At 39.4% G+C, this 72,089-nt stretch overlaps 1 protein-coding gene and 1 non-coding gene across 2 annotated transcripts; one reads left to right on the top strand and one right to left on the bottom strand.

The window, feature by feature from the left end:
- The first annotated feature begins 38,269 nt into the window (after window positions 1–38,269).
- On the top strand, window positions 38,270–39,127 carry LOC141619212 (uncharacterized). Its single transcript, XM_074436243.1, has one exon. It carries the CDS (start codon window positions 38,270–38,272, stop codon window positions 39,125–39,127), a length of 858 nt encoding a protein of 285 aa, XP_074292344.1.
- Window positions 39,128–52,325: 13,198 nt separating this feature from the next.
- Window positions 52,326–52,432, bottom strand: LOC141624320 (small nucleolar RNA R71). The gene has a single exon (XR_012534126.1). It is a non-coding gene; the product is annotated as a small nucleolar RNA R71 (small nucleolar RNA).
- Window positions 52,433–72,089: the final 19,657 nt, after the last annotated feature.

Genomic DNA, 72,089 nt, shown 5'->3' with positions numbered 1-72,089 from the left:
GAAGAAGACTCCAATATTTCGATCATCCTAGGTAGATCTTTCTTGCACACCGTGCGGTGATAGATGTGAAGCACGGAGAGCTTAATCTAGAAGTGGGAAACAAGACCATAACTTTCAATCTTGACAAGACCATGAGAGCTCCCCGATTGCATGAACCATACTTTATGGTTGATCACGATAGCCGGAAGGATGATAGGAAGAAGTCGGAATTCCAATGGAAAAAGAAAGTTGATGATGCTCCATCAAAAGAGCAAGGAAATAGCAACAAAGAGAGCTTGAAAAGCTCACCCATGACAAGTGAAGAGGATGGCCTCATTGGCCAAAACAAGAAAGAAGGACAGTTGTCTCTATCAACTCAAGAAATTTTTAATGATCAAGTAGACGAAGTTTGCGGTCTTTGGGATGATGAGTTCGAAGGGATATTCAATCCCTACATTGGTAATGCTATGAACCAAGACCATCATGGAGAACAACAAGTGCAAAGATCTATTGAGGATCTTTATCATGACAATGAACAAGCTTTCGACTACTTCTTCAAGGTGTTGAGTAACATCAACAACACCTTGAACATGCCCCCTTAACATCTCACATTGGATGAGAGTTTGGTGGAGTCCTCCCTAAACCACAATTTGTAAATATTCTAACTCCCTAACTTGCATTTCAATTTTTACATTGCATTCTTTGTCATTTTTGGATTTATATTTTTGTGCCATGATCAAGATATTCATCATTTTGAGAGAAGTAAGAGAGGGACTTATGATTTCATTAATGTGTAGTGTTTTGACTAAGTGTGGGGATAGCAATTGCCTAGGCTATTCATGCCTTTGTAGTGCCCCTACAATGAAGAACACGAGAATTAAAGAATGAAAATGCTACGGGTTATGCAGTACCCGCGGATGGACCTGAATCCGTGTGGACAAGGAAGAATCCGAGCGGCCAAAAGGTAATCCGCTCATCGTCAAGGAATCCAAGCATCCAAGATACAATCCGCTCGTCTGGCAGAGATGCAGAATTCAAAAAAACTGGTCTGACACAGAATCCGAGCATCCCAATCAAGAATCCACTCGTCTTATTCTGGACACTCGTCTTACAGAAAAGACACTCGTCTTTCCCCTGTTGATTTTTAAGTTTTCTGTCTGTAACAGAATTCGAGCGTCCGTCCAAGTAGACACTCGTCCGAAATTGAAAGATCCGCTCGTCTTTGCTGAAAGACGCTCGTCCTGTGGCGTCATTTCCTAAGGCAAAACACAAATAATCTGGCATACAGATCCTTGGTCCGCTCGTCCCCTGCTGCTGTTTCAAAAATAACGGGTCTTTTAAACCCTCTTCCCTCATTCATTTTCATTTCTTCTACATTCAAACACTACCCAAAACCCAAAAAAACCCCAAAAACCCTCATCCTCTAGATCTACAAAACCAAATTTCCTCAACCAAATTCAACAAAATCAAATCCAAACTTCCTCACAACAAAAATTAATCACTCCTTTTACAACAACAATTGATTTCAACACCAAAATCTTCAACTTTGTAGTCGATTTTTAAGATACAAAACAACATTCTTTCATCTTAAATCGATTTGGGCATAACTAAAAATTGGAGATTTCAATCTTTCTTTGGTGTAATCAAGAATGGCAAGAACTAAAGGAGGTAACAAGGCACCCCCAAAGAAGACACTTTCAAAAAGGCAACAAGCTCTTCAAGCAAAACAATTGTCAAAGGCATTGGTAGTCCATGAGGCAAGGTTGGAGGTTCAACAAGGTTCCCCTATGGAAGCTACAACATCAACAACTCCGGTCATTGAGCAATTATCCAATTATCCGGAGGTAATTTTCACTTCCGACGCTCATAGGGATAAATTTGTTCTCTTTGCTAAGAAGACCATTATGCCTACAAAATTTATTTTGAAGATGCTTTGACAAAGTTGGGTGTTCTTGAACAAACCAAAACTTTCTTTGAGGCTATGAGATTGGGTAAATTATTTACCATGAAAGAATTAACATACCCCTCCCTCACCTTGGAATTTTTGAGTTCCTTGAAAGTCACAAGGGTGGAGACTAGAACCCACATCGAGTTTCGTCTTGCAAATGTTGATAGACGCATCACTTATGGCGAATTGAGTAAGATTTTAGGCCTTAGCGATACCCCGAAATATACAAAGATCCCCAACAAGTATGACCCCGCTCCTCTTTGGGAGGCAATTTCCGGAAAGAAATTTGTGCGCTTTCATAATTGTCGTGCTCTATTAGTCCACCATCCGGGCATTAGAGTGTTGCATAAGGTCATTGGGAATACTCTGATAGCAATAAATGGCACTAATCATCTTACCAAGCTCGATTATGTTCTTCTTGAGTCGGCCTTGAACATAGGAAGGGAATATACTAAGTCATATAATGCTCTAAGACTTTTGGTTGAATGATGGCTTAATGTCGATTGTGGTAAAGAGGGCACCGCTTTCATTGTAAATGGAGGACTAGTTACCCATTTGGCCAAGCACTTTAACCCAAATTTCAACAAAGACAACACTTATGCGGCGGTTAAAGGAGGTCATCTCATTGATATGGACACCATGATTCACAAGTTTAAGTGGGTCAAGCATGATTCTCTTGACACCAAATATGGGTGGTTAACCAATGAAGCTAGATCCTTCACCTTGCCTTCAAAGATTTGCCGATTGAGTGTTCACCGACCAAACTACCTTCTTCCACTCTCCGAGGAGACCGAGTATATTATTCAACAACAAAGAGGCGAGATTGACGAGCCCTCCTCCTCCATTATCACACCACCCTACCCATTTGAGTATCACGAGTTCAAACCCAAGGATGTCGATGTAGGAAATGATTACATGACTACTCATGAGGGAAATGCACAAGCAAGCTTACAATGATAGAGTGGATGCTTACAAGGACCAAAATCCGCCCCTCCTACATCTAGCTAGGCAAGGACTTCTTGATCCATCATGTCCTTTACCTAGTTTGGCGGATAGGGAAATTTTCTTTCCTAGCACCTCTAGTGGTGGAAGACCGGTGGAGAGGAGAATGTTGAAGATGAGGGTGTTGATAAAGAAGGTGAAGAAGAAGAGGTTCAAGAAGGTGTTCAAGAAGAAGAAGCTCAAGAAGAAGAAGAAGAAAGTGAAAGTGGGAGTGGAGATGATTCCACATATATGGAGGAAGATGATGATAATGATGATATGATGAAGGATTAGCAAACCTTGGAGGCTCCTACATTCTTTCACTCCTCTTATGGTTTGTCTACTTCTTTTGTATTCTTTATTTTTTGATCATTTGTGGAGTCCTAGAAACATGGAGGACTAACACCTTAGCTTCATTAAGGTGTTCTTTTTATTGTTCCCAACTTGTAAAATCCAAAATGATAATTTGTAGTTTCATGCATTGCATTCCATGTGCATGAACTACCCTGAAATTCAAGACGTTAGAAATAATGTCTATATTTGGTTTGGGGAAGTCCATGCATATGCATCGGGAGCTAATTTAAATTATGCTCCCCGCCATAACAAAAACACATGCATCATGTAGTGTAGTTTAGTATAGTTTGCATTTACTTTAGAAATCATGCATCATGCTTGCATAATTTCCTATCGTATTGGCCATTGAGGACAATGCCCATACTAGTGTGGGGATGGGAAATTCTAACTTGACTTTTATTCAAAATCCAGAAAAATTAAAAATTTCGAAAAAAATTCAAAAAAAAAAAAATTAAAAAATTGAAAAATCAAAAACATGTTCATTTCCTTTTTAGTGTAGTCTTGTATATATTATTGTATATATTGTGTTTGTTCATCCTTGTTCACATTGATTGACTACGGCACATCCGAGACATGAGGATATTGAAGACCGCATGGTATGATCTTTCCAATCTCCTTTTTCGTCTTTATGTTAATGACTATGTGGCTTTATTTTGATTGATGCGGTATAAACAATGTGAATTTAGGATTGCATTTAGATTATATGGCATATTAATTGGTAGAAGCATATGCATTAGGATGTATAAATGTTAGTTGCATCATGGCATGTAGTTTGCATGTTAGAAAAATTTTGTGAAACCGTCTACTTGGGAAGCTTGACAAGTTTATATAGGACCTAGTAGATGCTTTTTCTTCTTAAGACTTTGCTCATTAGAATGCTTGTAAAACACCCTAGGATGTGTCATGCTAGTATCCTTTGACCCATAGATTAAGGCCTAGTCAAGAGTACATTGTGGTGTGATAACTCCTTGGCTACCGTTTATTCCAAGGTGACCCTTGAAACCATGCAACCATCATTCATCCATGTTCTACCATATTTTTGTCATCAAAGGGAATGGGCACAAAAATTGTTCAAAAATTTGAGTTCAAGAAATGAAAAGAAAAGAAAAGAAAAAGTTTGCAAAATGCATCAAAAGAAAAGAGGAGCAAAAATAGACTCCTATGCTTCAAATATAAGGCACCCTCGTTACTAATTGGGGTGACTTTGAAAATGTTCAAAAAGAAATGCAAAAAGTTGAAAAGTTGTCAAGTATTGAAATGCCAAACATCAAAAGAAATGGCAAAAAGAAAGTGTTCTCAAATGTCAAATGCCACAAGAAATTGGGAGGAAAAACAAACAACAAAAGCAAACTCCCAAATGAAACTCAAATTCTATCGATCCCTTTCTCCATCGTATCCACTTTTGTGCATGGTAGAGAGGGGACGACCCTTCTTCTTGTCTAGGCAAGAGGGGGAATTCCGCGATCCTCCAGTGTTTCTAACACCATAGGGAGTCTATTCTTGACAAAAGCATTTAACGATTGAGGACAAAGGTACCCTAGCTTGACAGAACTTGGAGGTGATTTATTGGTATCCACCTACGCTTTGTAGTTTGAAGAAATTGCATCTATGAAGGAGTGTGTACCCTTGAATTGCTTCCCTTGTAGATAATTTCCGCCACTTAGATGAGGAAAGTGGCTATTCTTTTTGTAGATGCATCCATTACTTGATTTTATGTGCTTTAATGTTTGGATGTGTCGCCATTTTAGCAAGACCCACCTTGCCTTGCAAGAAGGCATCCTACCTCATGGTTGTCTTGTTGTGAGTTGAAGGGGCGGAGTGAGACCCGCTAATTGTCTCATGTCGGCTATATTAGTAGGATAGTTTAAATAAGGGTCCTATCTTTGTCACCTCTTTACTCGGGACGAGCAAAGGTTCGGTTTGGGGATATTTGATGTGACCATTATTTGAGCATATTTAGTCCCCGAATTAGCCTTGTTCTTATGCTTTTTAGTGCATATTTGGTCATTTACTATCTTTAGTCCTTTGTTTTGCATATTCTTTGAGGTTTTGTTTCCTTGGTAGGAGAGGAGTGCAAATTTTTCATTTTCATGGCAAAATAGAGCTAAATTGATCGAATCCAATGACCAAAGCATCAAAGAGAAGACAAGACTAGAAGGCCTTTGTACATATTATAGTAGATGGACAATGATGAAGAAATCCTTGCATCCCCGACAAAATCCCGGAGGATTATTGGAAAAAGAGAGGAAGAAAAGGAAGGCTGAGAAGAGATCCGCTCGTCCAACCATAAAGACGCCCGTCCAAGACTGAAAGAGTCCGAGGGTCTTTGCCATAGGGACGCTCGTCCAGAAGCCTCCCAGGACGCTCGTCCAGCCACACCATAATCCGCTCGTCCCGACCCTTGGACGCCCGGATTGTCTTACAGACCCATACATCCTCTTCTTGCTCCATGAAAGATGCGCATATTTTTGGAAGACCGGCAAAAAAGAGACCCGTATCTTTTTCTGAGAGGAGCGATTCCTCAAGGACTTAATCGTCATTTAAGCCCTTAGTAAACCCTAATTTGTGTACCTAATCCTCACTATAAATACCACATTAGTCTAAATAGATTAACTATGTTCTTCTTATCAATCTTTAGTGTAGTTTTTATCATTCTAATCTCTTCTTAATCTTGTAATCAACTTCTAATCAAATATTAATACAAATCTCATTTTCTTAATTTCTCTTTTGTTCATCTTTTATTTTGGGTAATTGAAGATTATTTGGGTTATTGTTGGGAGATTGAGAACCTTCCAATCATTCATCAAGTACTTCTATTATTCTTTGCTTTATTTTGGAATCATCATTAGGTATAATTCTCTTAATCCCTTTTTAATTATTGTTAATTATCTTCATTTATTCATCATGTTTTGCTTTGTTAATATGATTGACAACCTTGTTAACATGTTAAACTTGATAATGAGTGAGTAGTTTCCTTAGCTAGGGTTAATGGTAATTAGGGGAAACCAACATGGGGGATGATTCATGCTTAATTTAATATGTTTTCATAATTTATTTGCTTGCTTGTTGTGATCTCAACTTATGCACATGTTATGTTTGATGAAATGCGAGCCTATGAATCCTTGCATTTTTACTCATCACTTACCTTTTCAATGAGACTTGTAAGACATAAACCAACTCGAGTCTCATTAGACCATGCATATAGTTGAGTAGGGAGGATTAAGTCGACTTGTAGGTGTTGTACAATCTAATCGATTCGGCTCCGGGACCCAAACTTTCCTAGGATTGAAAGATATAAACCAACTCGTTCTATCACAACAATAATTGCTTGCTTATAATTTGAGAATATGTTTGTATGATCAATTCCCATGAATCCCCTATGACCCCATGACACCCTAGTGCCTTTAATCAATTGTTGACATCTCATTTTAATCATCTTGCTTATTTACCTTTATTGCTATTTAGTTTAGTGATCTTCTTATCTCAACCCAAATCGTGACACCCCTAGACACCGCTACTTGCAATCGAAAATCCTACATCAATACCCGTCCCTTGGGATCCGACCTTTACTTGCCTCTTTACTAATAGTAGAGTTGTTTGTGAAGTTATAAATATTGTTTTGGTCTAGGTGCTCCTAACGACAAGTAACCGAAAATTAAGCTCCAAGTGAGTCCGACCACCACCCTCGATAGAAGCCACCCAAAAACACCCCCAACTCAGACCACCTACAACCACCAAAAACCCCTGTTTTTGCGAAATTCCGGCCACCACCAACACCAGCCGCCACGTGCCACCACGCCAACACCTCCACTGTGGTCGACTACCTCCCCCCATCACAACCCAATCATGCCCAGGTCAAGACTCCACCATTAAGGGGTTCAATTACTCCCTATAACCACCCACGACCCAAACCCGCAATCCCCTGACCAGGCACCTTTAACCATCCCTAAAACCATTTTAGCATGGTCAACGACGGTCCAATAAGGTCAGGTCAGCATCTCGGCAGTCCGAGGTTGCTCTAGGTCCAAATTTTGAGTCCTATGGTGGTCTATAAAGGTCATACGGTCGTCTTAAAGATGCTTGCACAATTAAGTATAAAACCGCTTTAGGATGAGTAATTACCTTGAGTCGATTAATTGGTTTTTGTTAATTTCTTCTTCTTCCGTCTCCTAAAGCTCCTCCTCTTAATTTGTGATTAATTTCTCAGATTTAAGGTGGTATTTATAATGTAAGATTAGAGAGAATGCGAGGTCAATTAGGAAACTATTATAATTTACCTTATTCTAATTAGTATAGGAATTGCCATTACTATTATATTATTATTATTATTATCATATTTTATTAATCTTACCATAACTAGGATTTCCTCATGCAATATTTACGAATTTATTATTACCATAATTTTATTATTATTATTATTGATATAATTATTATTGCCTTTATATATTATTATTTCCATATTATATTATTATTAATTCCCGATACAAATTCCGATCACACTCATACTAGATGAACCATAAAATTCGGCCCAACTAACAATGGCACACGGCCCAATGCTAAATATTAGCTAAACCCAATTCCCGACTTGGATACTTAATTTATTATTTAATTAACGTCTTATTGTAATTATTATTAGAAATGTCTTTAATCAATTATTAAATTACATAATTTATTATCAAAATATGGGGTATTACAACGAGACAGTTGTCGATTTTCATTACTCGACCTTCTTAGGTTGTTTCATTCGGTCTTCATAGGCCCTAAACCAACCCATTCGACCAATCGTCCCGTCCGGACGGTCGAAATTCTTATCTGGGCCTAAATATGGATAACGATTGACGCCAACCATACTGTAGTACATACTCATGTTTGTATCGAGAGCTTTCACTACTCGAGGAAATGGACTAGGAACCGACCTTACTCATGTTTGGCACGGACCTGTCCACATACTAGGGTTTGATTGCTTGGTATGGCAACCCACCTTTCTAAGCCAAAACCCTTTAAATGCACTCAGCATACGGTTATAATGCCCATATGTGTGTTTGTATCATATACGTGATCACCATTTGTAAACAAAACCATGACGAAATTTTGTAAAATAAGTTCCATTTCAAAATATAAACATTTTCAAAAATGGCCTAAAAACAGCACAAAATAAGCCGAAACTCTGTCCAAATGTCGAGTCAAAATTCGGGCCTCAAACCCATTTCAAAACTCACTTCGAGTCAGCAATCCTACAACTGCACTACAGTTGTCTAGGACAAACATTTCAAAATTTGTCATTTTCAAATCCCACTTGACACAGTGGCACACACCCACTTCACGAGTCAAGTCTTTTTTTGAGTAAGTGTGCAAAAATGGTCGATCGTTTTTTGATTCGTTGTCGATTTCTTACCCTCAGTCCAAAATGGTGGGAACTAGTCAAAGAAGCGTTAATGGTCAACCCGAACAACCTGTAAATGTTAATGATCAAATCCTAGCCCCACTTCTTCGTCTCCAGAGAAGCCAAGACCAAGCTTATGCTCGCCTTAACGCTATCGAAGGCCGTATTGTCGCTGTAGAAGCTAGACTTCCTCCTACAGAGGGTCCTATTCCCGACGCGCTCATGCACGATAATTCTCCACCCTTTAAACAACCAGAAGTCAATCTTCCACCAGGTTCTACTGAAGCTGAAAAGCGACTCCAGTATTTGGAGGAGCAACTAATGTATCTCAAAGGGGATGGCATCTATAGGGAAAACAGTCCCAAATATGAGGCAGTAAATGCTCAACTGCCAACTAACTTCAACATGACCGACATCCCAAAGTTTAAGGGGTATGAAAACCCTTTGAATCATATTCGTGCATTCAAAGATTATGTGTCTATCAAAGGCATTAAACCAGAGATGTTCTTAAGGATCTTTCCTTCATCTCTTGATACTATTCCTAAGCAATGGTTCTACTTCTTGGATCACAAGAAAATACCTACCTGGGACGATGCTGCAATTGAGTTCAGCAAACAGTAAGCAGATAATGCTTAAATTCAAGTCAATATGCGCACTCTAGAGGTTCTTACCCAAAATGAGAAAGAAGGTTTCACCGACTTCCTAAGTAGGTGGAGAAAGACTAGCACGCAACTCGTCGAACGCCCAGACGAAGCTACTCTTGTTGAAAAGTTCGTAGACAATTTATGGCCAATTTACGCGAACCATCTAAGATACCAAAACATAAATCCTTTCAAGGACTTAACTGTGATAGGAACAAGAATTGAAAATGATATCCATAAAGGACTCTTGTCCAAAATGATGGGTCGCGGATATCAAGGCACAATGAGTCGTTCTTATGGCTCCACTAGCAAGATCGACGAGGTCAACCATGTCGAATCGTCCAGAAAGAAGAATAACCCACAAAGAACGTTCACCAACGTTGGTGACTCGTACTACAATGCTCTAAAATGGTTGATTAAACAAGGCAAACTCCAACCCATAGGACCTACACCTGACCTAGAGAAGAAGTCTAGGTTTTGGGATGAGAATGCCTACTGATAGTACCATAGAGGCAAAGGGCATGATACAGAGAATTACTTCAAATTGAAGCATGCCATTCAGGATATGATTGAAGATGGGTGCCTGCCTATACCTCCTGCAAGCAAGCATAGAAATACTCAAAATCCACTTGGAATTCTGATGATCACAGATAAGGAATCCACCTTGGATTGTTCGCACCTCATTTCTCAAGCTAAAGATGAGGTCAATGCACTAAAAAATTAGGAGAGTTTCAGAGCTAGAAGCTACAGTGGCATCCCTACGCAATCCAAGCACTATACCTAGGGGAGACATACGAGTGATTCCAATCTTATCTCAAGGATCCACAATGCAAGAAGTGATCGCGGTAACCGACAATCTAGTCGAGCAAATAATCAGCCTAGAGGCTGAAATCATAAGCTTGAGAGAGCTCAGTATCATCAATGGAATATGGGCGGATGACGATGAAGATGTTTACCTCAAAGAATATCCTCTAGTCAAGGCTAGTGAAGATCCAGATGTAGACCACCTTACTCGCTCGGGACGTCCATATCAAAATATCACTTAAGGACAAAGGAGTGGTCCAGTTACTACTAACACCAATGTCATCACACCAAACGATGGCCTAGATACATCTACTGACCATTTATTGAAGCAACTTCAAAAGACAAAGGCTCATCTTTCAGTCTGGCAACTAGTTGCAAGTTCATTTCCTTATCGCCAGGCTTTACTGCAAGCATTGGCTAAATTGAACGTATCACATGACTCTACACCTAATGACGTCGTTAACCTAGTCTTCCAAGACTCAGTCAAGCTAAGTAACCCAGTTACTTTCTCAGATGAGGATTTGCCTCCCTTTGGCGTCACTCATAACCTCGCTCTATACATCGCCGTCACATGCTTGAAGAAAAATGTACCAATGACTTTGGTTGATGATGGCTCCGCAGTCAATGTCATACCACTAAAGACAGCATACAAGTTAGGCATGAAAGAATCAGACTGGACTCCTACTAACCAAGGCGTTCGGGAATACGATGGAACGAGACGTAAAGTAGTGCATGGGGCTAATTAACCTTACTGTGGCCACTGGGCCAATCGACCGAAAGGTTAATTTTTCAGATAGTGGATATCGAGGCATCTTTCAACATACTTCTAGGCAGGCCCAGGATTCACGCTTCCAAAGCAGTAACATCCACCTTACACCAAAAGATCAAGATCCCTCTAGATGGCAAGGTAGTGACGATCACTTCATCACCTATCAAGGCCGTAATAGAGAAAATGTCAAGCAACCAAGTAGTTACGGATCCAGTGCACGAACTTGGAGGATTTTAAATCATAAACCTCATAGAGAGCGAGCTTGCTCCCTTGTACTTTGACCCATACTCCAACTTAGTGGTCAACCACATACTTAAATCCCAGGGATACTTCCTTGGAATGCCACTAAACCCTTTCAGAGAGAGTACCTTTACACCTTTTAAGGAAGGTAACTCCCAAAAGATACCACTAGGCTTGGGGTACAACCCCACGCAGGCCGAAACCATCGAAATGCTTACTCAAGTTCAGAATCACAAAAGTAAGGGGCTCCAAATGCAACCCTATCTTCCTACATTAAATGGATACTTCGTTAGGGAAGGGGATTGTGAATATTTTCATGGATTTCCCGAACCTTGGTTGTACAGAGGCATTGAACTAGCTGGAATCGAGGTCTTTCACGATTGCTACTTCATTCCTGCGGAAACGGTTCCTACCATCAAAACTCGTCAGACACCTTGTTTCGACGAACAGGCTGTTAGCCTTCTATTTAGAGAGGATCGATTCGTCAAGTCGGTGCAGGATGAGATTGTAACACCCCCATACACCAAGTGGCTTACCAGGACCACCTAATGCATGGGAATGCTACCATCTCGGTCACCCGAGGCATAGTAATCAAAAGTGACCATCAAGAAACGTACTTTAAGTAAATTAATTTAAAGTGAATACATCAAAACCAAACTATAAAGTACAATACAACTGTTCCAAACCAAAATCAACTAAAGTAAATAAAAAGTCATGACACAACAGCGGAAGACTACTATCACACTCGTGGTGACTCCATCCCCTGATAATCCCGCGCGCATGCACAGTATACCTGCTAGACAACTTCTCACCACCCCTCAATGGATCACCACAGTTTTTAAAACATTTAAATGGGGTCAGTTACTGAATAAACAATATAAGATAAACAATAGATACACAATCACAATTTCCAACACCATCACATCACCAATCATCTGACTACACACTCAAGTGTGTAACCCAGCCAGAATATCCATTGCAACAGACATTCCTCATCGCCAGTGGGGGACCGCAGCCGTTCCCACCTAAGACCCGCTCATCTCATCCGAGCGAATAACTTATGTTCCTTAATGTGCACATCCCCATCTGTGGCGGGCTCCACAGAGGGCGAATCAAGGGCGTGAAGCCACTACCGCAAGTGACTCCACTCAGCCGAGGGCGCATCTCGAGAACCACAGACAATCAACAACAACCAATCACAATATCAATTCAAAACAATGTCAATACCAATTACGATATAATCATCAAGCCAATCAACCAAACAACCATCTTATAATCATTTATACAATAACTGAGTAGGGAAACCCTACCTGGAATAAGCAAATCACTAAGATCGTCACAATCAGCCAATCAAAACCGTTCTACAATGCAATCACCTCCTATAATCACACAATCATACAATCACTATCTATTACACATCATACTCCTAAAACCTCCCAAAATACCCAATTAGGGTTTCAACCAAACTCAATGCAACGACATAAAAATTTTACAAGGATCTTACCCACAATGCGACGGTCTCAACAGCGTAAAAAACTCAACGATCCGACAACTCTAGCCCTTAGGATTTGATAGCAATGTGAGAATGGAAAGCTATGTAACTTGTGTTCTCTTATGAAAAGTTTAGAATGTAGTAAGAGTGACAAAGAAATGATGAAATATGTTTTTATAATCTTCTCGCGTTGCTATCAAACCCCGACAAATAACCCGTAAAAAGTAACTTACTCGATCGGGTGACCCTTAATCGATCGAGTCCCCAAATTACTCGATCAAGTACCCTTCAGCAGAACATTGTTTCATAAACCAAACATACTTACTCGACAGAGTAATCCCCACTCGATAAAGTACCCAAAGACAAAGAAAACTGTAGTATTACAGTCTTCCCTCCTTAAAAGGAACTTCGTCCCCAAAGTTCAACCCATACTCAAAACAAACATACTAACTCGATCAAGATACAACAACGCAACTAGAACTCAAAACGAAACCCCAACCTATAAAACATGAACTCTTAACACAAACTCCACCAACTATTCCTACCTCCACAACATGGCTCCCGATATCGTATCCACCATATTATAGTCTGTCGACACTAACTCCATATACTTGTAAATACCATCCATCAACGTCGCTAGCTTCGTCTCACTACATATTTTCCACTACAAAATCCAATATCAAGGCACTCATAAACATCAAACGGAATGTTACAATCTACCACCCTTAAAAAGAACTTCGTCCTCGAAGTTTACTCCCACTCATAACATCATCATCCAACTGTCAACACTATCGAACTCATAAACATCATCACTACTACAAGCACGGTCATAAACATCAAACAAATCCATTCTTTATTCTCCACCAAGACTCAAACTTCCAAATCTACTACAACATGTATAACCCTCGAACTCTCTTTGCCGCATCCTACTCCACTTAAGATAAATGTTACGTCCTCCTAACTCACTAATACTAGATCCTTAGCTAAATCTTCTCATTATCCTCATTACCACCGCATGTCAAAGATAACCGCCTATAACCTCAACACCTATAACCATTCCTATTTCCAAGGCTCTCTTACTTAAACAGTTCTAATACCTCAATTTATTCGGCACACCACCTAACCTATACCACAAAATCCTTAGCATAATCAATACTCCAATTCTTCCACACTACTGTAAAACAATATACTCCTCTATACAAAGCACCTATCTCCAAAAGCATAACTCACGATCCACACTTATTACCCAGACTCACACTAGATCATCAAGTTCCTCTCTTTCATTACCGCAAAACTCATTCATAACTTAACATGATACCAATTCCCAACACTGTATACTCACAGTCCCAATAAATATTACATCCCCCTGCCGCTTCCAGCTCAGCACACACGTTCCACAAAACTCTTGCAACAACCGAGTCCACCAATGCCTCATCTAATACAAGATCAAAAGTATTCTAACCACCTCTCATAACTGTGTCCCATAAACAGAATATTACTATACCGTGACAACCACAACCACATGCGCAACTCTCTTCCATATCATACACTACCCTCACTCCCAAGCCAAAACTTGCAAGAAACATCAATAAACAAAACAATAGTCTATATGTCCAGACGAAACTCACAAGAAACAGCAGTAAACAAAACACCAATCTATATAACTGGTATACTCTTTCGAAAACATAATCATCCTACCTACTCCACTATAACCGATGACGACATCGCAACACCGCCACCAGAAGCCGCACCGCAGCGCGAAAATACCTGCATCACAACACGAAGTACCGTGCCCGGATCACCACCTGAGGCACAACAATCACATAACCACTGACTCATATAACTTCCTGGACAAGAAAACTTACTCAAAACCGCTTTACTAGATCACAACGCAACATATTACACGGAATAAACAGATAAGAACCTCATGAATATCGTCTCTACCATTTCACGGAATAAGCATATATCATGAATACACATACAAGTATAACTAGCCATGCCAAATCACCCAAACTATCCCTTTTGAATATCATTCTATTCGGTTACCGTACCCAACATATATTACAGAACATTCAGATGACAACTTTATAACTATCACACCATACCACTTCTCGTGCGGTCGGAACCTCACACAACATTTATACAAATCATAGACCCGTAATCACATCCAACTAGTCAATCCTGATCACGTAAGTTACCACTTGATAAAGGTTATCTCTCGCCCGAGCTTAACTCGTATGCCCCTTATAACATATTCTCCCATTCGCATAACCATCATTTCCTGCCAAATATAACCATACCGCTAATACTCCACTACTAGAAACCGCCTCCTATGACCACATCTTATACTTCCTCACAACTGTACATATCAATCCGGCCTCTACAAAATCAACCTTTTTTGAATTGCTATATTTCTTATCTATCATCACCCTTAACCACTAGTGACAACACCACAACACCACCACTATTCGTATAACATATCTCTTACACTCACCTCTAAATATAACAGTTCCTTTCCTATCTTCGGTTATAATCCCAAATATTGAACATTAAGTCCATCAACAAACATTACTTGAACATTCATCCCAATTCTGTCTTTAATTGTATCGTCACCTAACTCCTCACCAAAATCTCATATCATGTCAATACCCTACCAACCTTCTTACCTACCTTAATTCCTCGAAACTCGTGATTAACATGTCGTCCTGGAACTCCTATATAACCATTAACTCACATCCTCATGATAGTATCATACATCTCGACGATTCCTTACTTCTATATCACATAACTCCGGTCAACATTCTCCTAGTTTACTCCCTTCATTCTTTTCTTTTTACACTCGACAAAATCATTTAACAACTCAACTCCTTATTTCTTCTACCTAACTCTTTAGTGCTCCGGTTACCTTCTTATTGTTTCAAAACTCAAATCCCTTTATTTCATATCAGTACCATCTCACTCTTCTTACCATGGATCTTCTCTCATCATGCTATCGATCAATCACACTTGTCACCAGTCTGTCCACACAAACAAAGTTTACTCTCCAATTTTTTTTTTAGAAACCAAAATCATTTCATACCGTTAATTGCCCAAGGGAATCACACACTAGTTTCACCTCTTAATAAATCAAATCTCCCAAACTCACTGACTATCTACAAATCCACGTCGTGACATGTCTCCATCTAAGTTCATTATATACCACTCTTTTCCATCCCTCAACAACGACCTTCCATTAAATATATTCTTAACCAACATAATTCTAACCATCTCCCTCCATAATTCCTTACACATCTCAAGTTGCTACTGTCCACATCCTTCCTTTCAATCTTTTCATTCGCATATTTTTAGGCTTACATCATCCCGTGCCCATATTCACTTACTTTTACATTACTCAACACGCGACTATACCACTCACCACATCACACAAAACACGCTCCTTGCCTCGATAAGATCATCAATCTCCCTTTCCTTTTTCCACTATCCATCACAGTCACATATAACTCATGTCCTTCCCACTAAACTCATACCCACCATAAGGTGCTACTCTTACATCATAAGATTGGATAACTTACGCATCAAGACCAATACATATGTAAAACAATGCATAAAGAAGCAAAATAATACCTTTGAATTAAACATAATATGCGACGAAGTCAAAAGATAAGCATGTGACCCAAAGCAGGGGTCACTAGATTGAGTGCAGCCTACTCGATTGAGTAGGTGAAGGTCAGAAGCACGTATAAGAAATTACCAGGGCTACTCGATCCAGTAAAAAGAGGTGCACTCGATCGAGTAAGGGCTACTCGATCGAGTACCCTACGCATTTTTCAACACTGTCCAATTTTCGTAAAACGATCATATCTCACTCGTTTCTTGGTCATTTTGGGCGTGTGACCTATGGTTAGAATCATAACAGAACAAGCTATCACCTCAAATTGGAATCACATCAAAATAATATATACATCTCAAGTTATAACAGTTTAAAGACAACTCCTATATAATTGAACAACATAATTATTTGATTTTCCCTTTCAAACAACTTAAACAACAACAAGGTAAAGAAAAACAACTCAATACTCATAAAACCACTATCTCTAACCACATGTTACTATATACACAAGTCAAACAACAACATCCATCATGCACATATATTATTCAACTTATCAATCATGGCCTACCCGCATGCTTTAACTTTATAACTTTTCGTAAAAAAAAACATACTTGTACATTACAACTCCTATTCCCATGTTACTATTACAACAATATTACAACTCCACTTCGTCACCTAAACATATACTTAATCACGAAATTCATATTCTCATGCAATTGCCACTCCATCTTTTCCAATCAATTCATCCTTTTCAACCACATTCTTCATCCAACATGTGCATATGAAACAACAGTAAACAAGTATATAACTTTATTATATAACTTTACGCAAACAAAATCATGTATAATCATATCACATCCCCTAATCTCATGTTACTAAGATTGCCACAATATAAATCAGTTTCACCATACAACATGATCATCCACAACATATTACTATATACATCTTCTTCACCTTTTTTTACCATATTCACCAATCCACCACAATTATTCATCCAACATTGCTATACAACATATCATCCAGCATACGCAATAGAACATTAGTAAACACATAGCGATCCCATGACACCCCATAGTAACCAGTTTAAAGTTGTTGGGCGAGTTCGCGACATTAGGACGTCTCCCAAGTCTTTGCATTAGCTCCTAACAACTCCTACCCGAGTTTATTTTAATTTGACTCTCTATATTCATTGGGCTCATTAGTTACAGGTTCTAAAATCGTCGCTCTGATACCACTTTGTAACACCCCCATACACCAAGTGCCTTACCAGGAGCACCTAATGCATGGCAATGCTACCATCCCGGTCACCCGAGACATAGTAATCAAAAGTGATCATTAAGAAATGAAGCAAATATGGTAGGCCGACATTTTGTGTTAAAACAGCCAGCTTTCTCAAAAGAAAGGAAGAGCACAATTGCAAGATTCCATGGACAAAATGACCTCATATGGTCCCCTTTTGTGTCCCCTAAAGGTGCCAAAACAATTAAAGATCAATGGGCAAAATTACAAGCTTGCAATTACACTTCCAATGCTCTATAAAGTGTCTGCCATCAGCCTTGTTTTTTAGTCCAAGAGCTGTCCATTTTGGACTCATACGACTAGTTATTTTAGGTGTAATTTGTCAACTTTGTAATTTGTTTTGTTCCTCTTTAATTTGTAGCCTTTAGATTAACTTTTTAGATGGATGGTTTAGATGCATTTTGAGCCTCTATTTAAAGAGCTCCTATCCCATTGTAAAAATGAGATTTTGAGGATTATGTAAATGAATTTAAGAGGCTTTTGAAAAACCCTTGTTTAGTTCTTTGCTTAGTGCTAGAACAACCTCCTTTGCTTAGTGCTTGGAGATGACTCTTTCCATTTGCTTAGTGCTTTGGAAGAGTATTATGTTAGGCTTAAACATGTTTTGTGATCTTGTTTAAGTCATATCTTTCATTTTATGTTTCAAATAAAACCTCGCAAAACAACCCAAACCGAAAACAATACAAATACACAAAAACAGCCTGTCTCAACGAAGTTTAAACAGTCCGTACGACTGTTCGATTTGACATTTTGTTCCTGTTTTGTGTCGTATGTTGGGTTTGTTGTTTTTAGGTCGTGGCTCTTCATCCCTTTCTCATTTGCTCATGCTAATGTGAGGGTGATGATAACCCAAACGGTTTACGGGACCGTCCTATCCCTAGCCCGGTTTTAGGTCTATTTTTATGTTAATTTTGGGATCATTTTCAAAGGTCTTAAATTTCCATGCCATTGTTGTCGTTTTTGCTGCGTTTTTCGACCTATTTTGGGCTGATTAAGGACCACACTCTCATTTTACTCCAAAGTGGTATCAGAGCTTCGGCTCTTGCGTTTTCTTAAACCATGACGATCTTGGGAAATGGTGGTTCTTGGTGTTCTAGGGTGTGACACCGCAAATCTGTGCGTGGCTTGGTTTTTGGGTGTTGGCTTTGGTACGAGTACTTGTGCGCGGTCTCCATTTTCTTGTGTGCTTGGAGTTAAGTGAGTCCTTGCTTCGTGATCTTGGGACAAACTTATGGGCTTGAACTTGCTTCGTGATCTGGTTTAAGTCTTCGTGCTTAGTGTTCGAATCGAGTTGGCTAACAAGAGGATTTTTAAGTATTTGCTGTGTGCTTGCTTAGAATGGGCACTTGTTGTTTCCCTCTTTAACATCTACACTACATTTTTCGAAAATGTTTTTCTTTTGAAATCGTCTTTTGTTATACCATGTTCTTAACCGCAAAAGTTTGAGGACAAACTTTTCTCAACAAAGGGAGTTTGAAGCAAATATGGTAGGCCGACATTTTGTGTTAAAACAGCCAGCTTTCTCGAGAGAAATGAAGAGCACAATTGCAAGATTCCATGGACAAAATGACCTCATATGGTCCCCTTTTGTGTCCCCTAAAGGTGCCAAAACAATTAAAGATCAATGGGCAAAATTACAAGCTTGCAATTATACTTCCAATGCTCTATAAAGTGGCTTGCCAGACCTTTGTTTTTCAGTCCAAGAGCTGTCCATTTTGGACTCATATGACTAGTTATTTTAGGTGTAATTTGTCAACTTTGTAATTTGTTTTGTTCCTCTTTAATTTGTAGCCTTTAGATTAACTTTTTAGATGGATGGTTTAGATGCATTTTGAGCCTCTATTTAAAGAGCTCCTATCCCATTGTAAAAATGAGATTTTGAGGATTATGTAAATGAATTTAAGAGGCTTTTGAAAAACCCTTGTTTAGTTCTTTGCTTAGTGCTAGAACAACCTCCTTTGCTTAGTGCTTGGAGATGACTCTTTCCATTTGCTTAGTGCTTTGGAAGAGTATTATGCTAGGCTTAAACATGTTTTGTGATCTTGTTTAAGTCATACCTCACAAAACAACCCAAACCGAAAACAATACAAATACACAAAAACAGCCTGTCTCAACGAAGTTTAAACAGTCCGTACGACTGTTCGATTTGACATTTTGTTCCTGTTTTGTGTCGTATGTTGGGTTTGTTGTTTTTAGGTCGTGGCTCTTCATCCCTTTCTCATTTGCTCATGCTAATGTGAGGGTGATGATAACCCAAATGATTTACGGGACCGTCCTATCCCTAGCCCGGTTTTAGGTCTATTTTTATGTTAATTTTGGGATCATTTTCAAAGGTCTTAAATTTCCATGCCATTGTTGTCGTTTTTGCTGCGTTTTTCGACCTATTTTGGGCTGATTAAGGACCACACTCTCATTTTACTCCAAAGTGGTATCAGAGCTTCGGCTCTTGCGTTTTCTTAAACCATGATGATCTTGGGAAATGGTGGTCCTTGGTGTTCTAGGGTGTGACACCGCAAATCTGTGCGTGGCTTGGTTTTTGGGTGTTGGCTTTGGTACGAGTACTTGTGCGCGGTCTCCATTTGCTGTGTGCTTGGAGTTAAGTGAGTCCTTGCTTCGTGATCTTGGGACAAACTTATGGGCTTGAACTTGCTTCGTGATCTGGTTTAAGTCTTCGTGCTTAGTGTTCGAATCGAGTTGGCTAACAAGAGGATTTTTAGCCTTTAGATTAACTTTTTAGATGGATGGTTTAGATGCATTTTGAGCCTCTATTTAAAGAGCTCCTATCCCATTGTAAAAATGAGATTTTGAGGATTATGTAAATGAATTTAAGAGGCTTTTGAAAAACCCTTGTTTAGTTCTTTGCTTAGTGCTAGAACAACCTCCTTTGCTTAGTGCTTGGAGATGACTCTTTCCATTTGCTTAGTGCTTTGGAAGAGTATTATGCTAGGCTTAAACATGTTTTGTGATCTTGTTTAAGTCATACCTCACAAAACAACCCAAACCGAAAACAATACAAATACACAAAAACAGCCTGTCTCAACGAAGTTTAAAACAGTCCGTCACGACGTTATTCGATTTGACATTTTGTTCCTGTTTTGTGTCGTATGTTGGGTTTGTTGTTTTTAGGTCGTGGCTCTTCATCCCTTTCTCATTTGCTCATGCTAATGTGAGGGTGATGATAACCCAAACTATTTACGGGACCGTCCTATCCCTAGCCCGGTTTTAGGTCTATTTTTATGTTAATTTTGGGATCATTTTCAAAGGTCTTAAATTTCCATGCCATTGTTGTCGTTTTTGCTGCGTTTTTCGACCTATTTTGGGCTGATTAAGGACCACACTCTCATTTTACTCCAAAGTGGTATCAGAGCTTCGGCTCTTGCGTTTTCTTAAACCATGACGGTCTTGGGAAATGGTGGTCCTTGGTGTTCTAGGGTGTGACACCGCAAACTGCGTGCGTGGCTTGGTTTTTGGGTGTTGGCTTTGGTACGAGTACTTGTGCGCGGTCTCCATTTGCTGTGTGCTTGGAGTTAAGTGAGTCCTTGCTTCGTGATCTTGGGACAAACTTATGGGCTTGAACTTGCTTCGTGATCTGGTTTAAGTCTTCGTGCTTAGTGTTCGAATCGAGTTGGCTAACAAGAGGATTTTTAAGTATTTGCTGTGTGCTTGCTTAGAATGGGCACTTGTTGTTTCCCTCTTTAACATCTACACTACATTTTCTGAAAATGTTTTTCTTTTTGAAATCGTCTTTTGTTATACCATGTTCTTAACCGCAAAAGTTTGAGGACAAACTTTTCTCAACAAAGGGAGTTTGAAGCAAATATGGTAGGCCGACATTTTGTGTTAAAACAGCCAGCTTTCTCGAGAGAAATGAAGAGCACAATTGCAAGATTCCATGGACAAAATGACCTCATATGGTCCCCTTTTGTGTCCCCTAAAGGTGCCAAAACAATTAAAGATCAATGGGCAAAATTACAAGCTTGCAATTACACTTCCAATGCTCTATAAAGTGGCTGCCATCAGCCTTGTTTTTCAGTCCAAGAGCTGTCCATTTTGGACTCATATGACTAGTTATTTTAGGTGTAATTTGTCAACTTTGTAATTTGTTTTGTTCCTCTTTAATTTGTAGCCTTTAGATTAACTTTTTAGATGGATGGTTTAGATGCATTTTGAGCCTCTATTTAAAGAGCTCCTATCCCATTGTAAAAATGAGATTTTGAGGATTATGTAAATGAATTTAAGAGGCTTTTGAAAAACCCTTGTTTAGTTCTTTGCTTAGTGCTAGAACAACCTCCTTTGCTTAGTGCTTGGAGATGACTCTTTCCATTTGCTTAGTGCTTTGGAAGAGTATTATGCTAGGCTTAAACATGTTTTGTGATCTTGTTTAAGTCATACCTCACAAAACAACCCAAACCGAAAACAATACAAATACACAAAAACAGCCTGTCTCAACGAAGTTTAAACAGTCCGTACATTTATCGTTCGATTTGACATTTTGTTCTGTTTTGTGTCGTATGTTGGGTTTGTTGTTTTTAGGTCGTGGCTCTTCATCCCTTTCTCATTTGCTCATGCTAATGTGAGGGTGATGATAACCCAAATGATTTACGGGACCGTCCTATCCCAAGCCCGGTTTTAGGTCTATTTTTATGTTAATTTTGGGATCATTTTCAAAGGTCTTAAATTTCCATGCCATTGTTGTCGTTTTTGCTGCGTTTTTCGACCTATTTTGGGCTGATTAAGGACCACACTCTCATTTTACTCCAAAGTGGTATCGAGCTTGGCTCTTGCGTTTTCTTAAACCATGATGATCTTGGGAAATGGTGGTTCTTGGTGTTCTAGGGTGTGACACCGCAAATCTGTGCGTGGCTTGGTTTTTGGGTGTTGGCTTTGGTACGAGTACTTGTGCGCGGTCTCCATTTGCTGTGTGCTTGGAGTTAAGTGAGTCCTTGCTTCGTGATCTTGGGACAAACTTATGGGCTTGAACTTGCTTCGTGATCTGGTTTAAGTCTTCGTGCTTAGTGTTCGAATCGAGTTGGCTAACAAGAGGATTTTTAAGTATTTCTTTGTGTGCTTGCTTAGAATGGGCACTTGTTGTTTCCCTCTTTAACATCTACACTACATTTTTCTAAAATGTTTTTGTTTTTGAAATCGTCTTTTGTTATACCATGTTCTTAACCGCAAAAGTTTGAGGACAAACTTTTCTCAACAAAGGGAGTTTGAAGCAAATATGGTAGGCCGACATTTTGTGTTAAAACAGCCAGCTTTCTCGAGAGAAATGAAGAGCACAATTGCAAGATTCCATGGACAAAATGACCTCATATGGTCCCCTTTTGTCTCCCCTAAAGGTGCCAAAACAATTAAAGATCAATGGGCAAAATTACAAGCTTGCAATTACACTTCCAATGCTCTATAAAGTGGCTGCCATCAGCCTTGTTTTTCAGTCCAAGAGCTGTCCATTTTGGACTCATATGACTAGTTATTTTAGGTGTAATTTGTCAACTTTGTAATTTGTTTTGTTCCTCTTTAATTTGTAGCCTTTAGATTAACTTTTTAGATGGATGGTTTAGATGCATTTTGAGCCTCTATTTAAAGAGCTCCTATCCCATTGTAAAAATGAGATTTTGAGGATTATGTAAATGAATTTAAGAGGCTTTTGAAAAACCCTTGTTTAGTTCTTTGCTTAGTGCTAGAACAACCTCCTTTGCTTAGTGCTTGGAGATGACTCTTTCCATTTGCTTAGTGCTTTGGAAGAGTATTATGCTAGGCTTAAACATGTTTTGTGATCTTGTTTAAGTCATACCTCACAAAACAACCCAAACCGAAAACAATACAAATACACAAAAACAGCCTGTCTCAACGAAGTTTAAACAGTCCGTACGACTGTTCGATTTGACATTTTGTTCCTGTTTTGTGTCGTATGTTGGGTTTGTTGTTTTTAGGTCGTGGCTCTTCATCCCTTTCTCATTTGCTCATGCTAATGTGAGGGTGATGATAACCCAAACGATTTACGGGACCGTCCTATCCCTAGCCCGGTTTTAGGTCTATTTTTATGTTAATTTTGGGATCATTTTCAAAGGTCTTAAATTTCCATGCCATTGTTGTCGTTTTTGCTGCGTTTTTCGACCTATTTTGGGCTGATTAAGGACCACACTCTCATTTTACTCCAAAGTGGTATCAGAGCTTCGGCTCTTGCGTTTTCTTAAACCATGACGGTCTTGGGAAATGGTGGTCCTTGGTGTTCTAGGGTGTGACACCGCAAATCTGTGCGTGGCTTGGTTTTTGGGTGTTGGCTTTGGTACGAGTACTTGTGCGCGGTCTCCATTTGCTGTGTGCTTGGAGTTAAGTGAGTCCTTGCTTCGTGATCTTGGGACAAACTTATGGGCTTGAACTTGCTTCGTGATCTGGTTTAAGTCTTCGTGCTTAGTGTTCGAATCGAGTTGGCTAACAAGAGGATTTTTAAGTATTTGCTGTGTGCTTGCTTAGAATGGGCACTTGTTGTTTCCCTCTTTAACATCTACACTACATTTTCTGAAAATGTTTTTCTTTTTGAAATCGTCTTTTGTTATACCATGTTCTTAACCGCAAAAGTTTGAGGACAAACTTTTCTCAACAAAGGGAGTTTGAAGCAAATATGGTAGGCCGACATTTTGTGTTAAAACAGCCAGCTTTCTCGAGAGAAATGAAGAGCACAATTGCAAGATTCCATGGACAAAATGACCTCATATGGTCCCCTTTTGTGTCCCCTAAAGGTGCCAAAACAATTAAAGATCAATGGGCAAAATTACAAGCTTGCAATTACACTTCCAATGCTCTATAAAGTGGCTGCCATCAGCCTTGTTTTTCAGTCCAAGAGCTGTCCATTTTGGACTCATATGACTAGTTATTTTAGGGGTAATTTGTCAACTTTGTAATTTGTTTTGTTCCTCTTTAATTTGTAGCCTTTAGATTAACTTTTTAGATGGATGGTTTAGATGCATTTTGAGCCTCTATTTAAAGAGCTCCTATCCCATTGTAAAAATGAGATTTTGAGGATTATGTAAATGAATTTAAGAGGCTTTTGAAAAACCCTTGTTTAGTTCTTTGCTTAGTGCTAGAACAACCTCCTTTGCTTAGTGCTTGGAGATGACTCTTTCCATTTGCTTAGTGCTTTGGAAGAGTATTATGCTAGGCTTAAACATGTTTTGTGATCTTGTTTAAGTCATACCTCACAAAACAACCCAAACCGAAAACAATACAAATACACAAAAACAGCCTGTCTCAACGAAGTTTAAACAGTCCGTCATTTACGATCGTTCGATTTGACATTTTGTTCCTGTTTTGTGTCGTATGTTGGGTTTGTTGTTTTTAGGTCGTGGCTCTTCATCCCTTTCTCATTTGCTCATGCTAATGTGAGGGTGATGATAACCCAAACGATTTACGGGACCGTCCTATCTCTAGCCCGGTTTTAGGTCTATTTTTATGTTAATTTTGGGATCATTTTCAAAGGTCTTAAATTTCCATGCCATTGTTGTCGTTTTTGCTGCGTTTTTCGACCTATTTTGGGCTGATTAAGGACCACACTCTCATTTTACTCCAAAGTGGTATCAGAGCTTCGGCTCTTGCGTTTTCTTAAACCATGATGATCTTGGGAAATGGTGGTTCTTGGTGTTCTAGGGTGTGACACCGCAAATCTGTGCGTGGCTTGGTTTTTGGGTGTTGGCTTTGGTACGAGTACTTGTGCGCGGTCTCCATTTGCTGTGTGCTTGGAGTTAAGTGAGTCCTTGCTTCGTGATCTTGGGACAAACTTATGGGCTTGAACTTGCTTCGTGATCTGGTTTAAGTCTTCGTGCTTAGTGTTCGAATCGAGTTGGCTAACAAGAGGATTTTTAAGTATTTGCTGTGTGCTTGCTTAGAATGGGCACTTGTTGTTTCCCTCTTTAACATCTACACTACATTTTCTGAAAATGTTTTTGTTTTTGAAATCGTCTTTTGTTATACCATGTTCTTAACCGCAAAAGTTTGAGGACAAACTTTTCTCAACAAAGGGAGTTTGAAGCAAATATGGTAGGCCGACATTTTGTGTTAAAACAGCCAGCTTTCTCGAGAGAAATGAAGAGCACAATTGCAAGATTCCATGGACAAAATGACCTCATATGGTCCCCTTTTGTGTCCCCTAAAGGTGCCAAAACAATTAAAGATCAATGGGCAAAATTACAAGCTTGCAATTACACTTCCAATGCTCTATAAAGTGGCTGCCATCAGCCTTGTTTTTCAGTCCAAGAGCTGTCCATTTTGGACTCATATGACTAGTTATTTTAGGTGTAATTTGTCAACTTTGTAATTTGTTTTGTTCCTCTTTAATTTGTAGCCTTTAGATTAACTTTTTAGATGGATGGTTTAGATGCATTTTGAGCCTCTATTTAAAGAGCTCCTATCCCATTGTAAAAATGAGATTTTGAGGATTATGTAAATGAATTTAAGAGGCTTTTGAAAAACCCTTGTTTAGTTCTTTGCTTAGTGCTAGAACAACCTCCTTTGCTTAGTGCTTGGAGATGACTCTTTCCATTTGCTTAGTGCTTTGGAAGAGTATTATGCTAGGCTTAAACATGTTTTGTGATCTTGTTTAAGTCATATCTTTCATTTTATGTTTCAAATAAAACCTCACAAAACAGTCCAAACCGAAAACAATACAAATACACAAAAACAGCCTGTCTCAACGAAGTTTAAACAGTCCGTACGACTGTTCGATTTGACATTTTGTTCCTGTTTTGTGTCGTATGTTGGGTTTGTTGTTTTTAGGTCGTGGCTCTTCATCCCTTTCTCATTTGCTCATGCTAATGTGAGGGTGATGATAACCCAAACGGTTTACGGGACCGTCCTATCCCTAGCCCGGTTTTAGGTCTATTTTTATGTTAATTTTGGGATCATTTTCAAAGGTCTTAAATTTCCATGCCATTGTTGTCGTTTTTGCTGCGTTTTTCGACCTATTTTGGGCTGATTAAGGACCACACTCTCATTTTACTCCAAAGTGGCCTCAGAGCTTCGGCTCTTGCGTTTTCTTAAACCATGACGATCTTGGGAAATGGTGGTCCTTGGTGTTCTAGGGTGTGACACCGCAAATCTGTGCGTGGCTTGGTTTTTGGGTGTTGGCTTTGGTACGAGTACTTGTGCGCGGTCTCCATTTGTTGTGTGCTTGGAGTTAATTGAGTCCTTGCTTCGTGATCTTGGGACAAACTTATGGGCTTGAACTTGCTTCGTGATCTGGTTTAAGTCTTCGTGCTTAGTGTTCGAATCGAGTTGGCTAACAAGAGGATTTTTAAGTATTTGCTGTGTGCTTGCTTAGAATGGGCACTTGTTGTTTCCCTCTTTAACATCTACACTACATTTTCTGAAAATGTTTTTGTTTTTGAAATCGTCTTTTGTTATACCATGTTCTTAACCGCAAAAGTTTGAGGACAAACTTTTCTCAACAAACGGAGTTTGAAGCAAATATGGTAGGCCGACATTTTGTGTTAAAAAACAAACTTTCTCGAGAGAAATGAAGAGCACAATTGCAAGATTCCATGGACAAAATGACCTCATATGGTCCCCTTTTGTGTCCCCTAAAGGTGCCAAAACAATTAAAGATCAATGGGCAAAATTACAAGCTTGCAATTACACTTCCAATGCTCTATAAAGTGGCTGCCATCAGCCTTGTTTTTCAGTCCAAGAGCTGTCCATTTTGGACTCATATGACTAGTTATTTTAGGTGTAATTTGTCAACTTTGTAATTTGTTTTGTTCCTCTTTAATTTGTAGCCTTTAGATTAACTTTTTAGATGGATGGTTTAGATGCATTTTGAGCCTCTATTTAAAGAGCTCCTATCCCATTGTAAAAATGAGATTTTGAGGATTATGTAAATGAATTTAAGAGGTTTTTGAAAAACCCTTGTTTAGTTCTTTGCTTAGTGCTAGAACAACCTCCTTTGCTTAGTGCTTGGAGATGACTCTTTTCATTTGCTTAGTGCTTTGGAAGAGTATTATCCTAGGCTTAAACATGTTTTGTGATCTTGTTTAAGTCATATCTTTCATTTTATGTTTCAAATAAAACCTCACAAAATAACCCAAACCGAAAACAATACAAATACACAAATACAGCCTGTCTCAACGAAGTTTAAACAGTCCGTACGACTGTTCAATTTGACATTTTGTTCCTGTTTTGTGTCGTATGTTGGGTTTGTTGTTTTTAGGTCGTGGGTCTTCTTCCCTTTCTCATTTGCTCATGCTAATGTGAGGGTGATGATAACCCAAACGGTTTACGGGACCGTCCTATCCCTAGCCCGGTTTTAGGTCTATTTTTATGTTCATTTTGGGATCATTTTCAAAGGTCTTAAATTTCCTTGCAATTGTTGTCGTTTTTGCTGCGTTTTTCGGCCTATTTTGGGCTGATTAAGGACCACACTCTCATTTTACTCTAAGAAACGTACATTAAGTAAATTAATTTAAAGTAATTACATCAAAACCAAACTATAAAGTACAATACAACTGTTTCAAACCAAAACCAACTAAAGTAAATAAAATGCCATGACACAACAGCGGAAGATTACTATCAGACTCGTGGTGACTCAATCCCCAGCTAATCCCGCGCGCATACACAGTATACCTGCTAGACAACTCCTCACCACCCCCAAAAGGATCACCACAGTTTTTAAAACATTTAAACGGGGTCAGTTATTGCATAAATAATATAAGATAAACAACAACAGATACACAATCACAATTTCCAACACCGTCACATCACCAATCATCTGACTACACACTAAAGTGTGTAGCCCTGCTAGAATATCCATCGTAACAGACATTCCTCACCGCCAGTAGGGGACCGCAACCGTTCCCACCTAAGCCCCGCGCATCTCATCCGAGCGGATAACCCATGTTCCTTAATGTGCACATCCCCTTCTGTGGCGGGTTCCACAGAGGGCGAATCAAGGGCGTGAAGCCACTCCCGCAAGTGACTCCACTCAGCCGAGGGCACACCTCGAGAACCACAGACAATCAACAATAACCATCACAATATCAATTCAAAACAATGCCAATACTAATTACGATATAATCATCAAGCCAATCAACCAAACAACCATCTTATAATCATTTATACAATAACTGAGTAGGGAAACCCTACCTGGAATAAGCAAATCACCAAGATCGTCACAATCAGCTAATCAAAATCGTTCTTCAACGCAATCATCTCCTATAATCACACAATCACACAATCATACAATCACTATCTAATACACATCATACTCCTAAAACCCCCCAAAATACCCAATTAGGGTTTCAACCTAACTCAATAAAACGACATAAACACTGTACAAGGATCTTACCCACAATGCGATGGTCTTAACGACGTAAAGAACTTAACGATACGATGACTCTAGCCCTTAGGATTTGATAGCTATATGAGAATGGAAAGCTACGTAACTTGTGTTCTCTTGTGAAAAGTTTAGAATGAAGTAAGAATGACAAAGAAATGACAAAATATGTTTTAATAATCTTCTCGCGTTGCTATCAAACCCCGACAAATAACCCGTAAAAAGTAACTTACTTGATCGAGTAAGTAACTTACTCGATCGAGTGACCCTTACTCGATCGAGTCCCCAACTTACTTGATCGAGTACCCTTCAGCAGAACACTGTTTCGTAAACCAAACATACTTACTCGATAGAATAAGCCCCACTCGATAGAGTACCCAAAGACATAGAAAACCATAGTATTACAGAGATCATTACCATGATACTTCAAGACGTTCATTTCAACCCTAGAGCACTGATCACTGACACCAGCTCAAATTAGTAGAAAGGATGGAGAAAGTCGATCAATTGAACCAACAATCAAGGAATACTCTTCAAGATCACTACTGGAGAAGGAGAGATTTTCAAAGGAGAACCCGAAGACGATGAATTCGAGACAGAGTCAGAATCAGAGTCAGGGTCGGAATCTAAGTCTAGAGAAGTCAGTAGAGAGTCTCCTCCTGTCGTCACTCCCCACACTTCTATTTCTCCTAGCATAGTATCGCATAGTAACAGTAGCTTGGGGAATGTCCCAGCAGCTGTCCCTTTAACGCCACTAACTACTACACAGATGGCTTCTTTGTTTCAGCTGTTTTCAAACATTAATATGAATAAATCTGATTTTGCTTACTCCTTATGTTATTCTGAATGTAATTCTGTTTACGATGATAATGAGGATGATCCTGACCCAGACTCAATCGAATTACCTCCCTATATAATTAAAGAAATATTAGAAGAGGGGGAAGGGGCACCAATTATAGAAAACACCGAACCTATCAACGTAAGAACGGAATTAGAACCCCAAGAATGCTATGAGAAATGCCTCTTAATTTGCTAGAATGAGATCCCTAATTTTCAATCAATTTTTAGGGTTTTTGTGTTTTTAATGAGAGAATTAGGTAAAAAAGAATAAGAGAAAATGATCTCTCTTTTTCTTCCTTAAAACCGTGTGAAGGGATTGAATTAGGGGAGAGATTTTTCTCCTCTTTTTCTGTTTTACCTACTACCAAAAATAAGGAGGAAATCTTCTTATTTTTAGGCTGTAGTAAAAAATGTATAAAATGTGCGTTATTTATAAATTGTCATTTATGTCGTCCTGTATTAATAAGTCCACACACTTAATACCGGTCCGTCATCATTTATTATGACAATATCATATAATATATACATTAACTATAAATATCGCATATTTATAATTTGTTAATTAAATATAACCGATTACGTTTAATTACGAATTAACATCTTAATTCGTTTAAGCTAACATTATATACATTAATTAAATATAACAGTTTATATTCAATTTACGAATTAACAGTTAATCCGTCTCAGCTAATATTATTTAATTGTATTAAATTATCGTCTCATCATCACATTAACTAACTGTTTAGTCAAATACATAGACTAACCTTTTAGTCAGGCATCAATGTGATTATATTTTCATACAATCACATCTCTCAAACACATCCTTTAGGTGTGACTTTTAGGGACCAGTTGATCACCGCCATCAGTATGATAATAACGTCAAACTTCTAGCAAGCCAACCGTTATTAAGTAAACGTTAATCAACTGATAAAATACTAAGTTTACCCTTGTGAAACTATAAGAGATTTATATACGTTATCACACTAACTGTGGAGGACACAAGCTCCAACAAAATCCCACTTGTCCTCACAAATGTATGTGCGATAACCGATTCTCATATCCTAAAATTTCTCCCACTCAATGTAAAATAATTTGCAAAATCCGTATTCACAAAGTTCGTATTTTACAAGTGATCAATATCAAGAGTGGTTTTCCCGACTAGAGAGTAACTTAACTGATAAACAAATCATCATTCGAGCATGGCCATGCATTTCAGTTACAACTCCTCGAGTGGCCCTGAGAAATAACTAAACCTGATAAAGGTTGGATATTTTCTTCAACTCGAATTCTGCAGATAAAAGCACACTATGAAATGACCCAGAAAAAATCTGCTTAGCCTCCTGTTACGGCCGACCATGAGAAAGAAACCAAAGTCACCCAAAAACTGCTCTAATCTCAAGAGACAGTCGATAGTCAAAAGAATCGACTCTAGGAACACAATGGACGTCCAATCCACGACCTGGCACTGAATGTTTTTAAACATTTAGGACTCCATTACGTTGTCACAATTGTCCTACGAGGTATCGTTATAACTCGCATCTGTGATCGATCAACCAACTGTTTGACTTATGGCTCGTTGAACCAACCATCAATGAAATTCACAAAATAATAGCCAGAGTTATCAGCTCATGTAGGTGATTACGGACCAAAACAAATATAATGTAATTCAGTTCACTTTGTGGCGTTCAATGTTGTCGTACAATCCACATGAAAAACAAAATATAAAATAAAACGATGAAGTTATAAATAGCATATGAAAAAGATAATGTATCGAATCCATAATCAACTAGTACAACTCAGGAACACGTTTAATTCCCATGGAAATAACGTGCCCTTCATGCTTATCATATAACAATGGTTTAGTGAGAGGGTCCGTGATGTTGTCATCCGAAGCAATCTTGTCAATCACTATCTCCTCTTGCTCCACGTAATTACGGATCAGGTGAGCCTTCCGATGTACATGTCTAGACTTGTTGCTAGACTTAGGCTCCTTAGCCTGGAAGATGGCACCTCTATTGTCACAATAGATAGTGATTGGGTCATTCGAACTAGGAACTATGGTTAGTCCTTGTAAGAATTGACGCATCCATATAGCTTCCTTTGCTGCTTCTGAAGCGGCATAGTACTCGGATTCAGTAGTAGAATCTACTACAACATTCTGTTTGGAACTCTTCCAGCTGACCGCATCACCATTAAGAGTAAAGACGAATCTAGACTGAGATTTCGAATCATCTCGGTCTGTTTGGAAGCTAGCATCTGCGTAACCGATTGCACATAGCTTAGTATCTCCTCCATAAGTCAATACCCAATCCTTAGTCCTCCGTAGGTACTTGAGGATGTTTTTAACAGCTATCTAGTGTGTTTTACCTGGATTGCCTTGGTACCGACTTGTCATACTCAATGCATATGCCACGTCTGGACGTGTGCACATCATGGCATATATGATTGCTCCTATTGCAGATGCATAAGGAACACGACTCATGCGTTCAACCCCTTCAGGTGTCGTGGGTGAGTGAGACTTGCTCAAATGCATCCCAGACGTCATTGGAAGGTTCCCCTTCTTGGAGTTGGTCATGCTGAACCTCTCAAGAATCTTATCCAAATAAGACTCCTGACTTAGTGATAACATCCGTCGTGATCTATCTAGATTGATACGGATTCCCAATATGCATTGCGCCTCACCCAGATCTTTCATCTGGAAATGGTTCTTCAACCATCCTTTTACCGAAGATAAGAGAGGATTGTCATTCTCAATCAAGAGTATGTCAGCGACATACAATATCAAGAAAGCAATCTAACTCCCACTCGACTTGACATATAAGCATGGTTCCTCGACCGATCGAGTGAAACCATACTCTTTTATCACCTGGTCGAAACGATGATTCCAACTCCGAGAAGCTTGCTTAAGTCCATAAATGGAACGCTTAAGCTTGCACACTTTCTTAGGATTTTCAGGATCTATGAAACCTTCGGGTTGCACCATGTACAACTCCTCCTCCAAATAACCATTTAAGAAGGCAGTTTTCACATCCATCTGCCAAATTTCATAGTCATGAAAAGCGGCAATCGCTAAGATTATCCGAATGGAACGAGGCATTACTACGGGTGCAAAAATTTCATCATAATGCAATCCGTGCACTTGAGTGATACCTTTTGCCACTAGTCGTGCCTTATAGGTATCTGGTTGCCCCTCTACAGAATGCTTTATTTTGTAAAGCCATTTGCACTGAAGAGGTCGTACCTTGTTAGGTAAATCAACAAGATCCCATACGTCTCTCATACATGGAGTCCATCTCGGATTGCATGGCTTCAAGCCATAGCTTTGAGTCGGAACATGCCATGGCACCTTTATAGGTAGCGGGTTCATTACTCTCTAGGACCAAAACGTCATTTTCCTCGACCATACCAATGTATCTGTCTGGAGGATTATAGACTCTACCCGACCTCCTAGGTTCCTGAGGAATATTAACCTAATCATCAGTTGAAGGAAGAACTTGCTCCATCTGTTCCTCGGTTGTTGGTTGTTGAATCTCCGACAGCTCGAAGGTTCTATTACTTGACTTGTTCTTGAGAAATTATTTCTCTAAGAACTTTGCACTAGCCGCAACAAAAACTCGATGTTCGGTAGGTGAATAGAAGTAATGACCAAACATTCCTTTTGGATAACCAATAAAGTATGTCTTGACCGATCGCGGGCCGAGCTTATCCTCGTGTCTCCACTTGAAATAAGCCTCGAAGCCCCAAACCCGAATAAATGACAAGTTAGGGACCGTTCCCTTCCACATTTCATATGGAGTCTTGTCGACAGCTTTAGACGGACTTCGGTTAAGTATAAGAGTAGCTGACCAAAGAGCAAAGTCCCATAATGAATCAGGCACTACCGTGTGACTCATCATGGATCGAACCATATCAAGTAGTGTTCGATTTCTCCGTTCGGATACACCATTTAATTGAGGTGTTCCAGGTGGAGTTAACTGTAAAACTATTCCACAGTCTTTAAGGTGTTGATCAAACTCATTTGAAAGATATTCGCCACCCCGATCTGAACGGAGTGCTTTAACCTTTCTATCCAGTTGGTTCTCAACCTTATTCTGGTATTCCTTGAATTTTTCAAAGAACTCACTTTTATGCTTCATTAAGTAGACATATCCGTATCTACTCAAATCGTCCGTGAAAGTGATAAAATATCTATAGCCATCTCTAGCGGTAATTGACATAGGTCCACATACATCATTATGTATGAGTCCTAATAGGTCACTAGCGCGCATTCCAACACCTTTGAAGGAAATTCGAGTCATTTTGCCGATAAGACATGATTCACACGTGCCAAAAATAAAGAAATCAAATGTGGGAATAGTCCCATTCTCAATGAGTTTCTATACACGTTTTTCATTTATGTGCCCCATTCGACAATGCCATAGATAAGTTTGATCTTTGTCACCAACCTTTAATTTCTTATTATTCACATGTAACATATCTGTGGTTTGATCTAAGATATAAATTCCATTCATGGAAACTGCTTTGCCATAAATCATTTCATTAAAAGAGAAATTACAGCTATTGTCCTTTTTTGAAAATGAAAAACCGTCTTTATTAAGTACGGAAACAGAAATAATATTCTTAGATAAACTAGGTACATAGTAACAGTTATATAAATATAACTCAAACCCACTAGGGAGCTGGATTACGTATGTTCCTTTTGAGACTGCAGCAACTCGTGCTCCATTCCCGACTCGCAGGTCCACATCACCCTTTGCGAGGGGTTTGATGTTTTTTAGGCCCTGCAAATGATTACACAGATGAGAACCACAACCAGTATCAAGTACCCAAGTTCCGAAACTTGCATGGTTAATCTCAATCATATGAATATAAGATGACATACCAACAGGAGTGACGTGGCCTGCTTTTATGTCCTCACGGTACACGGGAGAGTTCCTCCTCCAATGCCCACTCTTGTGACAATGGTGGCACTCAACGTTACCGTCCTTGCTCTTTGCCATGCCTAGTGAGCCACTAGTCTCACCAGGCCCACTCTTACCGTTTCCTGACTTTTTAAACTTTGGCTTTCCTACAGTTAGGTCGCTGTGAGCCTTGCCTTACCCTTATTCTTGTTGGAAATCATGAGAACATCTTACTTCATGCTCCCACTCAATTTCATATCCTTCTCGGTCTGTACGAGAAGTGAGTGTAGCTCATAAGGACTTTTCTTCATGTCATTCATGTAGTAATTTGCCCTGAAAAGGGCAAAACCATCATGAAGTGAATGAAGCATACGGTCAATGACTATGCTCTCACTGATTTTGCAATCAAGTGCCTCCAATTTCTCGACATTCTCAATCATGTTAAGAATGCGTGGGCTAACCGGTTGGCCCTTCTGGAGTTTCACATTAAAGAAGCGACAGGTATGCTCATAAGTAACGATTCTCGGTGCTTTTGAGAACTCATTAGTGAGCGTGGTGAAAATCTTATTTGCACCTTGGGCAATGAAGCGTCTTTGCAAATTGGTTTCCATTACAAAAATGAGTACGTTCTTTATTGCACCCGCTTCCATAACGAAGTCACTATAAGCAATTGACTCGTTAGCTCTTGCATTGGGGCCTGGGTTTGGCGGTATTGGCTCAGTTAAGTACTTGAGCTTACCGTCAGTAATGGAAGCATTCTGTAATGATGCCTCCCAGTCCGCATAGTTGGACCCGTCATTTTTCAGTCGTGTGAACTGATTCATGTGGTCCATGAAAGCTTTTAGCCAGGACTCGCGTCCAAGTGTGGCACTTGGCATAGGGATTTCGTTATTTCCAGCCATTTGTTGTAACAGTATTATCAATATAAACGAATTCTACACTGCGAAAAGAAGAAAAAATATAATAATCATACTCATCGTTTTGATTTAAGTCTAATGCAAAACTGTTATAAGCGAAGACTCAAGCATTTATACAATTGACCTCCCTCAAAAATTATATAAATGATCCCAAGACTCAATTATCTGTAAATTGATAAGCCAACCTCTTGGCTAATTTACTATTAGAATTCTTGGTCGATAAATTTCTGTAAATTCTATCTATAGTCCATCATAATCATGAGAAACTCTTCGGATTATAATGTTGAGGTAAACTAAGTCAACACAAACTACTTACCCAACGTAGAAGGGGTCATATGGAGAGTAAGGTCCTATATGCCTACCGACGAAGAAGGGATTCATAGTTGTTTGGCCTTATAAAGACTAGTCTCAATTTCAGTTTTAGAGGAAGATCCCATCAACTTTATTTTAATTCATTTTAAGTGAACTAATATCTAGCATGCGAGAATGAATAAACTAAGATGATGGCTTAAAATTGTGCGACATCTGTATGTCTATGAAAACTAACATCCAAACTATATGAGTCAGTTTTCATGCATTTAAGTAGTAGGTGGTTTGGTTTAGGCGGAATATGATGCACTAACTATTATGCAATGAAAAGCAATAAGAATGGAAAATCGTAAAACAAAATAAAGTCCTAGTGTGGCCTATCTACCAAAATGAACATAAATACAACTTTGGAATCCATCCTTGGACCCGAGAAGCTTGTCTTGATGTTCCATCTTGGTCCATGTAGCGGGAGTGAGCAATCCAATCTTCATCTTTAGTCTTCTTTAAAATTACAATTAAAATTACAAAATAACCCTATTTACATTCTAATTTGAAAAACATAATACTTAAAGAAAATTAAAGGAGATTCGAGATCTCAAAATTACATTAAAATTATGTTTCCATCAAACATAATTAACTAAGGCCACACTAGGTATTACAAATTACAACCGATTGCAAAAATACGTAAATTAAACCATTCAACTAAACATTCAACTAAATAAAAATGCATCAACTATAAATTAATCATTCAAGACATAATTCCTTAATTATGTAGAGTAATTTATCCAAACCACCTATTTAAATGATCAAATTATGTGACAATTCCTCAATTACTCACATTAATTTCAATCTTAATTCACATTAACCTATAATATGAATTAATCTAACATTATTTTAAACTTCTTTAAAATAATTTGGGTATCTCAAATTTGTGAACCTTTTCACAACAATCAATTATACATTATAAATAATGTATAAAGATTATTGGCCAAAAAAAAATTGTTTTATTAATGCTCTCGGGCAAATCGAAAAAACAAAAAACAGATTTTTTTTTCTTTTTCTCTCGGCATTTCCATAAAACGAAAAAAAAAACAATTTTTTTTTCAATGGTTGCGGCATTTCTGCCCTAAAACCGAAAAAAAAAAATTCTTCTAATGCTTGCGGCATTTCTGCCCAAAAAAGAAAAAAACAGTTTTTTTTTTTTTTAAAACAACTCATTTGTTATGAACAATTGTTTAAAGTTGCTATTATAACAAGATTGGCATAATCATCTTTTTAATTTAAACATATATTCAAACTAGATGATTCAATTTAACCTCTTAAAATAAATATCTAAATCATGATTAAATCGATTATCCGGATATTTGATTCATCACAATTGATTTGAACATGATTAAATTAACTTGTATGCCAAAATTATATAGGAAAAACAAATCATCAACAATTAAAAAACAATTTCCATTTACATTTTAATTTAATTCTTATTAAATCAAAACATCTACAAAATTATCATATTATCATCTTAACCTATTCAAACAATAATATGAATAAATCAAAATGGAACAATGCATCAAAAACAAAGGAAAAGAAAACAGAAACCCTCTCGGCAAAAAAAAAATTCCACGGCCGAAAGGTTTTTTTTTTCTTCAAATTTTTGTTTAAATTCATTTATGAAAATCATATAAAATAATTTCGTGGCCTATGCTCTGATACCACTTGTGGGAAATATCGGTATACTTCATCAAAAATTTGGATTATAACAAAATTATAAAAATGAAAATGCGAGTCATAAATGAAATTACATAAACAAAAGGAGTAGAGATTATGAATCAACCTTTGGTCCTAGCAAATTTGGCCTAAGAACAATATCGAAATCGATATTCTCCTAATCGTTGCACCCAAAATGCTATGAGAAATGTCTCTCAATTTGCTAGAATGAGATCCCTAATTTTCAATCAAGTTTTAGGGTTTTTGTGTTTTTGATGAGAGAATTAGGTCAAAAAGAATAAGAGAAAATGATCTCTCTTTTTCTTCCTTAAAACCGTGTGAAGGGAGTGAATTAGGGGATATATTTTTCTCCTTTTTTTTCTCTTTTTCGGTTTTACCTACTACCAAAAATAAGGAAGAAATCTTCTTATTTGTAGGTTATAGTCAAAAATGTATAAAATGTGCATTATTTATAAATTGTCATTTATGTCATCCTGTATTAATAAGTCCACACACTTAATACCGATCCGTCATCATTTATTATGACAATATCGTATAATATATACATTAATTATAAATATCGCATATTTATAATTTGCTAATTAAATATAACCGATTACGTTTAATTATGAATTAACATCTTAATTCGTTTAAGCTAACATTATATACATTAATTAAATATAACAGTTTATATTCAATTTACGACTTGGGTGTGCCAATCCAAACTGGTAGACTATCCAAGAAAGACTGTTCTGCCCTAACTGAGAAGATGGTATCAAAAATAAGGGGACTGGGTGCAAAGAAGTTATCTTACTCTGGTAGAGTTGTTCTCATAAATTCAGTCCTTAATACACTCTACAATTACTGGGCTCAACTCTTTATTATTCCTAAAAGTGTCATCAAACGAATAAAGGCTATTTGCAGGAACTACCTATGGGACAGCAGTCCAGACTATCATAGAGTGCCTCTAGTTGCGTGGGACAAGGTTACTATGACAAAGCAGGAAGGTGGGCTTGGCATTAAGAAAGCTGAAGTTTGGAACATTGCAACTGTTGGCAAACTAGTTGATTGGATCTATACAAAGTCAGACAAGCTCTGGATCAGATGGGTGCATGATGTGCATCTGAAAGACAAAGACTGGCATGACTATGCCCCTCCAAATGATGCAACATGGGTTTGGAAACATATCTGCAAGGTCAAAGAAAAATTGAAAGATGGGTTTGTGGATGGTTCCTGGATCTCTCACCCTCATGGATATTCCATGAGAAGAGGCTATGATTGGCTTAAGCCTATCCAGAACCCCCAACCATGGCAATCAGTTGTCTGGAACACCTGGAATACCCCCAAACATTCTTTAATCTCCTGGTTAATGCTGCAGGGGGGGATGAACACCAAAGAAAAACTGCATAAAATTGGATACTGTACTTATGATCGTTGTCTTTTATATGACAGTATGCCTGAAACTATTGATCACTTGTTCTCTAGCTGTATTTACAGCTGCAAAGTCAAGCACCTTCTTGAGAATTGGATTGGAAGTAATATGCCTACTATCAGTCACTTGGCTGCAAGTGTTACTGATTCTGTTCAGTGGAAAACAATGGCTGTCATCCTGAATGCTTATCACTAGGCTATTTGGACTCAAAGGAATAATGCTCATGTGAATTGCTGTCTCCTCAGACCTGAGAAAGTAATGAAACAGATTGAAGAAACTGCAAAGGGGAGGATAAAGCTTAAGCTTGGGCAGGCGCTAGTTATGGCTAGAGTTGATTGTCTGAAATTTCTAGGACTTTAGTCGGTTAATCTTTGAGATGTAATCTGGTTTAGTGCTAGCAGCTGATACCTTTTGTCACATAAGTTGTAATTGATATATTGTTTTTGATATATAATATACACACTCACATTTCACCAAAAAAAAAATATATTCAATTTACGAATTAACAGTTAATCCGCCTCAGCTAATATTATTTAATTGTATTAAATGATCGTCTCATCATCACATTGACTAACTGTTTATTCAAATACATAGACTAACCTTTTAGTCAGGCATCAATGTGATTATATTTTCATACAATCACATCTCTCAAACACATCCTTTAGGTGTGACTTTTAGGGACCAGTTGATCACCGCCATCAGTATGATAATAACATCAAACTTCTAGCAAGCCAACCGTTATTAAGTAAATGTTAATCAACTGATAAAATACTAAGTATACCCTTGTGAACCTATAAGAGATTTATATACGTTATCACACTAACTGTGGAGGACACAAGCTCCAACACCTAGACCCAACTGAAAGGTCCAATTTCATCGACATCCTACACGAGTTCAAAGACGTCTTCGCTTGGTCTTACAAGGACATCTCAGGGATCGACAGGGATATTGCAGAACATCGCATTCCAATTAAGCCAAGTTTCAAACCTCTGAAATAGAAGCTTCGTCGAATGAGGACAGAGTGAGCTCTTAAGATTAAAGAAGAAGTCGATAAGCAATTCAAAGCCGGATTCATCAAAGTTTCCGAGTATTCAGACTGGGTGGCTAATATAGTCCCCGTACCCAAAAAGGATGGGCGAATCCGGGTTTGTGTTGATTTCAGAACCTTAAACAAAGTGAGTCCTAATGACGACTTCCCTCTACCACACATCGATATATTGGTAGATAATACAGCAGATCACACGTTGTTATCCTTCATGGACGGGTATGCGAGGTATAACCAAATCAAAATGGCCAAAGAAGATATGCACAAGAAAGCCTTCGTCACTCAGTGGAGCACATACTGCTATACTGTTATGCCATTCGGGCTAATCAATATGTGGGGTAATATCCGTATAAAACCCATAAATTGAAGGATTATAACGCAAATTTTATACGTGATTAATAGTCATAAACGAAAAACATAATGAAACGATAAAGATTAAGTAATAACCTCCGGTCCTAGTGCAATTCGGCAATGAGAGATCAAAGTAGATCTCCTCCTAATTGTTGCACCCAAGATCGTTTGAGAAATGCCCTTGTGCTAGAATGAATCCTCTAATTGCCTTGCAATATTGAGAGGATTGTTTTGTGAATTTTATTTAGATGTGAGATCTAAAAGTTTTGAGAGAAATGTTTCTCAAAACCCTAATTTGTTTTTGCAAATGACAATTAGGTTACAAGTGAGGAGAGGGTCTCCTTTTTGTTTCCTCTCATTCGGCCAAACCGAGTGGATTAGGAGGAAATGGGCTTCCATTTCCTCCTTATTTTTAACTCGTGGTCCGAGGCTAAAATGTATACAACGCGGTGTTTATTATAAACTGTCATCGGTTATCGGATATTAAATCATCAACTAATAACACGGATTAGTTGAATTATTAATACATGTCCGATAAAGACAATATTGTATAATTATATTCAATATACATTTAATTAAATATAAAACGCTTATATTCAATTTACGAATTAACTGCTTAATTCGCCTTAGCCATTATTATTTAATCCGTATTAAATAAAATATCTCAACATCACATTTTGACTAATTATTAGTCAAATAACTCGAACTAATCGGTTAGTCAAATTTGGCATCTACATGATTGTATTTTCATACCGTCACATCTCTCAAACGTATCCTATAGGTGTGACTTTTAGGGACCAGTTGATCACCGCCATCTGTATGACAATAACGTCAAACTTATCTAGCAAGCCAACCGTTATTGATAAACGTGGACCAACTGATTATGATACAAAAGTATACCCTTTGATCCTTTTAGAGATTTATAAGTCCTTGCACTAACTGTAAAGGACACCAGCCCCAACAAGCTCCCACTTGTCCGTACAAGTGTGTGTGCAATGACGTTATCCGCACTAACTGGAGGACACAGCTCCAACAAACTCCCACTTGTCCGTACAAGTGTATGTGCGATAACCGATTCTCATATTCATTTAAAATTTCTCCCACTCAATGTAAAACAATTTGCAGATCCGGATCCGTAAAGGTCGTATTTTACAATCGATCTGTATCTAGAGTGGTTTCCCCGACTAGAGAGTAACTTAACTGATAAAACGAATCCGTATCCGAGCATGGCCATGCATTTCGATTCTGACTCCTCGAGTGGCCCCGAGAAATATCGAGTGCACGATAAAGGTGAATATTTCCTTCAACTCGAACTCCTTCCAATCTAAGCACAGCATTAAATGACCCAGAAACAATCTACTTGGCCCCCTGTTACGGATGACCGTGAGAAAGAAACCAAAGTCACCCAAAATCTGCCTTAGTCTCAAGAGACAGTCGATAGTCAAAAGAATCGACTCTTAGGATCACCATGGAGGTCCTATCCACGACCGGGCACCGAATGTTGTAAAACATTTAGGACTCCACGTTGATGTCACAATTGTGTCCTACGAGATATCCGTATAAATCGCCTCTGTGATTGGTCAGTCAACCCGTTGACTTATGGCTCGTTGAACCTACCATCAACCAACGTCACAAAATAATTACCTTGAGTTATCAGCTCAAGTGGGTAATTAAGGACCATATAATATAATGTTTGTTCAGTTCACTTTGTGGTGTTCAAAATTTGTCGTACAAATCCACATGAAAAAAAACAAAATATATATAAATATCAAAACGATGATGTCGTATAGAGTACAAAAGAGAATGAATCTAATCCATAAAAGAGTACTACAACTTAGGAACACGTTTAATTCCCATGGAATTAACATGCCCTTCATGCTTATCTTGTCGTAATGGTTTAGTGAGAGGATCTGCTATGTTATCATCTGTAGCAATCTTTTCTATCACTACTTCCTTTTGCTCCACGTAATCTCGGATTAGATGAGCTTTCCGTTGTACATGTCTAGACTTGTTGCTAGACTTTGGCTCCTTAGCTTGGAAGATGGCACCTCTATTGTCGCAATAGATGGTGATCGGGTCATTCGAACTAGGCACTACTGAGATAGTCCATGTAAGAATTGACGCATCCATATCGCTTCTTTTGTAGCTTCAGACGCGGCATAGTACTCGGACTCGATCGTAGAATCTCTTTATGTAACAGATTTGTTTGGAACTCTTCCGGTGACTGCAGCGCCATTAAGAGTAAAAACGAATCCGGCATCGAGATTTCGAGTCATCACGATCCGTTTGGAAGCTAGCATCTGCATAACCGGTTGCGCATAGCTTTTGTTCGCCTCCATAAGTCAATGCCCAATCTTTAGTCCTCCGTAGGTACTTAAGAATGTTCTTGTGACCATCCAATGTGATTCACCGGATCTTTGTTGGAATCGACTTGTCATACTCAATGCATATGCCACGTCCGGACGTGTGCATATCACGGCATACATGATTGATCCTATAGCCGAGGCATAAGGAATCCGTGTCATGCGCTCTTTCTCTTCCGGTGTCTCTGGTGACTGAGACTTGCTCAAATGCACCCCTGGAGACATAGGAAGAAACCCCTTCTTGGAGTTAGTCATGCTGAATCTCTCTAGGACTTTGTCTATGTAAGACTCCTGACTGAGAGATAACATCCGTCATGATCTATCTCGATAGATACGGATGCCCAGAATTCTTTGTGCCTCACCCAGATCTTTCATCTGGAAATGGTTTTTCAACCATACTTTCACCGAAGTTAGGAGAGGTATGTCATTCCCAATCAGGAGTATGTCATCGACATACAATATTAGGAAGACAATCTTGCTCCCACTCGACTTGATATAAAGACATGGTTCCTCGACCGATCGAGTAAATCCATTTTCTTTAATCACTTGGTCGAAGCGATGATTCCAACTCCGAGATGCTTGCTTAAGTCCATAAATGGAACGCTTAAGCTTGCACACTTTCTTAGGATGTTGTGGATCGATGAAACCTTCGGGTTGTACCATGTACAACTCTTCCTCCAAAAAGCCGTTTAAGAAGGCGGTTTTCACATCCATTTGCCAAATTTCATAGTCATGAAAAGCGGCAATCGCTAAGATAATCCGAATGGAACGCAGCATGACTACGGGTGCGAAAATTTCATCGTAGTGCAAACCTGGCACTTGGGTAAAACCTTTAGCAACTAGTCGTGCTTTATAGATATCTTGTTGACCTTCCACCGAATGCTTTATCTTGTAAAGCCATTTGCATTGAAGGGGACGAACCTTAGAGGTAAGTCAACAAGATCCCATACGTTGTTCTCATACATAGAGTCCATCTCGGATTGCATGGCCTCAAGCCATAGCTTTGAGTCGAAACTAGTCATGGCACCTTTATAGGTTGCGGGTTCACTACTCGTTAAGAGTAGAACGTCATCTATGTCATGTTCCTCGACCATACCAATGTATCATGCGGAGGAATAGAGACTCTTCCCGACCTCCTAGGTTCCTCAGGAATATTCACCGCAGCCGGGATTGAAGGAATTGGTTCCTCCAATGGTTGCTCGGTATTTGGTTCTGGAATCTCCGACAGGTCGAAGGTTCTATCACTCTTTGCATTCTCGAGAAATTCCTTCTCTAAGAATGTCGCACTAGCCGCAACAAAAACACGTTGTTCGGTTGGCGAATAAAAGTAATGACCAAGTGTTCCTTTAGGATAACCTATAAAGTATGTCTTGACCGATCGCGGGCCGAGCTTATCCTCGTGTCTCCACTTGACATAAGCCTCGCAGCCCCAAACCCGTATAAAGGACAAGTTAGGGACCGTTCCTTTCCATAGTTCATATGGAGTCTTGTCAACAGCTTTAGACGGACTTCGGTTAAGTATTAGAGCGGTGATGAAGAGCATAACCCCACAATGAGTCGGGCAACACGGTGTGACTCATCATGGATCGAACCATATCAAGTAGTGTTCGATTTCTCCGTTCGGACACACCATTCAATTGAGGTGTTCGGTGGAGTTAAGCGTAGGGCAATCCACAGTCCTTTAGGTGTTGATCAAACTCGTGAGAAAGATACTCGCCACCACGATCTGAACGTAGTGTTTTAATCTTTCTACCCAATAGGTTTTGTACCCTATTCTGGTATTCCTTGAATTTCTCAAAGGATTCACTTTTGTGCTTCATTAAGTAGACATAGCCATATCTACTTAAATCGTCCGTGAAAGTGATGAAATACCTATAGCCTTCTCGTGCGGTGATTGACATAGGGCCACATACATCCGTGTGTATGAGTCCTAATAGGTCGCCAGCAGCGCATTCCAACACCTTTGAAGGAAATTCGAGTCATCTTACCGATGAGACATGATTCACACGTGCCAAATGATTGAAAATCAAAGGCCGAGATAGCTCCATTCTTGATGAGCTGTTTTACGCGTTTTTCATTAATGTGTCCCATACGGCAGTGCCATAGATACGTTTGATCTTTGTCACCAACCTTTAACTTTTTATTCATTACGTGTAATATTTCGGTGGTCTGATCTAAAACATAAATTCCGTTCATGGAGACTGCCTTGCCATAAATCATATCGTGTAAAGAGAAAATGCAAGTATTATTCTCTATTACAAACGAAAAACCAAGTTTGTCAAGTGCAGAAACTGAAATAATGTTTTTCGAAAGACTGGGTACATAATAGCAGTCATATAATGACAACTCAAATCCGCTAGGAAGCTGGATCACATATGTCCCCTTTGAGACGGCAGCCACTCGTGCTCCATTCCCAACACGCAGGTCCACCTCACCCTTTACGAGGGGTTCGATGTTTCGGAGCCCCTGCACATGATTACACAGATGAGAACCACAACCAGTATCAAGTACCCAAGTTCCGTAACTTGCGTGGTTAATCTCAATCATATGAATAAAAGTAGAAGAAGAAGACATACCAACAGGTTTAACACGACCTGCCTTTAAGTCCTCATGATAAACAGGACATGTACACCTCCAATGCCCAGTCTTGTGGCAATGATGGCATTCCATGTTTTCATTCTTGCTCTTTGTCGCGCCTGATGAGGTGCTCGACTCACCAGGCCCACTCTTACCTGAACCCGACTTCTTAAACTTCGGTTTGCCTACTGCTAGGCCTGGCTGAACTTTGCCCTTACCCTTGCCCTTGTTTGACACAACGAGAACATCTTGTTTCATGCTCCCACTGAACTTCATGTCCTTCTCGGTCTGTACGAGAAGGGAGTGCAGTTCATGGGGACTTTTCTTCAAATCATTCATATAGTAATTCGCTCTAAATTGCGAAAAACCATCGTGGAGTGAGTGAAGCATGCGGTCAATAACAATGTTCTCGCTGATCTTACAATCAAGCGTCTCCAGCTTCTCGACATTCTCAATCATGCTGAGAATGTGTGGGCTAACTGGTTGGCCCTTCTGGAGTCTCGCATCAAAGAAGCGAGTGGTATGCTCATAGGTCACGATTCTCGGTGCTTTCGAGAATTCCTTGGTGAGCGTGGTGAAAATCTTGTTTGCACCTTGGGCTATGAAGCGTTTCTGCAAATTGGATTCCATTGCAAAAATGAGCACGTTTTTAATCGCACCCGCTTCCATGACGAAATCGTTATATGTAGCGATCTCGTTAGCTCCAGCCGTGGGGCCTGGGTTTGACGACATGGGCTCAAGCAGAAATTTGAGCTTCCCGTCAGCAGCGGCAGCATTCCGTAATCTTGCCTCCCGATCCGCGAAGTTTGATCCATCATTCTTGATCGAGTTGACGATTCATCCGATTCATGAAGATCCGAAGCCAGGACTCACGGTCCAATGTGGCACTTGGCATTGGGTCGTTCAAGTGATCAGCCATATTGTTATTAGCAGTTTATGTGAACGTGATCTACACTGAAAAAGAAAGAAAAACCAAAACGAAATAAGCAACTCATCGAGGTGATTTAAGTCTATTAAAATTTATTTTAATCGTATAGACTCATTGCACTTGTATAATTGATCTCCCTCAAGAATAATACAAGTGATCCCAAGACTCAATTTCCGTAAATTGATAAGCCAACTGTTTAGCTAGTTCTTCCGTAAAAACTCTTGGTCGATAGATTTCCGTAAATCCTATCTATAGTCCACCATGATCACAGGATCGTACGAGTGACCATAGTGTTGAGATAAAATAAGTCAATCGGTTCCAACTTACCCGACGTAGAAGGGGTCATATTATGCCTACCGACGAAGAAGGGATTCATTGGAGTTTGACCTATAAAGACCGTTCTCAATTTTTGTTTATACGAGGAAGATCCCATCAACTAAGTTTCAATTCATTTTAAGTGAACGAATAACTAGCAACTGCGTGAATGAATTAATTTAGATGATGGCTTAAATCGTGTGACATGAGAATGTCAAAGAAAACTAACTCGTGACCTCTATATGTGTCAGTTTTCATGCAATTATTAGGTGGTTTGGTATTTAGGCGGAATATGATGCATACTATTGTTACGATAAAATAAATAAATGAATGCAATACGTAAATAAAATTCCTAGTGTGGCCTATCCTAGTAAAAAGAACATAATACAACTTTGGAATCCACCGTTGGATCCGAAAAGCTTGTCTTGATGTTCCATCTTTGTCCATGTAGCGGGAGTGAGCATCCGGTCTCCTTCTTTAGTCTTCTCAAAATTACAATTAAAATTTACAAAATATAAACCTATTTACATTCTAAATAAAAACTGTAATTAAAAGAAATAAAAAGGAGATACGAGATCTCAAAATACAACCAAGACCGTGTTCCATCATTACGGTAACACGTTCTACTAAGGCCACACTAAGTTACAACCGTTTGCAAAAATAAATAAATACATAATTAAAAGCATTCAAATTAAACAAGAACGATAAATAAAATGCATCAACTAAATTAAATTTATTCGTGACATAATTCCGTAATTATGTTAAATTTATCCAAACCACCAAAGACAATTAAAATTATATGACAAAACCGCTTTAGTCAAGTTAATTTTAATCCGAGATAATCCATTACTATGAATCGTTTTAAAGTAACTTAATTTTACGTGGGTGAACCGTTTCACTATCAAGCGAGAGCATAAATCCGTTTTATGCAATAAAGGCCGAAAAAAAAAAAAAAAAACAGAAATTTTTTTTTTTTTCTTTTACTGCTGGGCGTGAACAGTACCCGAAAAAAAAAATTTTTTTTTAAAAATTCTTTGCTTAAAACCGTGAGCAACAAAAAAAAAAAAAAAGTAGCTCAAACCGAGAGTAAACATCCAATACCGAATCGATTTGACAAAAACCAATTGCAATTTGAGCATAATCCGGATTAAAACAAAATTACAATTGACATGATCTTCACATATTGTTGTAATTATCGTTTAAAACAACAATTCGCAAAGAACAAATCGAAAACAAAACAGAAAATCGTCACCAAAGCAACCGTGTAAACTGGACACGGTTCCGAATACAAAAACAGGCCGTGTAAAAAAAACAGCCGAGACAAAAAATGATGCCTCACGAAATTTTATGCAAAAATTTTGATACATCTTTAACATATTGCAATGAATATCGATTACAAAACAATATGCAAAGATCAAAATTAAAACAAAACAAAACAAACGACAACCATCACCGTGTAAACTTGACACGGATCCCAAGGCACAAAAAAAATGCAGCAAACGCAGCAAAAAAAATAATAATGCCGAGAGAAAAATTGTGGCAGCCGAATGAAAAAAAATAAAAATCCATCGATTCAAAATTCGTTTGATGAAAATCACATAGAAAAATTTACGTGGCCTCTCTCTGATACCACTTGTGGGGTAATATCCGTATAAAACCCATAAATTGAAGGATTATAACGCAAATTTTATACGTGATTAATAGTCATAAACGAAAAACATAATGAAACGATAAAGATTAAGTAATAACCTCCGGTCCTAGTGCAATTCGGCAATGAGAGATCAAAGTAGATCTCCTCCTAATTGTTGCACCCAAGATCGTCTGAGAAATGCCCTTGTGCTAGAATGAATCCTCTAATTGCCTTGCAATATTGAGAGGATTGTTTTGTGAATTTTATTTAGATGTGAGATCTAAAAGTTTTGAGAGAAATGTTTCTCAAAACCCTAATTTGTTTTTGCAAATGACAATTAGGTTACAAGTGAGGAGAGGGTCTCCTTTTTGTTTCCTCTCATTCGGCCAAACCGAGTGGATTAGGAGGAAATGGGCTTCCATTTTCTCCTTATTTTTAACTCGTGGTCCGAGGCTAACATGTATACAACGCGGTGTTTATTATAAACTGTCATCGGTTATCGGATATTAAATCATCAACTAATAACACGGATTAGTTGAATTATTAATACATGTCCGATAAAGACAATATTGTATAATTATATTCAATATACATTTAATTAAATATAAAACGCTTATATTCAATTTACGAATTAACTGCTTAATTCGCCTTAGCCATTATTATTTAATCCGTATTAAATAAAATATCTCAACATCACATTTTGACTAATTATTAGTCAAATAACTCAGACTAACTGGTTAGTCAAATTTGGCATCTACATGACTGTATTTTCATACCGTCACATCTCTCAAACGTATCCTATAGGTGTGACTTTTAGGGACCAGTTGATCACCGCCATCTGTATGACAATAACGTCAAACTTATCTAGCAAGCCAACCGTTATTGATAAACGTGGACCAACTGATTATGATACAAAAGTATACCCTTTGATCCTTTTAGAGATTTATAAGTCCTTGCACTAACTGTAAAGGACACCAGCCCCAACAAGCTCCCACTTGTCCGTACAAGTGTGTGTGCAATGACGTTATCCGCACTAACTGGAGGACACAGCTCCAACACAATGTTGGGGCAACGTACCAACGCACTACGACTACTTTACTGCATGACATGATGCATAAAGAGGTGGAGGTGTACGTGGACGATATGATCGTCAAATCTAAGGATAGGAAAGGGCACATCACTAACCTTCGCAAGTTCTTCCTCAGATTGCGCAAATAAAACATGAGGCTCAATCCTCAGAAATGTGCATTTGGAGTAACGTCGGGCAAGCTACTGGGATACGTTGTCAGCCAAAGGGGGATAGAAATTGATCCATCCAAGATCAAGGCCTTAATCAAGATGCCACAACCCCAAACAGAAAAAGAGGTTAGAGGATTCCTGGGCGAAGTTCAGTACATAAGTTGATTCATATCAAAACTCACTATGCTCTGCGAACCTATCTTCAAGAAGCTCAAGAAAATGGATCATACCGTGTGGGACGATGATTGTCAAAAGGCATTTGACAGGATAAAGGAGATATTGAACAAGCCACCAGTGCTAATGCCTCCTCAACAAGATCAACCTCTTGGTTTATATCTCACACTTACCGAAATAGCTATAGGGGCTATGCTCGCAAAGACTGTTGGAAAAGAACAAAGAGCTATCTACTACCTTAGTAAAAAGTTCTTAGAGTACGAAAGTAAGTATACACCTCTCGAGAAGACATGCCTCTGATGTGACCATAATTAGCGCACATTTAGTCCCCGAATTAGCCTTGTTCCCATGCTTTTTAGTGCATTTTTGGGTCATTTATTGTCTTTAGTTCTTTGTTTTGCATATTCCTTGAGGTTTTGTGTCCTTGGTAGGAAAGGAGTGCAAACCTTGCATTTTCATGGCAAAATGAGACTAAATTGATTGAATCCAATGACCAAGCATCAAGGAGAGACAAGATTAGAAGGCCTTTGTACATATTATAGTAGTTGGGCAATGATGAGGAAAGATCCTTGCATCCCCAAGGAAATCCCCAAGGATTTTATGAAGAAAAGGGAAGAAAAGAAGAAGAAACACGGCTGAGCAGCAATCCGCCCATCTTCCCCTGAAGATGCCCGTCCCCCAAGACCACAATCCGTGCGTCTTCTACTGAAGACGCCCGGGCAGCAGCACCCAGAAGACGCCCGTCTTCTCCCAAAGACGCCCGGGCAGAGAATTCTTAATCCGGCCGTCCCGTGCCTAAGACGCACGGATTCCAAGACAGCGCAAATCCGTTTCTTCAAGCTTCAAGAAAGATGCCCTTCCTTCAGAAAATACCGGCGTTTCCCTAAGTAGGGACTTAATCGTCATTTAAGCCCTTAGTTAACCCTAATGCATCCACCTAATTTCCACTATAAATATCCCATTAGTCTAATTAGAAGAGCATGTTCTTCTTATCAAATCTTAGAGTAGTTAATATCAATCAAATCTCTCTTTAGTTTTGTAATCAACAATTAATCAAGTTTTAATACAAGTTTTATTTCCTTAATCTCTCTTTTGTTCATCCTTTATTTTGGGTAATTGAAGATTATTTGGGTTATTATTGGGAGATTGACAACCTCTCAATCAAGCATCAAGTACTTCTATTATTCTTTGCTTTATTATTGGAATCATTAGTAGGTATAATTCTCTTAATCCCTTTTTAATTATTGCTAATTACTTTCATTTGTTCATCATGTTTCACTTTGTTGGTATGATTGACAACCTTGCTAGCATGTTCAACATGATAATGAGTGAGTAGTTCCATAGCAAGGGTTAATGGGTAATTAAGGGAAACCAACATGGGGAATGATTCATGCTTAAATTAATATGCTTTCATGGTTTATTTGCTTGCTTATTTTGATCTTAACTCATGCACATGTTATGTTTGATGAAATGTGAGCCTATGAATCCTTGCATTTTTTACCCATCACCTATCTTTTTAATGAGACTTGTAAGACATAAACCAACTCGAGTCTCATTAGACCATGCATGTTGTTGAGTAGGGAAGACTAAGTCGACTTGTAGGTGTTGTACAATCTAATCGATTCGGCTCCGGGACCCAAACTTTCCTAGGATTGTAAGATATAACCCAACTCAATCCATCACAACAATAATTGCTTGCTTATAATTTGAGAACATGTTTGTATGATCAATTCCCATGAATCCCCTATGACCCCATGACACCCTAGTGCTTTTTATCAATTGGTTACAATCCTTTCAATTCATCTTGCTTATTTACTTTCATTGCTATTTAGTTTAGTGACCTTCTACATCAACCCAAATTGTGACACCCCTAAGACACCACTAGTTTCAATAGAAATCTCATCTCAATTCCCGTCCCTTGGGATCCGACCTTTACTTGCCTCTTTACGTATTGTAGAGTTGTTTGTGAAGTTATAAATTGTGTTTTGGTCTAGGTGCTTCCAATGACAACTGTTCCGAAAAATAGAATATAGCATCCGAAATAGTCCCGACCAAAAATGGCGCCGTTGCCGGGGACGGTGTTATCTTGATTTAGATTTTCTTATATTGTTATTAGTTGTGTCTTTCTTTTACCTTGAGGAAGTAAAACTCCTCAAGGTTTGTTCTAATTGTTTTCGAGTTGTTTGATATTTTGCATGTCTAGAAGGTCACAAGGTGATTTGTTACCTTTTGGTCGTGAAATTGAAAGAACTTTGACAACCAATAGAAGACTTGCTTGGAGAAATTTGAGAGGTATTAGTGAGGTTGTATATATTCAACCAACTATTAAGTTCATCAACCCTTTTTCAAGAGAAGGTGAGGAGAACCCAACACAAAATACAACACAAAATCAACCCACAATGCCTAAGTTTTCATCACATTCCGTACCCACCGAGGAGAACCTACCCAATGGTACTCCTACACCACAACATTTAACCGGAAATTTCATTGCCAAATCCGCATTTATCCAATTAGTCGAAAGGAGCCAATTTGGGGGGATGCCTAGTGAAGACCCTCATTCTCATATGGAGACCTTTTGTGACTATTGTGATGCGATTTCTCAAACCGGTGTAACTCAAGACCAAATTCGATGGGTCTTATTTCCTTTTTCTCTAATTGGCACCGCGAAACAATGGTTGAAGGGCCTTGATAAGGCCACTCTCGGAATTGATTCTTGGAAAAAGTTGGCTCTAGCTTTCTACAAAAAATTCTACCCACCGGAAAAGACTAACATGCTAAGAGCTCAAATTACGGGTTTTAAGCAAAGGGATGAAGAATCTTTGTATGAAACTTGGGAGCGGTTCAAGGGAATTTGTCGCTCATGTCCTCACCATGGACTTAGCGAGTGGTTCTTGGTACAACAATTTTGGAACGGTCTATATGAAGATTCAAGGAACATTCTCAACATGGGATCAAATGGAATGTTCACCGAAGTTGATGACAATCAAACTTGGAACAAAATTGAGGAAATGGCGGTCCATAACTCACAATATAGTAGACCTCGTAAGGCTACTAGAGGAGGAAAGCATGAAGTGGACTCCGTTACTCAATTGGGTGCTCAACTTAGTGCTCACATTGACACAATCAATTTGAAGTTTGAAAAAGCTATGGCTAGACTTGAAGAAGCCTCGAAATCACCAAAGCATCATGTTAATGCCATGACGGCATCTTCATCAATCCCAAGTGGGATATGTGAGAATTGTGGAACTTTGGGACATGACTCAAGTGAATGTAGGGGAACAAATGAACAAGTAAATGATTTCCAAGCATACAAGAGTGGTACCCATTATTCCAACTATTACAATGAAAACACCAAATTCCATCCAAATCTCTCATACAAAAGCCAAAATGTTCAAAACCCTCAAACAACATACACCCCACCTCCCATGAGAAACCAAAATCAAAGACCCTTTTACAACCAAAACCAAGGTTACCAAAATCAAAATCCATACAATCAACAAAATGACCAAGGTTTTGATGTTCAAAAAGCAGTCCTTCAAATGCAAAAGAATCAACAAGAATTTTTCACTCAAATGCAAAAAGATAGTCAAACAAAAGAAACCACCATCAACAACATCCTAGCTCACACCAAAATGTTGGAAACCCAATTAACTCAACTAGCATCTTCAAGCTCACAAAGACAAAAGGAGCAATTACCACCTCAAAGTAATCCCCCAAGACATGAAACGGTTAGTGTCATTCACTTGAGAAGTGGTACAAGGTATGAAGCACCGAAGAAGCAAGTTAAGGATGAAGTTGTGGAAGCTAGTGATAAGGAAGAAATTGTGCAAAACTCCAAAGATGGAGAATCATCAAAGGAAGAAATTTCAAAGAAAAATGAAGACAAGGTCAAAGAGAAGGAGCCCATTGTGATTAGACTTCCTTTTCCAAGTCGTCAAGCCAAGCCCAAATTTGATGACCAACTTGGAAAGTTTATGGAAATTGTGAAGAATTTGGAAGTCTCAATTCCTTTCACGGAATTAATCAATCGCGTGCCGGCCTATGCGAAATACATGAAAGACATCCTCACAAAGAAGAAGTCGATCCGGAAGCTTGAGACTATCGCCTTCACTAAGGTGAGTAGTGCAATACTTCAAGGGAGTTCAGCTCCAAAACTCAAGGATCTGGGAAGCTTCTCAATACCGTGTACCATTGGCGACGCCACAATCAACAAAGCCTTATGTGATCTAGGGGCAAGTGTGAGTGTTATGCCGTACTCGGTGAGTAAAAGGTTGGGGATGGGAGAGCTTAAATGCACCAATATCACACTCCAAATGGCCAATAGATCGACGAAGACACCATTAGGGATATGGGAAGATGTTCCCGTACGAATTGGGAAATTTTTCATCCCGGTGGACTTTGTCATTGTTGATATGGAAGAAGATTCCAACATTCCAATCATTCTAGGAAGACCTTTCTTACACACCGCGGGTGCGGTGATTGATGTGAAACTTGGAGAGCTCACTCTAGAAGTGGGAGATGAGAGTATAACTTTCAATCTTGACAAGACTATGAGAGCTCCCCGTTTACATGAACCATGTTTTATGATCGATCATTATAGCCGGAAGGATGATAGGAAGAAGTCGGAACTCCAATGGAAGAAGAAAATTGAATATGCTCCATTCAAAGAACAAGTGAATTGTAACAAAGAGAGCTTGCAAAGCTCACCAAAATCAAGCAATGAAGAAGATGGCCTCATTGGCCAAAATAAGAAATTGGGAGAGTTGTCTCTACAACTCAAGAGATCTTTAGTGATCAAGTGGATGAAGTTTGTGGTCTTTGGGACGATGAGTTTGAAGGGATTTTCAATCCCTGCATTAGTAATGCTATCGATCAAGACCGACAACAAGGGCAAAGATCTATTGAAGAACTTTATCACGACAATGAACAAGCTTTTGATTACTTTTTCAAGGTGTTGAGCAACATCAACAACACCTTGGACATGCCCCCTTGACATCTCATCAAGAATGAGAGTTTGGTGGAGTCCTCCATAAACCACCATTTGTAAATATTTCTAACTCCCTAACTTGCATCTTAAATTCTTAATTTGCAATTTTTGTCATTTTTGGATTTTTTTTTTTTGCCTTGATCAAGATGATTATCATGTTTGAGAGAAGTGAGGGAGGGACTAATAATTTCAATTAATGTGTAGTGCTTTAGCTTAGTGTGGGGATAGCAATTGCCTAGGCTATTCATGCCTTAGTAGTGCCCTCACAATGAAGAACACGAGATTTCGAAGAATGAAAAATGACAAGGGATATGCAAGGTACACGGATGTAACTGAATCCAGGTAAAAGGGGTAGAACCCGAGCGGTTTCAAGAGAATCCGCCCGTCTTCAGACAATCCGGGCATATTGGGCAGAAGACGCCCGTTCTTCTGAGCTGAATTTCTGAAATTTTTTTGACTGTTAGCGAATCCGGGCGTCCTGCAATGGAATCCGCCCGTCTTCATAGAGACGCCCGTCCTGAAGAGAAGACGCCCGTCTTTTTGGCTGTGGAAAACAAGAAAAATCCCTGGAAAGGAATCCGCCTGTCTTCTCTGAAATCCGCCTGTCCCGTGTTTTCAAATCCGCCCGTCTTTGCTTCAAATCCGCCCGTCTTTAGGCGAGAATTCTGAAGCCCATCCAGACAGAATCCGGGCGTCCCGAAGGAAAGCCGCCCGTCTTCCCCCTGCATTTCAAATTTTTCGGGTTTATTATAAACCTCATCCCACATTCATTTCCTCATTCCTTCATTCAAAACACTACCCATAAACCCCATAACTCCAAAACACTCATCCTCTCCATTACAAAAACAAGATTCCTCAACAACATTCACCAAAATCAAATCAAAACATCCTTTTAACAACAAATTAATCACTCCTCTTTCAACAACAATCAAAACCAAGCACAAAATCTTCAACCTTTGAGTCGATTTTTGAATTCATAAAGGCAAAGCCTTTCATCTTTAAATTGATTTGGGTGCACTAGAAATTGAAGATTTTTCACTTTTTTTGGTTTATTCATCAATGGCAAAGACAAAGGGATCAACAAAGGCAAAGGCACCAAAGGCAAAGGCACTCTCATCAAGACAAAAGAGTCTTCAAGCAAAGAAAGCATTGGCTATGGTGGTAGCTAGCCCAAACTTAGAGGTGCAACAACAACAACCTCCCATCGAAGCAATAACATCTACTACTCCGGAAATTGCTCAAATTTCGAATTATCCGGAGGTAATTTTCATTTCCAAATCCCATAGGGACACTTTTGCCAAGTTTGCTAGTAAATCATTTCTATCCACCAAGTTTATTTGTGAAGATGCCTTAGATAAGTTGGGTGTCCTTGAGCAAACTAGAGCCTTCTTTAAAGCCATGGGGTTGGAGAAATTGTTTACAACAAAAGAATTGACATACCCCTCCCTTACCTTAGAATTTTTGAGTTCTTTGAAAGTTAACAAGGTTGAGCCTATGGAAACCATCGAGTTTCGCCTAGCTAATGTTAGTAGGCGCATCTCCTTTGAGGAAATGGGTAAAGCTTTGGGTCTTAGTGATTCACCGAGTTATTACAAGAATGTTGGCAAATATGACCCCGACCCTCTTTGGGAGGCGATTTCCGGAAGGAAATTTGAGAGCTTTCATGCTAGTCGTGCTCTATTAGTCCACCATCCGGGCATTAGAGTGTGGCACAAGGTTGTAGGGAACACCATCATTGCAAGAAAAGACACCAACCATTTCACAAAACTCGATTATGTTCTTCTTGAGTCGGCCTTGAACATTGGAAGGGAATTCACCAAGCCTTTCAACTCTCTAAGACTTTTGGTGGATAGATGGCTAAATGTTGATTGTGGGAAGCAAGGCACTACCGTCATTGTGAATGGAGGTCTAGTCACTCTTTTGGCTAAATACTTTGATCCTAACTTCAACAAGGATAGCAAGTATGAGGCAAAGAAGGGTGGTCATCTCATTGATATTGATACTATGATAAACAAGTACAAGTGGGTCTCTCATAACCCTCTTGACACCAAGTATGGGTGGCTCACTAGTGAGGCTAGATCTTTTACTTTGCCTTCGAAGATCTGTCGTTTAAGTGTCCACCGGACCAACTATCTCCTTCCCCTTTCAAAAGAGGCCGAGTACATCATCCAACAACGAAAGGGTGAAATTGAAATGCCCTCCTCTTCTATTGTCACACCACCCTATCCTTTCAAGTACCAAGAGTTCAAGCCCGAAGGTGTTATAGCAAGCAAAGATTATGTGACTCTTCTTATGCAAGAGATGCACAAGCAAGCCTTCAAGGACCGGGAAGATGCTTACTTAGCACAATAGCCAACCCTCCTTCACTTAGCTAGGCAAGGACTACTTGACCCTTCATGTCCTTTGCCTAGTTGGGCGGATAGGAAGGTCTTCTTTCCGAGTGCATCTAGGGGTATTCCGGGTGATGATGAGGTTGTTGGTGATGCGGTTGATGTGGTTGTTGATGATAACATTGATGAAGAAGCTAGTAAAGAAGGAGAAGAGGATGATGAGCAAGGTGAACAAGAAAGTGAAGAGGGAAGTGGTGATGAGTCCACTTCTAGTGAGGAAGATGATGATAGTGATGATATGATGGAAGATTAGCAAACTATGGAGGCTCCTACCCTCTTGAGGTTTGTCTACTTCTCTCTTTGTTGTATTTTATTAATCTTGATCATTGTTGGAGTAGTCCTAGCACCATAGAGGACTAATACCTCGGCCCCATTGAGGTGTTCTCATTTTATTGTTCCCACTTTTTAAAATCCAAAATGACAAATTTAGTTTCATGCATTGCATAGTGTGTGCATGAACTACACCCAACCTTAGGACATTAGCAATAATGTCTAACTCGGTTTGGGGAAGTACATACATACACAACGGGAGGTAATCTAAATTATCCTCTCCGTCATACAAAAACCATGCATCATATAGTGTAGATTAGTGTAGCTTGCATTTAGTGTAGAATTCATGCATCATGCTTGCATGATTTCCCATCATTTTGGCCATTGAGGACAATGCCCATATTAGTATGGGGATGGGGAATTCTAACTTAACTTTTATTCAAAAAATCCAAAAAAAAAAATTGAAAAATCTCCAAAAAACCATAAAAATTTGAAATTTGAAAAACCAAAAACATGTTATTTTCCTTTGTAGTGTAGTCAAGTATATATTATTGTATATATTGTGTTTGTTCCATCCTTGTTCACATTGATCGACTACGCCACATCCGAGACATGAGGATTTTGAAGACCGCATGGTATGATCTTTCCAATCTCCTTTTTCCTCTTTATGTTAATGACTATGTGGCTTTATTTTGATTGATGCGGTATAACAATGTGAACTTAGGACTTGTATTTAGTTTATATGTCATATTAGTTGGTAGAATCACTTGCATTAGGATGTATATAATAGTTGCATCATGGCATTTAGTTGCATTTAGATGAAATATTTTGAAAAAGTGCCTAATTGAGAACTTTGACCAGAGCAACTAAGCCATTACAAATACTTTTTCAACTTAAGACTTCGCCTACTAGAATGGTTGTAAAACACCCTAGATAGTGTCATACTAGTGTCTTTTGAACCATGACCCAAAGCCTAGTCTAGGGTTTGCATGTGAGTCACCTATCCAACCCCGTGATGCGATGTGGACTTGGTTAACTTGTCTAGGTGACCTTGATTGACCTTGTGGTACGGTAACCCAAAAATACTTTCTATCAATAAGTTTGAAGTGCTCATTTCAAAGATTTTGTATGTGGAAACGTTTTATTGCCAAGGAAACCTTAAATGTTATGAAATGTTGAAATATTGAGAATTTTAGTTGTTTAGATGGAGGCGTACCACTTCGATGTGCTTTGGAGAGGGATCCATTGAATTGGGCCCCCACACGGTTGTGAATTCAACCGCCCAGAGACAGAGTGACTATCACCCCGAAAAGCTATTGTCTAGAGGTTAACCAGTTGCCTAATAAGCGATTGGCGAAAGCAAAGGACATTAGCACAGAAGGGACAAACCCCATCTCTAATTTTTGAAATGTGAAAGTTGAATGAGGTCAAATTTTGAATACTAGTCATATCCACCCTTGTTTATAAAGATTTGAGCATTTCATCCCCAAAAAACCTTTTTGTCAAGCCACTTGGTCGAGCTTGGGACGATCCATGACCTTTACTTTTGTAGAGAACTCGAGACTTGTCATGTCATATGCTACTTGCATCATGGGGATTATCATTCCACCACCATCCGATCGCTCTTGACGAAAGTATTTGGAAATTAAGGACGAAAGTAGTCTAGTTTAACACCATTTGGAGGTGATTTAGTGCCATCCTCTTAGCCTTAGTGATTTGTTGAACTAGTATTTGTGACGGAATATATGCTCTTAAATTTGTTCTCTTTTAGTTGCCTCCGCCACTTGATGAGGAAGTGGCTATTCCTTTTGTAGATGCATCCTTTATTTGATTTTGAGTGCTTAATGTTTGGATGTGTCGCCATTTTGGCAAGACCCACCTTGCCTTGCAAGAAGGCATCCTACCTCATGGTTGTCTTGTTGTGAGTTGAAGGGCCGGAGTGAGACCCGCTAATTGTCTCATATCGGCTATGCTATTAGGTTAGTTTAAATAATGGTCCTAGTCTTTGTCAGCTCTTTACCCGGGACGAGCAAAGGTTCGGTTTGGGGATATTTGATGTGACCATAATTAGCGCACATTTAGTCCCCGAATTAGCCTTGTTCCCCTGCTTTTTAGTGCATTTTTGGGTCATTTATTGTCTTTAGTTCTTTCTTTTGCATATTCCTTGCGGTTTTGTGTCCTTGGTAGGAAAGGAGTGCAAACCTTGCATTTTCATGGCAAAATGAGACTAAATTGATTGAATCCAATGACCAAGCATCAAGGAGAGACAAGATTAGAAGGCCTTTGTACATATTATAGTAGTTGGGCAACGATGAGGAAAGATCCTTGCATCCCCAAGGAAATCCCCAAGGATTTTATGAAGAAAAGGGAAGAAAAGAAGAAGAAACACGGCTGGGCAGCAATCCGACCGTCTTCCCCTGAAGATGCCCGTCCCCCAGGACCACAATCCGTGCGTCTTCTACTGAAGACGCCCGGGCAGCAGCACCCAGAAGAGGCCCGTCTTCTCCCAAAGACGCCCGGGCAGAGACTCCTCAATCCGGTCGTCCCGTGCCTAAGACGCACGGATTCCAAGACAGCGCAAATCCGTTTCTTCAAGCTTCAAGAAAGATGCCCTTCCTTCAGAAAATACCGGCGTTTCCCTAAGTAGGGACTTAATCGTCATTTAAGACCTTAGTTAACCCTAATGCATCCACCTAATTTCCACTATAAATACCCCATTAGTCTAATTAGAAGAGCATGTTCTTCTTATCAAATCTTAGAGTAGTTAATATCAATCAAATCTCTCTTTAGTTTTGTAATTAACAATTAATCAAGTTTTAATACAAGTTTTATTTCCTTAATCTCTCTTTTGTTCATCCTTTATTTTGGGTAATTGAAGATTATTTTGATTATTATTGGGAGATTGACAACCTCTCAATCAAGCATCAAGTACTTCTATTATTCTTTGCTTTATTATTGGAATCATTAGTACGTATAATTCTCTTAATCCCTTTTTAATTATTGCTAATTACTTTCATTTGTTCATCATGTTTCACTTTGTTGGTATGATTGACAACCTTGCTAGCATGTTCAACATGATAATGAGTGAGTAGTTCCATAGCTAGGGTTAATGGGTAATTAGGGGAAACCAACATGGGGAATGATTCATGCTTAAATTAATATGCTTTCATGGTTTATTTGCTTGCTTGTTTTGATCTCAACTCATGCACATGTTATGTTTGATGAAATGTGAGCCTATGAATCCTTGCATTTTTTACCCATCACCTATCTTTTCAATGAGACTTGTAAGACATAAACTAACTCGAGTCTCATTAGACCATGCATGTTGTCGAGTAGGGAAGACTAAGTCGACTTGTAGGTGTTGTACAATCTAATCGATTCGGCTCCGGGACCCAAACTTTCCTAGGATTGTAAGATATAACCCAACTCAATCCATCACAACAATAATTGCTTGCTTATAATTTGAGAACATGTTTGTATGATCAATTCCCATGAATCCCCTATGACCCCATGACACCCTAATGCTTTTTATCAATTGTTTACAATCCTTTCAATTCATCTTGCTTATTTACTTTCATTGCTATTTAGTTTAGTGACCTTCTACATCAACCGAAATTGTGACACCCCTAAGACACCACTAGTTTCAATAGAAATCTCATCTCAATTCCCGTCCCTTGGGATCCGACCTTTACTTGCCTCTTTACTTATTGTAGAGTTGTTTGTGAAGTTATAAATTGTGTTTTGGTCTAGGTGCTTCCAACGAAAATTGTTCCGAATAATCGAATATAACATCCGAAATAGTCCCGACCAGCCTCGCTCTTGTGTAGGCAACAAAGAAGTTACACCATTACATGCTTAGCTACTCGGTAAAAGTGTATTCTAAAATGGATCCCGTCAAATACCTCTTCGAGAAACCCATCCTCAATGGACGCTTGGCAAGATGGACTTCAATTCTCTCAGAGTTCGATCTCAAATACATACCTTTGAAAATCATAAAGGGACGTGCCATGGCTGAATTCTTCGCAGATAATCCTATCAATGATACGCAAGCAATAGACATGTGGTCGTTTCCAGATGAGGATATTTTACTAACCAGTACGGATTCTTGGGTTCGTTACTTTAATGGGGCATCCAATTTTAGAGAATTTGGAATAGGAGTGTTGCTCATTTCTCGTGAAGGCGAGCATACACCACTTTCTGTCAAACTCGACTTCGAGGTGACAAACAATGCAGCAGAGTATGAGGCTTGCCTTATTGGCCTGCAAGCAGCAGTGAGTTTAGGCATCAAGAACCTTCGAGTTCACGGGGACTCATATTTAATCATTAACCAAATCATTGGATCCTGGAAAATCCAAAGTGAAAGTCTAGCACCCTATTAGGTTAAGATAGATCAGGTTGCTCAATTTTTCGATTAGGTTACTTATTTACACCTACCTCGTGAAGAAAATCAGTTTGCGGACGCTCTTGCAAAACTCGAATCCTTGATTTATATGCCAGACAACATGGTCGAAATGCCTTTGTGCACCGATCGTTGGTCAGAGCCAGCCTATGTAAACTTCCTTACAGATGAAGAGGAAAACCCAGGGGAACCTTGGTTCCAGGCCGTTCTAAATTTCAAGCTTAATGGTACATATCCACCAGATATAGATAAGAGGGGACAACGCGCCATACACCTACTTGCCTTTCAATACCTCCTCATACAGGGAGAGTTATACAAAAGAACACGACTTGGCGTCATCTTGCGTTGCCTTAATTATTCACGGGCTCAGAAAGTAATAGAAGAAGTTCACGATGGAGAATGCGGTCCTCACATAGTGGACCTATGATGGCAAAGAAAATTACGCATCTAGGGTATTACTGGACGACAATGGAGTCAGATTGCATCAAATACGTTAGGCATTGTCATAATAGGCAGATCTTCGGGAATGTGCAACATGTTCCTCCCTCAGCCTTTAATAAACGGGTCAAACCCAGAAATATCAAGGAAGGGGATTTAGTACTCAAGTCAGTCAGAGATCTCTTACCTGTCGATCCATAGGGAAAATTTAAACATAATTGGGCAGGACCATTTTTGGTCAAATCCATACTTTCAGGAGGTGCGGTTAAGATCACAGACCTAGACGGGAATGAGTTTTCTAATCCGACCAACCTAGACTAATTGAAACGGTACTACCCTTAGAATAGGATAAAACGCGCCTCGCGTGACACACGTGCCGCTCTTGCGACACGAAATATGATGGCCCCTGGCCCGCTAAAAAGCTTATGACATTTCACTCTTGTGTTTTGACATTTTGACATCCTCGTATCATCAAATAAATTGAACTGCATTTGCTTAGGAGTAAGTAAAAGCACACCCGTTTTTTTCGAAGTTCATTACAAGCTCTTGCTTCGAACATTTATTCTTTTACACTTTCTCGAACTACGTACAGGGTTTGATTTCATTTTTTCTATTGAATACGTAGGCAATAATCCGTTACAGGATACAACCCGTCATTTCAAGATGTAAATAGAAGGACATTTGCATGTTGCATTTGAAATTCGACAAGAATAAATAAAGAAAATTTATAAAAGTTTCTTAACCAATAAATCATTTATTCATTATTCCTTAAATAATAGTTGTACGCCAAATACATATAAATTTAAAATGCTAGGCTAGGATTCTAAAACCCCGCCATTTATTACAACTCTAATAATAATAAATAATACTATAAAAATGACTAAGGCTACTCTTCAATTTTCCCCTTGCCTTTGTCACCTTTGTCACATTTCGTGTCGCGACCACAAGCGGGACGCTCTTGCGTTATTTCCGACCTAATCACTAATGGCGTTCTCGCGATCTAGCTTTCCCATTTCGATCCACCACCATGTTCTCGGCAGGAGCATTTGTTGGTTTCTTCGACGGACGGACGACCCGATATCCGACCTCTTCTTCCTCCTCAGTTAGGTAGTTTTGGTTCTCCTTCGCCACTTTGCGGATCTTATAGTTTATGGGCTCGTGCTTCCTTAGCTTTTCAAACTCCTCGGGAGTGCTAGCTTTCCTCCACTGCAGATATGAGTCAGATACCCATAACGAGCCAACCGGAACGGGTATGAACCATATATTCCTTTGGGCGCAGCGAATTGCCCACTCTCGACAAGACTCCGAAGTATGCGTCGAGGCAGTTTGAGGGACGGTGTCTAGCTTCGGGATTTTCTGTTTGAGGCCCACTTGCCTCATCAATATCTCCGGAAAATAATAGACCATGAGTTCCAAGCCGGGAACGCGAATTGACCGTGTCGGATCCAAAGATGATACTCCAGTCACTTATCTAAGATGCCACCATGGCATGATCCACCTAATCAAGGGCCCACCTTCACTCTTCAATTTATTTTCCCAATAATTGCATACTCGAGTGAAGTCCACCATGTATAGCCTCGTTCTCATCGCAATTGATAGGGAGCGATATCCTGTCACGTCAATTAGGGGCTCGATCAACCGCTGCCTTTCCATCAGCCAGATCTGCAAAAAGGGGACGGGAGTTAGTATCCAAACCGGCCGAAACAAAAAAAAAAAAAACAAGAAAAAAAAAGAAAAAAAAAAGGAAAGAAAAAAAATGGTCGGATAAGAAAATGCTTTATTACCTGTAAAATAATAGGACACCCAAGATAAGGATGCTCGCGGTTCGCCTTCCTATTATCCAATCCTACAATGGTCTCCCCGAGAACTAAGCATGATGGGCTTCTGCGCAGTTCCATTTGCTCCACTATGCCTAAAAATCGAGGGTCACCCCTCATCTCTTGGTCCACATGCCCTCGCAGGACATAGCAATGAAGAGGGCAATCCATAAGCACTGCGCCTCACCAAATAAGAGATAGTGGGGTCCTCCCTATTTATAAATCGATCGACAAATTCAAACATACGGACACCTTTCGAGGTCGAAAGACGGTCTACCTCAGCCTTGGTCAATCCAAGCAAATCCCTAAATTTGTTTTAATAGCCTTGAGAGCTAGGGGTATAGCCGGAAAAGTTTCTGCATCCCATTCTCCAACCGCAGCAAGTTCTTCAGGAAAGGGACAAATTTCGCCTCCCGGAAAGGTAAATACATGAAAATTCGGGTCCCGATATTCAAGACAAGCATCCAGAAAGGGCCAAATTACCTTCACCAGTTTCAAACTTATGATTGATCCTGACTTAAAAGCAACCATGTCGTGTTTCTCCACATTCGTAAATTCATTCGTCCACTCCTTAATGCGATTTTCAAAGGCATCTATTTTTTTGGAAGAATTTGAGAAGATATATGAGGTTTTATATAATAGACGAAGTCGGGGAAGGGAGAATTGTGAAAATAGAAGCTCAACCGAGGTCTCTATTTATACTATTCGACGTTTCCTAATTTCTGTTGAGAACAGACTAGCTGGAGAGAAGACGCAGCAGCAGTTGCACCTCTTTGAAGGATCGCAACTCTTGCTGTGCCTCTTCCCCAGGCTCTTTTCCTCGTTTGACAGCTGTGGGATCTTTCCTAATCTGTTTTAGTTAAAGTTTCCTATTCCTATAGGGACTTAACTCGGTAATTTCGTTTAATTACCAAATTTACGTTTCCTAATCTTTTACGGGTTCGCTTTTCGAAGCAAAATCGACATTTTTTGCCAAAAACGCATACTTACTTGTTCTTTTTTTTTTCGGGTAATCATTTCACTGCCTCTTTTCAAAAAATGTTTATGACACACTTAAAAATTTCTTTTAAATTCTTTTTTTAAGGGGTAGCCCTCCCTACCGCCTGGCCCCATCATTTTGTCCATTTTCAGGCACTTTTTGTTGATTTTGTCCATTTCCGGGCACTTTTTTTCATTTTATTTTCTTTTTCGCGCTAAATTAGGCCATTTTAACTTTCTACGTTAATTCTTTTTGCTATGTGATTTCCTACGTGAATTTCGGCAGCATGACGGCGCAAACCATCACATGCCAAACCTGTTTTTTCAAAGCTAACCTATAGATACAACAAACACCCAGCAGCAAAAGCAAGCATGCCATCATTTATACAACCAAAATGCAACAATGAAAATGCAAAAATGTACATCAAGATACGGGCTCATGCCCAGAATGACATCCAAAATGTACAAATGTACAAACAGTCTGCAAACTAGTCCTGACGTCCCCTCAGCTCGGCCACTATCGCCTCCAGAGCCGCAATCTCAGCATCTCTGGCCTCGAGCTCTCTCAGCAAACGGGCCGTCTTCTCCTGGGACTGTGCCAGCTCACGCTCCAAGCCACGCTCCCTCTACACATAAAAATGGAGTGATACTTCACTTCACTTCACAAAATAAATAAAACACGGGTACGAAAGGTTCATACCTGCTCCCCCGAGCCACCTATAAGGGCCTCCATGGCTGTAGCTCGCAGCCGGTTGGCCATCCTCCACAGCTTCACATGCCCGGACGGTGCCACCTTCATTCAAATACGGAGAAGGTTTAATCAAATGCATTCCTATGTGATGAAGCATAAAATACTAAAGACAGCCAAAGCTGGGGGCTTACCCTCCTCACGACGTGCTGCCACTCATCCAAGCCAGCGTCAGTCACCGCTTCGCTGAAATAATGGATCTCCGAGATCACCGTCATGCCCGCCGAGTCAGTGTACTCCAACGTCTCTAGAATAGCTGGGGGCTCGACGCCCGCCACATCGATCTCCTACAAAACTCAAATGGTTCATTATTTGTTAATCATTCATCATTTATCTGATCTACCAAAGACAAGTAAACGGTAGTTATGCTTACCACGATCGGCCAGTATGCTAGCCTCTAGTGAACAAACCCAGTGTACTCCTCACCAGGGAGAAGGAGGGCGTCATCACTCGCGCCATCCAGGCCAGCTACCCTCTCAGCCTCTGAAAGCTCCCTAAACATCGTCCGTGGAGGGTCTATGGGAACTGTAAAAGTGTCACGAGAGCACTGTCGAGTCAAACGCTCACCTAAGTACCACACATGCCTCATGGGTGTCGTCAAGAGTAACCTACTCAAACTCCAAGGACGAAGAACCTCAACCACAAAGGCTGGAGCCCCAGAGTAGCACTCCCAAGGCCGGGACACCCACTAAAGCAAGAAAACGAGGGGTCATTCCTATGATCATCTCTAAATGAAGGAAAGATAAAATGAAGATCAAAGACACTCACACTGTCTAACCCTAGGGCATTCACGCCCCTCCGACAAACATTGTAAGAAGACCGCTGGCTCTTCTGACGACAAGCTACCCAGTCCCTCACGATAGGGTACGCTCTCCGTACATCCGCCGCACTCGTGGGCGCGAAGCCAGGGAAGTAAGAGTACACCCATGCCTGCAGGCAAAGTAGTAATGATTACAAATGATTCTCTACAAAAATGATCCTTCATATTTTTCAAAAATGATCTTTCATATTTTCAAGAAAGGTTCATACCTCCAAGAGGAGTCCAGGACCGATAGCGGCAGGAGAAGTTCCCTTCTCCATTAGCTCCGGACAAACCATGGCCCTCATGTAGCGTGTAAGGACCGCAAAACTAGGAGTAACCCAGTCCTAGTGATCTAGGCTACTCAAGTTAGAAAGAAATGGAAGAAGCTTCGACGATAGCCTCTCCCCCTTGTCTCTGAAGTAAATCGAAGACAAGAACCACCACAACCACAAACAGGCCCGCTTCTCAGCAGTACAAGGTGGTGGAGGCACCATGCGTCCATCCATCCTCACTCTCGCCGCAACCCTACCACCAAAGTAGTCTCTGACATAGGTACTCGGCACCAAACTAGGAACCTGGGCTGCACTTGTAGCCAGGTTCCAGCCAACCAGACTCCTCGCCTCGGCCGAGTCTACTCTCATGGCCACCAACGGCCACACCAATGGCTCCTTTCCACACGGCAGACCCGAGATCATGCCGTTGTCCTCCAAGGTGACCCCGATCTCTCTAAAAGGCATATGGAAAGTCGAGGTCGTGTCCCAGAACCGATGAAGAAAGACTCGAATCAGGCTGAGGTTAGCCCGATGGTCGGACTATTTCGGAGCTATATTCTATTTTTTCAAAACAATTGTCGTTGGAAGCACCTAGACCAAAACACAATTTATAACTTCACAAACAACTCTACAATTAGTAAAGAGGCAAGTAAAGGTCGGATCCCAAGGGACGGGAATTGAGATGAGATTTCTATTGAAACTAGTGGTGTCTTAGGGGTGTCACAATTTGGGTTGATGTAGAAGGTCACTAACTAAATAGCAATGAAAGTAAATAAGCAAGATGAAATGAAAGGGTTGTAAACAATTGATAAAAAGCACTAGGTTATCATGGGGTCATAGGGGAATCATGGGAATTGATCATACAAACATGTTCTCAAATTATAAGCAAGAAATTATTGTTGTGATGGATTGAGTTGGGTTATATCTTACAATCCTAGGAAAGTTTGGGTCCCGGAGCCGAATCGATTATATTGTACAACACCTACAAGTCGACTTAGTCTTTCCTACTCAACAACATGCATGGTCTAATGAGACTCGAGTTGGTTTATGTCTTACAAGTCTCATTGAAAAGATAGGTGTTGGGTAAAAAATGCAAGGATTCATAGGCACACATTTCATCAAACATAACATGTGCATGAGTTGAGATCAAAACAAGCAAGCAAATAAACCATGAAAGCATATTAATTTAAGCATGAATCATTCCCCATGTTGGTTTCCCCTAATTACCCATTAACCCTAGCTAGGTCACTACTCACTCATTATCATGTTGATCATGCTAGCAAGGTTGTCAATCATACCAACAAAATGAAACATGATGAACAAATGAAAGTAATTAACAATAATTAAAAAGGGATTAAGAGAATTATACCTACTAATGATTCCAATAATAAAGCAAAGAATAAAAGAAGTACTTGATGCTTGATTGAGAGGTTGTCAATCTCCCAATAATAACCTAAATAATCTTCAATTACCCAAAATAAAGGATGAACAAAAGAGAGATTAAGGAAATAAAACTTGTATTAAAACTTGATTAATTGTTGATTATAAAACTAAAGAGGGATTTGATTGATATTAACTACTCTAATAATTGATAAGAAGAACATGCTCTTCTAATTAGATTAATGGGGTATTTATAGTGGAAATTAGGTGGATGCATTAGGGTTAACTAAGGGCTAAACTAGTAATTACACTTTTTAGATTGAGCAGGGAGACGCCGGTATTTTTCGAAGGAAGGGCTTCTTTCACAGATGCTTGAAGAAGACGAAATTGTGCTGGATTAGAATCCGTGCGTCTTAGGCTCGGGACGGGCGGATTCAAGGTCTTGGCACGGGTGTCTTTGGGAGAAGACGGCCGGATTCTGGTGGCTGCTGTCCGGGCGTCTTTGAAGGAAGACGCACGGATTATGCTGTGGAGGACGGGCGGATTCAGGGCAATCCGCACGGATTGCTGCTCAGCTTTGTTCCTTCTTCTTTTCTTCCCTTTTCTTCATAAAATCCTTGGGGATTTCGTTGGGGATGCAAGGATCCTTTCTCGACATTGCTCATCTACTATAATATGTACAAAGGCCTTCTAATCTTGTCTCTCCTTGATGCTTGGTCATTGAAATCAATCAATTTAGTCTCGTTTTGCCATGAAAATGCGAGATTTGCACTCCTTTCCTACCAAGGGATCAAAATCTCAAAGAATATGCAAAATAAAGAACTTAAGACAATAAATGACCCAAATATGCAATAAAAAGCATGGGAACAAGGCTAATTCGGGGGCTAAATATGCGCTAATTATGGTCACATAAAATATCCCAAACCGAACCTTTGCTCATCCCGAGTAAAGAGGTGACAAAGACTAGGACCATTATTTAAACTAACCTAATAACATAGCCGATATGAGATAATTAGCGGGTCTCACTCCGTCCCTTCAACTCACAACAAGACAACCATGAGGTAGGATGCCTTCTTGCAAGGCAAGGTGGGTCTTGCCAAAATGGCGACACATCAAAACATTAAGCACACAAAATCAAATAATGGATGCATCTACAAAAGGAATAGCCACTTCCTCATCAAGTGGCGGAGGCAACTAAGAGAGAACAATTTTAAGAGCATATAATCCTTCACAAATACTAGTTCAACAAATTACTAAGGCTAAGAGGATGGCACTAAATCACCTCCAAATGGTGTTAAACTAGACTACTTTCGTCCTCAATTCCCAAATGCTTTCGTCAAGAGCGATCGGATGGTGGTGGAATGATGATCCCTATGATGCTAGTAGCATATGACATGACAAGTCTCGAATTCTCTACAAAAGTAAAGGTCATGGATCGTCCCAAGCTCGACAAAGTGGCTTGACAAAAAGGCTTTTTGGGAGTGAAATGCTCAAATCGTTATAAACAAAGGGTGGATATGACTAGTATTCAAAATTTGACCTCATTCAACAATAACATTTCAAAAATTAGAGATGGGGTTTGTCCCTTCCGGGCTAGTGTCCTTTGCTTTCGCCAATCGCTTATTAGGCAACCGGTTAACCTCTAGACAATAGCTTTTCGGGGTGATAGTCACTCTGTCTCTGGGCGGTTGAATTCACAACCGTGTGGGGGCCCAATTCAATGGATCCCTCTCCAAAGCACATCGAAGTGGTACGCCTCCATCAAAACAACTAAATTTCTCAACATTTCAACATTTCATAACATTTGAGGTTTCCTTAGCAATAAATTACTTCCACATAACAAAATCTTTGAAATGAGCACTTCAAACTTATTGATAGAAAAGTATTTTTGGGTTGCCTTACCACAAGGTCAATCAAGGTCACCTAGACAAGTTAACCAAGTCCACATCGCATCACGGGGTTGGAATAGGTGACTCACATGCAAACCCTTGACTAGGCTTTGGGTCATGGGTCAAAAGACACTAGTATGACACAACCTAGGGTGTTTTACAACCATTCTAGTAGGCAAAGTCTTAAGTTGAAAAAGTATTTGTAATGGCTTAGTTGCTCTTGTCAAAGTTCTCAATCAGGCACTTTTCTAAATATATCATCTAAATGCAACTATATGCCATGATGCAACTATTATATACATCCTAATGCAAGTGATTCTATCAACTAATATGACATATAAACTAAATACAAGTCCTAAGTTCACATTGTTATACCGCATCAATCAAAATAAAGCCACATAGTCATTAACATAAAGAGGAAAAAGGAGATTGGAAAGATCATACCATGCGGTCTTCATGATCCTCATATCTCGGCTGTGGCGTTGTCAATCAATGTGAACAAGGATAGAACAAACACAATATATACAATAATATATACACGACTACACTACAAAAGAAATGAACTTGTTTTTGGGTTTTTCAATTTTCAAATTTTTATGGTTTTTCGAAATTTTTCAATTTTTTTTTGGATTTTTGAATAAAAGTTAAGTTAGAATTCCCCATCCCCACACTAATATGGGCATTGTCCTCAATGGCCAAAATGATGGGAAATTATGCAAACATGATGCATGATTTCTACACTAAATGCAAGCTACACTAATCTACACTACATGTTGCATGGTTTTTATTTATGACGAAGAGGATAATTTAGATTACCTCCCGTTGTGTATGCATTAACTTCCCCAAACCGATCTAGACATTATTGCTAATGTCCTAAGGTTGGGTGTAGTTTATGCACACACTATGCAATGCATGAAACTAATTTTGTCATTTTGGATTTTGAAAGGTGGGAACAATAAAATTAGAACACCTCAATGGGGCCGAGGTGTTAGTCCTCTATGGTGCTAGGACTACTCCAACAATGATCAAGATAAATAAATAAATAAATAAGTTAACAAAACACAAACTTCTTTTCATGAAACTTGAAAATTAAAGAGAGGAGATGAGGGAACTTCACTTAAACTTAGGTGGGTGCCTCTCGCCCGCTCCACCTAGCTATGAAGTAATCCTCTAGAGATCGGCATCATCTCCTTCTAGATCGCTATCCCATATCTCCTTTGATGCATCACTCATACTTGGGTCCATGAACTCGTCCTCTTCACTTTCAAGCTCCACCGTGTCCCCTCCGCAAGAGTTGTTGCTTCCCTCCTCTTGTCTCCCGTTTGCTCCTTCATTTGCCCTCTCCGGATTGGGGAAGATTAGGTCCATTTGAGCCTATGAGGGAAATGCTCCTTCCTCACTAATCTTTCCCTTTTGAACCATATCGTGGTATTGAGGATAGAGTGCATAGTAAATGTCCACATTGGTTTCGTATTGGCGGAAGTGAAAATCTTGTAGAATTCCCGTGACAAAGTCGTCACGGGGAAGGATGAAGGGGTTGGGATAGTTATACGGTTGATAAGGAAATGGGTAGGGAGGCACTTTGATCTTTTCATCTCGGGATTGTTGCTCTTGTTGTTGTTGTTGGGGATTTGGAGGTGGTGCTTGTCTTGGTTGGGTTGGGTTTAGAGGGATGAGGTAAGATGGGATTGGAGACAAAGGTCCTCTTCTCGGGGAAATTCGTGGAAGGCCGGTCATCGGTAGATATATCGGATCGCTTCCTTTCGTTAGCCACTTGATCCGCTTATCAACCCCCTCAAGGGTTATCCAATGATGATGAATGAGAAGAAGATCTTCATTTATCCTCGTGTTTCCCGAAAGTGGAGCATACTCATTATTCTCGTTGAATCTCGGATTGAAATGCTTCGCAAGCCTAGTAATGAGTCCTCCATTCACAATGTGTTTCATCCCGTCATCATCACCATTCCTAAACTTTGCCCATTTCTCGAGTAACACTAGTGGTGCATTGAAGTGGTACGCACTTCTTCCTTGAATATTGAGGTTAGATTCCATAAACACAAGGTCTAATTGGTTCACGATCGCCGGATCTCGGCGGGCAAAGAGGGTGCCCGAGAGGAACCGGTAAGTGACCCTTAAGATTGGATTTTGAATATGAAAAGCAAGAC

This window comes from Silene latifolia, chromosome X, assembly GCF_048544455.1.
Source record: "Silene latifolia isolate original U9 population chromosome X, ASM4854445v1, whole genome shotgun sequence".
In the NCBI taxonomy this organism is placed as follows: Eukaryota; Viridiplantae; Streptophyta; class Magnoliopsida; order Caryophyllales; family Caryophyllaceae; genus Silene; species Silene latifolia.
The sequence above is the reverse complement of the archived record's forward strand: the minus strand, read 5'-3'. Positions and strand labels throughout refer to the sequence as shown.

Excerpts from the sequence above, each read along its gene's own strand:
- LOC141619212 (XM_074436243.1), top strand. The coding sequence starts at position 38,270 with ATGGTATCAAAAATAAGGGGACTGGGTGCAAAGAAGTTATCTTACTCT.